The sequence below is a fragment of the Carcharhinus amblyrhynchos genome, chromosome 13, assembly GCF_965287045.1.
Source record: "Carcharhinus amblyrhynchos chromosome 13, sCarAmb.v2.hapA, whole genome shotgun sequence".
Classification (NCBI taxonomy): Eukaryota; Metazoa; Chordata; class Chondrichthyes; order Carcharhiniformes; family Carcharhinidae; genus Carcharhinus; species Carcharhinus amblyrhynchos.
The window spans coordinates 48,389,304-48,461,392 of NC_137336.1; the positions used below are offsets into that span (position 1 = coordinate 48,389,304).

Sequence of the window (72,089 nt, forward strand, 5' to 3'; positions counted from 1 at the left end):
ATTCTTATTGAATACCACGTGAGATTTCTATTATATCCTACATCATTTCAGAAGCTGGCTGATATTAACCATATTAGACACATTTGCTGTAAAAAGAACTATTAAACAAGTTTATTTATGGAAAAAAAAATTTGAAGAAGCAAGCAGTAAAAGTGTGGTGCTGAAAACAATCCTCAAGTAAGCAATAGTCTGGAACGAGTTCAGGGGTAGTTAAATGGACAAATCAGACAGCTGACGCCTTGTGAAAGCTTTTTTAGAAATCTGAACACAATACATGGGACATAATGTTGACAATATTGTTAGGATCATGTCCACTGGTATTGTCCAGCACTGACAATGTCAAAGTATGCAGGTCAATGTGAGGTCACCCCGTATGAATGGCAGGATAATGTGCTACGGTGGGCACATCGTGAGCACCTATCTGCCTCACATGACTGGAAGCTTCTAGTGCCTGCCTGATATCCAGTGTGGGATTGTACCTGACATACAGTCTGACATCATGGTTATGATTGCTGCCTTATGTATCTTGAACACCGCAACCTTATTGAACAAATCATGGCTCAGTGTTTATCAAGCTCTCCAGCATCTTGCAGTAAAGTCTTCTGGCCCCAGATATGCAAACTGCCTACGTAACTTCCATATGATCTTTTTGTCCACCAAATTCTTATTCCCAGAAGTTGACATAACTTCATGAATTCTTTGAGAAATTTCTGGCTTCCTTAATGGTAGGCAATAATAGCCTGACCTAGTAAAATGTAAATCCACAGTTTTCCTGAATACGATTGGTCTGTCATTCTTTGTCTAGTGTCATCTGCACTTTCTTTTCAAAGACCTGCTTAATGGGGGAAGTATCTCACTAGAAATCACATCTGCAATGATGAAAAGACTGATCCATCTATCCTGCAAGGGAAGACTATCCTTTTGGAAGACATTAGGATGTTGTCATCTCCAAACTTGAAGCATGTAGTGTTTTCATACTCATTGACCTTCTGCTGACCTGCATCATCAAGAGACTTCAAATAATAGTTAAGCCAGTCCACTCCACATATAGTAGAATTGCAACCGCTATCTACAATTGCACAGTTGAATAAATCAGCTATCAAAATACTCATCTCAAAATTCAAACTCTCAGTAACTAACACAATTCCTTCAGGGCAGTCCCCATCATCATTTTCAGCCTTGTTATTTCAAAGACTTGTTTATTTTGTTGTGGGCAACACATTGCATAATGTACTTGGGAATCACACCAATAACATCAGCTAACCATTTCCCGTGCATTTCTTGTGTTTAAGCATCTGTGGTTGCCATCCTGGACCAGCTTTTTGTTTCAGTTTTCAAATTGGTTAAAAGCATGACAATCTTCAGACCGCCTATCAATTGCGCCATCTTTGTACTGGAATCTGCATCTAACATTTTGTCCATTTGAAACTCAGTCACTATTGAATCTTTCATCTTTGTTTTAAAACAGAGTTGTCTGTATTTGATAGGAAAGTAGTTGGAATTGACTGTCTTCCTAGAATTGACTAAGTTCAATTTCTTTTTGACCAAATGGCTGCCATTTGGTCTAAAAGAAATTGAACCCGTGTCAATACTAAAAGTCTATCAACATGGAAAATGTGTGCACAATCCAATAACCTTAAAAAGCAATACAGATTCTGGGTTGTACAGTTCAATTTTTTTCAGTCCCTTATACCATCTATCAAAGTCCAAAACACATTGCTCCATGGACGAAACATTTTGTTTCCTTAAACCTATCAAACGCTGACAAAATTTCATATGCTTCTAAAGAGTTATCCTTTTTGTGGAATTTATCCAAAAACTGTAGTGAAATGTCCAGTTATCCTAATCATTCATGTTCCATTCTGAAAGAACTTCACTCCTCATTTTACACTTTGCTGGTAATGATAAAACCAAAGCTATATCTTGCTTCCTCTGGGCAATGAAGTAACCTGTATCCACATCTCTACTTCAATTTTCCAATGATCAAATGGCTCTGCTTCTGAAAACATGGATGGATAATCAAAGCATGATATTTTGCATCTTCCTTTTGCCAATCTGTAATGGATGGTAGGAGTTGAGGGCCTGAATGCGATTACTGTCACTAGAAAGGTAATGCTTGATAGACTAATGGGACTGAAGGTGGACAAGTCCCCAGGACCGGATGGAATGCATCCCAGGGTTCTGAAAGAAATGGCAGAGGTGATAGTGGATGCCTTAGTAATTATTTACCAAAATTCGCTGGATTCCGGGGAAGTTCCGGAAGATTGGAAAACGGCTAATGTTATGCCGCTATTTAATAAAGGTAGCAGACAAAAGGCAGGGAATTACAGACCGGTTAGCCTCAAGCACCCCCATATGCACTCTGTCTAAAAAAAAACAGTGATTTTTGAATCATGCTGCAGAAACCCATGGATGGAGCTAAACACACCCAAAATCCTGCAGCTCTGATCGGCACCACCAACTGTGCATGCACAGAAAAAAAATAAAGAAAAATGGTCCCCTGCTATGTGGCTCACGGGCTGCATAATGGCCCCCAAGACATTGCCCCATCTCACAACATTAATGACCCCCTTATTCCCCACACCCCCGCTACCTAGACCGATCACTGCACCCTGCTTTCCTCCCCCACCCACACCCCACCGATCACAAGCAATGGCAGCGGACCTCCCTTCCCCCTCACTGAGCAGAAGCACAGTGGCAGCAGATTCCCACCCCCCCGCCCACCTCCCTTTCCCCCTCCCTCACTGATCTGAATCAGAGAGCCATCTTACCCACCTCCCTCCACCTTCCCCCAGCCCTACTGACTTGACTCAGAAAGCCACTGGAAACTTACCTCCTCAGAAGCTGGAGTGCTCGAATCAGACCTTTGCGGACCATATCTGTTTCGTGCTGAATCTGGACAGGTGAATGCAGTGATAAAGCGGATGTGCTGGTATGTTTGGGTGTGCAGCCCATTAAGTCAATTTAAATACATACAAATGCATTTAAATTGACGTTGTCCATATTTAGGGCATAGTCCCAATAGCAACCATTTTTTGCTCTTGGTAAAGGGGGAACTGGCCCAGAGATGGACATGGATTGCCTCCTGCCCAACTTTACCAAGTTTCCACGCCCAAAAATGGGTGCAACTTGATGGTAAAATCGAGCCCTGCGTTTCACCAATTTCTACTTCAAATGTGTTATTATTTATTTCTATTATGATTTTCAACACAAATTTAATGTGATGACTTGTTAAGTTTATAGTTTAAAATTATTTCACTCCATTGCTTTGGGTTTCTTAGATAACAAATAAGAATGTCTCAGGTCGCTTGGAATGTATCCTTTGGTTTATTTGTTCACAAATTTCTGTTGCCACTTCTAGTTCTTTTCCTCCAAGGGCTTTAAGATGTTTTGTTGTTACTTTATCCATACCTGGAGCTTTTCCTGTACTCATCAGTTTCAAAACATTCAGTACCTGATATCATAATTCTTTGTCAACCATTTTCCTCTAAATCTTGAGGAATCCTTTGTTTGGATCTTTTTGTCACTGAATCCCTTGTGATATTCTTTCAGTTATGGATTGGCTTTGAAATTACAGTCAGTGCAGAGAACAGCTTGAAAACTATTGATTTTACAGACTTCAAATGCCTGCAGTAGTTAAATTGCCTCCTCTAAAGAACTAACATTGCTGTACTTTCTCTACATCATCTTTATTTTAATTGAAGAGGCTGCAATATTCAAAATGTTGAATCAGATGACTCTGTCACCTAGCAATGTTGAATATTGTTCAACAGTGACATTCATAACATTAATGATGAAAATGTGCTTTATAATGTCACAAGGCTATTATGAACAAACATCATCACTTGCGCTCAAAAATATATCAGCTGAAAAGACTGGCAAGGATCCAAAGTTACAATTTCCTGGTACCATGCAAAACTGGAGGAGAGTCAAAAAACAATCCTGCATTCTTTCTCTAAAAGCTGTATTACATTGGAGAGTGATGGTGGAAAATTACATTCAATGTTCCTCTCTTCCATTATGATACATGTTGTATCAGGTGTGTGATATCCTTGCTATAGCTGACAAGCTGAGCAAGTGTGAGACATATTGCAATATATCACATTAGGTACACAGCATCTTGGACACAGTAGAAAGCTGAGAGACTGTTTCCTGTCGGGAACAGAACGGTTCTGATTATTTAATTTATATCAATTAAAGATCATAATTTTAAAAAAATGTTGAAATTCTAGTATTAATGGCCAAAATTACACTATGTTGCTTTGCTTCACTTTTGGAAGTAAACAAAATAAAATATTAATTTCCTGGTTGCTGGTTGTTTCTCAGTACACTGATGTGGACTGAGTTCAGGTAATTTAACAATTTTAGATTCTGTATGCAGAATCACAAAAAGGCCAAATTGAGTTATTTGAAAGGAAAAATTGTTATTTTTTGAATGGAAGCCTTCACCCATAGCTTTGTCTTCCTCATGGACACTTTCAGAATAACCCAAATTCTACCCTTGATCTCCTCCTTTTCCACATTTGCATGCTGGATCTCTGAGATATCTCCGTGCATGGAGGACAATTTTCCTGTATTCACCATGGTTCTTAACTCCACAGCCACCCGCTTGTGACAGAAGCACAAATGAGCCAGAAATTCATCAAGTTGTAATGAGGGAAACTAAACATATTTGGTTTCATCCATAATTCTGTAGTCCGTGTCCAACTCCATATGCACTCTGGCTAAACCAGAAAATGCACAGTTTTGACATCCTGTTCAACTGAACGTAGCTTCAAATGTTTATTCCATCTATAACCAAACCATTGACTTCCGCCTTCATAACGTAATCTGCCTCGGTTGTTCCCTCATCCCACTGGCAATGAAATACTTATACGTACATAAGAAATATAAGTATTTGCTCGGCTACAACTCCTTAACGCATCATTAAGACAGACATAAATAATATTCATTTTGGGACAGCAATATCATCTTCACTCTCTTTTCACATTCTTGCAATTAATCTTGAGAGACCTTTAAGAAGTACTGAAGGCTGACATACTTAATTTTTTGTTGATTTATTTTCTTTTCATTTTTGTTATTTTAAAAATAGAAAAACAAATCTTTGCAATTACCGTACCTTTGGGTAACTCAGTAGTTAGAATAGGACGGGTCCAAGGGATTAAGTCAGTATTTGCTGAGGTTCCTGGGAAAATGTCAATACTTTCAGTCAGGCTCTTATGCAGGGACGTTTGAAAACCACAACTTCTTTTTCTTTATGTGGTCTTCAGATTATGATGCCACAAAAAGATGTAGATGCACTTGAAAAAGATTCAGAAAGCAGCATCAGACTTAAGTTAAGCTGTAAGGAAGGATCGGAGAGGATTATGCTTCGTATCTAGAAAGAATGGGGAAGGAATCCTCTTCAAAGTGCATAATAAATAACATAAGTTGTAACAAAATACTGTAGTGGCATGAGAACCGAACTAAAAACTGAAAGTGTTGAAAAATCTCAGCAGAACTGGCAGCATCTGTGGTGAGAGAAATAGAGAGAAACAGATATTAAACATTTTAATATCATTTTGAATCTGATATGCCACTTCTCCAAAACATTAATTCTGTTTCTCTCTTTCCCCAGATGCTGCCAGAGATGCTGAGTTTTTCCACTATTTTTATTAAAGCATGTCTGAAAAGTAGACCCAGATGTCATGAACTAAAATTAATGAAAAGTACATTTATCATAAAATTACAAAAGAAATCCTGAGTGGGTCATATTTGTAATAACCATCAAGCAAGATACTGTAAATACAAATAGTGAGGTTATTTAAATACATTTGGATGACACAATGGGGGAAGTTAGTATACCAGAGGGATGATTGTGGGAAGAAAGGAACTTTCCTATGTTTTTTAATGTCTAGTAGAAGTTGTGTGTTTCACAGTTTGCCTATTTTGACTTTAATTACTGACTCTCTGCACCTTTCTTGATGTTTATCGACTTTTGTCTGTCTTTATATTGACCAGTTTATTCCACATATTCTGACTTTGCCCATGGAATAAATGTGATGGACACACAACTTTTCCCTTGGCTAAATAAAATGAATAGAGGAATATCTAGCCAATTTCTAGTCCTCTCTCTATTTAAATTCTGTGCAGGCTTATCTCAGTCTGTATCTCTCTGATCTAATTAAAGCATACTTGTATCTGTCAATTTATATTTGTCTCAAACTGTCTTTGTGTAATCAGTCTCTATCTTCAGAATTTTCCTCACTGAAAATCAATGCCAGAAGATTCTTCATTCAATCACTCTGTTTATTCAGAGACAAAGGATTGTCAGGTCACTGGTAATTTATTGTACTAATAAAATTGGTTTAACCCACACACTTCACATAATTTAGCCTGACTAAAAATTGGAATAAATGTACAATTTAAATATCTATGCAGGTTCTACTGCTATTTTGTCTTTGACCTCTCCCCTCCTATCCCCAACATCCAAATGGTTCCACCATTCTGCCCTACTGCCTTCTTCTGGGCTAATTCAGCTAATGAGACACGCCTCTGGCTTTCTTGACATTTTTTTCATTCAACTCCTGACTAATCAATTTCCTCTCTTGTTCCTCATTCTATTAATGTTGGTAATTGTATCATTTACTTAGACGCACTTTCAAAGCATGTATCATCATGCCCCACTTTGTCCCATTTCTAGTTTTCCTTCTGTTTTTTCTGTAAGTCTTTGCATGTCTCACTGCCTTCCAGCCATTTCCCCTTACCAAATCACCTACCCAGCTAAACAATACCATGCAAAATCTTGGCAGTTTACATAAACCAGGGCTGAACTGAATACCTTACACCCTAACCATCAGCAAGGACACTCACTTTCATCTTGACAACATTGCCTTCCTTTTCTCCACTTCTCTGCTTTTGTGTGGAGAGCCCCTACTCCATCCCCCCAAAGCCTTCATTCTTTTGCCACATATAGTTTCAGTTATTCAATACACTCTTCCCATCCTCCATCTTTTATGAACTTTAACTTGTCCAAAATGCTGAAATACATTTTTGTCTTGTTCGTTACCCCATCCTTGTTAATATACACCAGCACCCTAGTCCCCTAACACAAATTTGAAGTCACTATGCTCATCTTCAGGTTTTTTTCACAGCTGAGTCCCAGTTGATTTCCAGCCAATATTCCATATCACATTCTTCACTTCTCGGACTCAGTGTCCCTTCCTCACTTTGCCCTATGATTGGTGTCAAGCCTTTTATGTCTCAGTGCCAATTTCTGAAATCACTCTCTAAATCACTTCATCTCTTCTTTCCCCAACTTTAGCAAACCAGCTTAATATCATATTTTGACCAAATTTTCAACCATGCCTTCGTAACCTCACCAAATCATTTAGCATTATTGTAAAACATTTTGGTATTTATGATGTAAAGAGTCTATATCAATGGTTCATGTAATGTGGTTACTGGATTGGTAATTCAGAAACCTGGCCTCATAAGCAGTACAATATATGCTCAAATCCTACTATGACATTTAGAGAATTTGAATTCACTTTTAAAAATTGGCATCAGTAGAAGTGACCATTAAGCTGTCAGATTGCTCTAACAACTCAGTTTTAGAGAAGAAAAATGCCATTCTTTCCTTATCTGGCATACATTGGCACAATAGTTAGCACTGCTGTTTCACAATGCCAAGGACCCAGGTTCAATTCCCCACTTGGGTCACTGTCTGTGTGGAGTCTGCACAATCTTCCGATGTCTGCCTGGCTTTCCTCCAGGTGTTCTGGTTTCTTCCCACAGTCTGAAAGACCTGTTGGTTAGGGACATTGACCATATTACATTCTCCCTCAGTGCACCAGAACAGGTGCTGGGGTATGGCAACTATGATTTTTTTAACAGTAATTTCATTGCAGCGTTAATGTAAGCCGACTTGTGACACTAATAAATTGATACATATGGCTCTATCTCAACATGGTTGATTCTTTTTTGGGGAGAAAATAATGTTCAGGATTGTTTCTGGGAGATCTTCCACCTTTATGGACCGGTTTGCAATGCATTGGGCTGTGAGGCTGCAAGTGCCTTTTAAGAATCACTCCATGTTTGTGCCCATTCTCTACGAAGACCTTTACACATTGGTCGTTATCTGCATCGCTATGGGCAGCAAAGGTCTGCATCCAGATTCGCGTTTTGCTCTTGGGGACTACAGGGGAACTGAAGCCAATGACGTATATTTCTCGTTGCAATATATCCTCTGTGCCATGGATGAGACACCTTCACTGGAGAAATGGGATGGTCCATTTGGCCAATGGTGAATCCTGCAGCTGTCATCTAACTGAGGATCTGACTGCTTTCTGAAGTGGCCCAATTAAACCATTCAATTTATAGAATTGTTAAAAGGAGTAACTGCAGTGGTCCAAGAAGGCGGTCTACCATTATCTTGAACGATTTGGGGTTAGTTTCAACATGGTATTTTAATACTTGGTTTAAAAAAAAGACCGAAAGAATGAGCAGTAATTAGTTGGGTAAAACCTGTCACAATAATCCAACTAAGCTATGATATTCAGCAAATTTTGAAGTTCTAAAGGGATTCATTATATAAGGGGTTACAGGACATGTGGCAACAAGACGGAACGTTCCTTCTTATTCTCCCAAACACAAACGGCTTCTTGATCAGTACTTTGTATTTCGTTGTTACTAGAAAAGTTTGTAGAAGGAGCTATTACTCTCTTTCTGGGTAAAATAAAACCTGTTGTATGTCAACGTTGTCCGTATGTCAAATTCAATGACTTGAACCCAGAAAATAAATGTGGTGTTATCTTCATCTTTAATTTTCTGTATTCTGAACAAGTGAGCATAAAAATCCTACCGCCTTCTCGGGGCAACTAGCAATAGACCTGTTCCAGTCTTGCCAGTAACCCGCGAATTATTTTTTTAAAATGCTGTTGTGAAAGATAAGAGATAAATAATCCAAAATGACGAAGTTTAGTGAAATTACCGATCGCGACTCATATAATTAATCAAAAGTTGGGGAAAAGAAACAAGTTCAAGAAAACAAGAATAGCTTTAGTAGATTAAAAGAGGTGTAACCAAGGTCCGTGCACAGAGTTCTGGAGCGTGGGTCTAACCACTTCGATCTAGAATGAAATAATGTTTAATGTTCAAAGCAGGAATAGTGGAGTTCATCGTGTGACATCCATTAGTGCCGCTATCTGTTGGCACAATTTATTTTAAAAAGTTAACTATTCATTCCAAATGTATCTGGCTTGCCTGGTGTCTATTAACGTTTTCATTTATCACAAATTATTTTACTATAGATATACATTCTTCTTCAGATTTAAGTTAATTTTATGAGGGGCACAGAATTGTCCGGTTATAGGTAGGGGAATGTGTTAATAACAGTTAAGATTTTTCTTCATCTCACTTCAGTATGTCATGTAAAAGATGCCTCTCTCTAGCTCTAGGGAAAATTGTGCAGTGCAGAACGTTGCCCGTTGTGCCATAGTTACAAAGATCAATTTACTTGAATTACACTTGCGTTTCTGCTCAAAGAAGTATTGCCACGACTTTGTTGACTCGACAAATCAATATTACGGGAAAACGTTAGAATTATTTAGAATAAAGTGAAAGTTTTTAAAAATAATAACCGAGTCGAGTTTAAAGCTCTGATTACAAATAGACTGCGGTGTATGGTGCAGGCTCTCTCCCACTTTTTACAGTAAAGGAGAGCTGGTGTTGTTAGCTGCCAGCTGTTGGTCTGCTTGACCCGCGAATTGGGATACATCATTTGGTCAGGGTGACCTGAAAGGGGCCACTGCCTTCCTGGGAGGAAAAAAAATGACAAAACATATTCGTCAATCTGAAACACTTAACAATCGCGTGATTTATCTTGAAGAACACCGACATACCTAATTGATGAATAAATAAATGACAGGTTCGGAACCAAAACACTGGTCACACATTTTCAGATAAACCCTGTGCTTTTAATTCCATCCTCCACCTCTCTGTAAAGGAAGCAGAAAGCTAAACACAGGTGAACCGGGCTTGCTTTTCACAAGGTCGAAGTCGATGGTTATGGATGGCCACAGCAGGGAGATTTCATCCGCCAGCTGTTTCTGTCAACATTTAAAGGGTGCCTAGGCTACAGACAAAAATATCCAAAGATTTCTCTGATTAATCTGACGAAGAGAAAATCTCATTCCCAGAGCTTGGTGAACGCAGTAGTTAAATTCCCCGCACTTAACTCGCAAAGTGAAGGCGGGGAGTATTATTACCTCAAATGGTTAACGGATTAAAGCCGACGAGCCAGTCGCTGGCCAGTTGGTCGGAGGAGCTTTTTAGCATCAATGCCAGTCCACAACCCACAAATTGCACGTTAGAGCCAGGAAGCCGCCCGCCTCTCTGTTCACAGCGTTGGCAATCCGCGTGGTGGCGCAAAAAGATCACGGGCAGTAATCCGGGACAACTCATTATCAAGAGCGGAACTGGAGAAACAGATAATAGAGCTCGGGAAGGCTTACTGCGAATCACTACCCTTTTTTTTGTGAATGGCCACACATGCATCTACAGCCGGCCACTGGACTGTGATGAACATTAATGCTGTCAAAATCGCCCATCGTATTGTGAATGTCAACACCTCTGCAGCATGTTTTGGGAAGTTTTATTCTCCATTCGGACTTGAAAATTGAGACGACAGTCTTTCCCTCCATCCCTTTTAGAATGAGCGTGGGGCGGTTGTTCAACAGTCTCGTCGACAAACAACTTTTGGTAAAAAGGTAAGAGAGTGTTGGATCATTCTTAGAGCGACTGGACTGAACCGTGTCGCGATTTTGTCCCCTTTGCAAAATACAGCGTTTTGCGGGATGGGCGGGGGGGGGGGGGACCACATCGGTGAGTAAGTGTGGATTTGTGCACAGATTAACGGGCGGGTATGCGGGTGATGTGACGAGATGCACAAGACCGCGGTATTCACCGAAATAGAACTGGACAGCCTGCAAACAAAAAATGAAACAGTCCCTGTTTCGTGCTAGCTATAAAAGTTGCTCGAAACGTAGAGGGAATAGTAGTCGGAGAGAGAGAGTTTAAATACAGCGTAAACGGTCCAAAAAAGATTGGGAACTTGCTCTGACCAGAGGACCTGAAAGGTGAACCCTCCCCTCCTTCCTCCACAGGCGCTGTCTGATCTGCTGAGTGTTTCCAGCAAGATCTGTTACCTCATTACCGCAGTTGCTGGTTGTAAACTGGAGTCACCAGTGATCACAGCTGTACTGCGACTGGTAGTGGAGTAAAGCATAGTCATGTGTGAATGAAATTCATGCTGTTTGTGTGGTTGTTTAAGAAAGTGACAACGTGTTTTATTTCTGATCTCTCTTCACATTCCTAAGGAACGTCCAGTGAGTGGCGAGGCGCAGGATGTTCTGAGTTCTTCACCACGGAGACACGGCTATCTGGAGTGAAGAGCTCTGAGAGAGAAGCTACTGAAAACCAACACACACAACAATCCCGTACCAACAGTATATGCATTAGATTTACATTCTTCACAGGATGCAAGGGAGTGCCTGGACCCTTACAGAGGATCAATAATCTGATACAGTAATATGCAATATATGTGCACTGTTTGCCCAGCAGAATCTGGCCCCATTGCACTAGGGGAAGGTGCAATGTTGGTAGTTACTTATTGCCAGGCTGTTGACTGGGGCAGAGATGCTCATCTGCGCTACGAATATGGATTTTAAGATAAAGCTAATCCGGGATAAAGGGCGTTGATTAAAAAAATAGATCCAGCCAGCGTGGGGATGGATTGAAGGTAGGTCCATTTCTGTTGGAAGTGTGAAAGGAGTTTTCGCCCTTACCCGCCGTCTGGTCTATGGGTTAATTGTGAGTGGTGGTGAGCAGGCGGAGTGTGGCGCAGGGGTGGGGGATACTGTATTCGAGGAGGGGGGGCATCCTCACCCCCACCCCCCCAACCCCCCTCTCTCCCTTTGGAGCAATGAGGTTGAACACGACTACCATGGATGGGAGCTCTTTGAGCGGTGAGCAGGACTCCTCGTTCCGTGTGCTCACAGGCTGCTTCCTCTCGCTGCTGATACTTTCCACGCTCCTGGGGAACACTCTGGTCTGCGTGGCGGTGGTCCGATTCCGCCACCTCCGATCGAAGGTCACCAACTTCTTTGTGATCTCGCTGGCCGTCTCCGACCTCCTGGTGGCCGTCCTGGTGATGCCCTGGAAGGCTGTGAGCGAGATGGCAGGCTACTGGCCCTTTGGCTCCTTCTGCAACATCTGGGTAGCCTTCGATATAATGTGCTCTACCGCCTCTATCCTCAACCTGTGTGTCATTAGCGTGGACAGATACTGGGCCATCTCCAGCCCATTCCGCTACGAGCGGAAAATGACACCCAAAGTGGCTTTTGTGATGATCAGCGTGGCCTGGACCCTGTCGGTGCTGATCTCCTTCATCCCAGTGCAGCTGGACTGGCACAAGGCGAAGCCCAGCACTTTACTGGATTACAACAGCACCACTGGCCAGCGCCCAGGGGACAACTGTGACTCCAGCCTGAACAGGACCTACGCCATCTCCTCCTCCCTGATCAGCTTCTACATCCCAGTGGCCATCATGATCGTCACCTACACCAGGATCTACCGGATCGCCCAGAAGCAGATCCGGCGGATCTCGGCGCTGGAGAGGGCGGCCGTTCACGCCAAGAACTGCCAGAGCAACCGGAGCAGCGCCAGCAACGCGCCGGAGCTGCAGCAGCAGCAGCCCGAGAGCTCCCTCAAGATGTCCTTCAAGAGGGAGACCAAGGTGCTGAAGACCCTGTCCGTGATCATGGGCGTCTTCGTGTGCTGCTGGCTGCCTTTCTTCATCCTCAACTGCATCGTGCCCTTCTGCGAGGGCAGCGCCCACGCCGCCAGCCCAGCCTGTGTGAGCGGCGGCACCTTCGACGTGTTCGTCTGGTTCGGCTGGGCCAACTCCTCGCTCAACCCCATCATCTATGCCTTCAACGCGGACTTCCGCAAGGCCTTCTCCACCCTGCTGGGCTGCGACGCTTTCTGCAGCAGCAACGCGGTGGAGACGGTCACCATCCACAACGGGGTGTCCGCCTACCAGCCCGGGGGCTCCCTGGACAAAATGGACAACTGCATCTACCTGATCCCCCACTCGGTGCGCTGCTGCCCTCAGGAAGAGCCGGCGGACCCCAACCGCTGCGCCAAGCTCTCTCCCGTGTCCCAGCACGGGGCCATCAGCCTCCTCTCCAGCAACGGGGACTACGAGACGGACGTGTCCTTGGAAAAAATCATCCCTATCACCCAAAACGGCCAACACAACACCTGACAGTTTACACCAGAGAGAGAAAAATGCTGCTTTCAACACCTCCCCCCCCAATCCTCTCCCCCCAATTTAACAGAGGCAACATACATGAGAACTGGTGTCAAAGCTACTAAACTTGGTTTGCCCACCAACCATCAGTTAGCAACATTGCTTATTGTAGTTGCTTGAAACAAAGTCACATGTAACTCACACACAAACAACAGAACAATGCTGGATAAACTCAGCAGGTCTGGCAGCAGCCGTGGAGAGAGAAACAAGAGTCGGATCTAAAATGATCCTGCTACAGAACTTCCACATGTAACTCAATTGTTCTTTTAACCGGTGGAGATGAAACGAAATTAAGTGACAAATTGAGGTTGTGCAATTTCTCCTGAATAGATGGTTAACCTGTGGAGGCACTTCCGAATCACAAGGTTTATTCGGTGCAAAGACTCCAAAATACCAGTCATATTTTGTAATGCTGCTTGGTACATTTAAATCCTGCGATCTATGTGTGTGCGTGTAGGTGTGTGTGTGTGAAGGGGGGAGGCGTGGGGAGGGGGCAGAAATCGGGGCGGGATAAAGGCCCAAACATTCCTTACCCCGCCTCCCAGGAGACGGAATTCTAATATTTTGTCCCCCCTCTGTTGCCTTCCAAACTGTTGCACCCATAGCGTGTTTGTGAGATCGATAATAAACATCAAAAGGGTCCGATGTACCATTCAGTACAGGGGAAACCCATCAGAATTGCGACCCATTTATTCTGTAGTTTTTACAGGCAGCTCTTTGAAATTGCAGTCATAACACCCCTGTTGTAGACAAGACATGCAAACCATGCTGGTCAAGAAGGGATCCCGATATGAAAAGGTTCATGTCGTTGTTTATTTCCAAAAGTTTGATAACACTGTATCCAAAAGATAAAGAGTGAACAGATAAGAGCCTTATTGTACAACAGGGAGGGTACATTTCTATACGCTAAATGCGAGGATGTCTCTAGTGTTTCGATTTTATTTTCTCCAAATCTCTTAATCAATCCCAATTTATCGAGACGCAGGTGAGTTGTGTGGTCGGACTATGAAAACCTTTAAGAAGTAAGCTTACTTCACATAATGGTGTGAACCTGGATCTTGTGTTCTTTCCCGCTATCGAAATGCTGTCACACCACTTCCAACTTTATGTTATAACTAGTTATCATTTATGCAAATAATATTTGGTATGTATTTTTTTAAACGCCAATAACTGCCCCTATGATCGATTTTCTCTAACCCCCCCCCCACCCTTTATTATTTTTGTATTTCTCACCGTCCACACCACCCCCCCACGCCCACTTTCTTCCATCCGTTACCTGTATAAACAAAACCAGTAATACTGCGTGGAAATTGTCCATTATGTGCTGTTTGGTCCGGTACTGTGCACAAGTGTGGAAGCTCGGGAACTGTGTCATGTATGATTTTTTTTCTTTCGCGTACCTCAGAACTAGTTCCTTTTTTTGAAAAAAAAGGTCACTGTGTGCCTGTATCGTTTTAACCTGAACTCGCAATTAAACCGCGCGCCCTACTAGAACCAAGGAACAGCCATGGATGGGAAGCTCAGAAGCCAAACGCATGGCGTTTTTCACGTTTCCTGATTACTGGAGTGTACCACGAAAGGACTGTGCAATTCAGATACCGATGGCGAATGTACAACTGAATATCGTGTAATTAAATGTTCAGTTCGACAATTTACAGTGACACTGACCGTGTTGCTACTGCTAAGGTGAATGTCAATGGAATTTTATTTTCCTTTACTAGTGTTGGGGATGTGTACGCTTCTTTAGTGGCTTTAGGTGAACAATTTACAGTCCTGTTGTATAGGCCTGTCACGTTTGCATTTGAATATGCATTGCCAGTAAACCAAAAAAAACTTTAAAAATCTATTGCGTGGATTGGGTATCTGTCATTTGGGTGAAAGGGAAGATGGGACGTAGAATACAGAGCTTGCCTTTTCTGCGGACTTGCAAAGGACCATCATCACGATTTCAGATACAAACATCATCAACCTGAGCAGGGCCGCTTCCATCTATCCATCGAACTATCTCCAAGCTAGAATAAAAGCAATTAACTGCTAATGTTAAAACGTCCTGCAAAAGTTACCGTTGTAAGAATGGGAACCACCAGGCAGATTTGGCAGAATCGGTGGAGAGAGAAACAGAGTTGATGTTTGAATGACCATTCATCAGACTTGGAACTTTTCTCTTTTTACAGACGCTGCCTGACCTGCTGACTACTCTCAGCATTTTCAGTTTTCAATTCAGTGTTCCAGAATCTACTGCATTGTGCAAATACAAATTGGGTTTTATTGTAATTCTTTTCATGGGCATCAGTGGCAAGGCCAACATTTGTTACCCCTTCTTAACTGTCGTTGAGTTGTTCTGATGAAAAGCCAGAGGACTCCAAGCATTTACCCTGTTTTCTCTCCTTATAGATGCTGCCAAACCTGCTCAGTTTTTCCAGCATTCTCCGTTCTTGTTTCAGCTTCCAGCATCGGCAGTATTTTGCTTATGTTATTGTCCTTCAACTGAGAGGCTGACTGGGCTATTTCAAGAGTTAGCCACATTGCAGTGGGTCTGGAATCATATGTAGACCAGGCCAGGTAAGGGCAGCAGGTTTCCTTCCCTAAATGACATTAGTGAGCCAGGTGGATTTTTACAATTGTTGGTTATTGTCATGATCACAAGTATTGAGATGAACTTCATATTCCAGATTCATTAACTTAATTAAATTCCACCATCAGCCCTGGTGGGATTTGAACCCATGATTATTAACCTGGGCCTTGGGATTATTAATCCAGTGACATTTTCACTAAGCCACAGCCTCCCAAAATGAAATGGTGAGAGAAGAACAGAAGGAAAATATGTGATAGGGTGGAGGGTTATTATTTACATTATAAAGTACCCAAGGCCCTTCACAAGAGTGTTCTCAAGCCATATAAGGACTATAGCAGATGCCAAAAGTCTTGGTCAAAGAGTTTGGCTTACAGTAACGTTTTAAAGTAGGGGAGAGAGCTCACGAGGCAACAAGGTGTAGGCAGAGAATTTAAGGGCTTGTGACTTCTGCAGTTAAAGATACAACCACCAATGGTGAAGCAATTAAAATCAGAGGTCAGAATTAGAGGAGTGCAAATATCTCCCAAGTGTTGTGGGATAGTGGATGATGGCATGAAAAGGAAGAAACAATGGATCCAGGGAAGTATAAATAGTTATAGCTGAATCATTAGCAGCAGTTGAGTAAATAGGAGGGGTGGTTATGATCAAAACTCAGTGTGGAATCTTAAGGCTGTAAAGTGTCTAATCAATAGATGAGATTCGTTGAGCTTGTGTTGATCTAATCTACTTATCCACAACCTTCATTCTCTAATGTTGAACTCTGACATTGTAACTAAGGCTGCTGACAAGAGCAGCACGGTCGGCGGCACAGTGGCACTGTGGTTAACACTGGGTTCAATTCTGGCTTGGATTATTGTCTGTGAGGAGTCTGCACATTCTCCCCGCGTCTGTGTGGGTTTCCTCCGGGTGTTCCAGTTTCTTCCCACAGTTCAAAGGACATGCTGATTAGGTGCATTGACCATGCTAAATTCTCCCTCAGTGTACCTGAACAGGTGCTGGAGTGTGGCAACTAGGGGATTTTCACAGTAACTTCATTGCAGTCTTAATGTAAGCCTACTTGTGACACTAATAAATAAACTTAAAAAATTTAAGAGCAGGGCGGATTTTGGCCACGATTGTGTGACTCAGTGTGCTCAGCACAAACACATTAGAGTAGAGTGGTGCTGGAGAATTGTGGATGAGTGATTTAGTGCATTCTGCACTGATGCCAAACCTCATTGGTATCTTCCTGCCCACTGCTGCCAGACTTAAATACGTAAAGGCTGTTCAAGGCCGGATCTTTGCTGCTCCTGTGATTTTCTGACCCTCAGGCACAGCAAGAACCTAATGAGAATCATTACTGGTCTCCACAACTGGAGATCAGGTGTGATGGCTATGCTGGGGGTGAGGCAGGGGTGCAGGGGGGAGGATTATTGCTCAGAAGCTATTGAAGCCCCCGGTGGTCAGAAACATGGCAGGGCATTGCCTGGCAATGTCAAGATGCATTGGGCAGTGCCAAGGGGACTGGGTCATGAGGAGATAGAGTCTGAGGGGGCAAGGGCAAGATGGGGTCATAAAGGGGGAAATTCATTAAGTGGGAGCATAAAGCGGGTGTCATGAAAGGGGGCCATGAAAGGGGGTCATGAAGGGGCATGAAGGGGGATTATGAAGAGGGTCATGAAGGGGAACCCATTGGAAGGGCCCCAACGGCAGCAATATTTGGGAAGGGGACTGGGGAACATCTTTTCAATGAGGAGAGTTTGGGGGGCTCCCCAGTGTCCATGGGGGAGGGAGGGGGCTCCTCAGGCTCTGCCCCTTTCAGAATCGATGCAAAACTCACCACTCTCCCAAAAAAATGACTAAGTGTGAGGAAACATGCAGGCATAAATCACACCAGTTTTCTTCCCAAAATGGCACTTAAGTCAGAATTTTTGACAGGATTCTGTGATCCTGCTGCAGTGAATAAAGATTTGGTTAACTGCCAGATTCTCTGTCTTTGCTTGCATCAGTGGTGGGGCCTGAACAGCTGGAAAATTCTCGCCTTAGTCATTTTTTGAGAAAATTCCACCCTTTGTTTGCTAAACAGATCCTTAACTTGCAGAGGCTGCAGGGCGACACTCCAACACCTGTTACCTTCCTCTGGATCATAACCCCACTGCTGAACTCAAGCCACCATTGCCAGACCATCACCTCATGTCCAATTGAGGTATTAGCTTCATGGCTTCCAACCTCATAGTTCCTCAGGTTATACAGCCCACCTTAACCTCCTATTCAAGATCCATAATCTAGACTCCTGTTCAGCTGCTTCTTGTCCCATGGAAATTACTTCTCCCTCTCTATAATCTTTCTTTTCTCTTGTCTGCGTTTTACTAACCCAGATCTCTGACATGTTTCATCACTTTAACATTTCCAACCTCCAGGTTTGAATCTTTCCCCTTTCATTATGGATCATCCTCTAGCTCTATACATGCAGCTCCCACCATGGCAGCCTGCAGACCCTCTGCTTCTTCCTTGAAAGAAGGCCTAAGCAGTCCCTATCCATCAGTACCCACCTCCTTCTGCCAGTACAACTCTTTTGACCCTACTCATTTCTTCCAAATAAAAGTTGGTGTTATGTGCACCCATAGAACCATGGAATCCCTACAGAACAGAAGGAGGCCACCTGGCCCATTGAGTCTGCACTGTCTCTCCGAAAGAGCATCTCACTCACGCTCCCCCCCTCCCTCCACCGTCATCCTATTCCCATAACCTCATGCATTTACCATGGTCAATTCTCCTAAGCTGCATATCTTTGGACACTATATAGACCCTGCTATGTCGGACATTCAGTGGGATATATGGTCTTGTAAAAGTTGTACACAGATCTGCTTCTGACCTCTTTTTGCAATACATTAATGACTGTATTGATTCCTGCTCTCTCCCTGAACTGGAGAATGTAGTCCACTTCATTTTCAGTTTTTCAATTTTCACTCGCATTCACAGGGTTCATCACTGATTTCACTTTCCTTCGTCAACCTCTTTATCTCCAACTCTGAGGATGGGCTCTCCACCAATATCTGCTTGAAGTCCATTGACATACCACTTTGTCCCACCACTCCTTCCTTTAAGGGCTCCATTCTATCTTCCCAGTTTCTCAGCCTCCATCACATCTGTCACCTTCCATTGTGTCTTCCTTCTTACTTAGCCGAAGGTTCCCACCATGGTTGGCAGGCCCTTAACATGTTTGTCTTATTCCCTGCGCTTCTGTCCTCACCTCCCCTCCCTTTCAGAGCAATGACAGGGTCTCTCTTGTTCTCAGCTTCTACCCCACCAACCTCATTCAACATATATCATTGCATAATTTCTTTGACATTCAGCACACTGCCACCATCAAACTCGCCATTCTCTCTCCTACACTGTTATCATTCTAAATAGACTGCCCCCTCCACGATACTCTCGTTTCCTATTCAATAACATCCTTCCTACTGCAACTTTACAGGGAAGGGACAATCTTTCACTGTTTCCCTTCCATCATCCCAAACCTTCTTTCAGGCAAAATAGCATTTTGATTGAGTTTCTTCATACCTGATATGTAGTAGTTACTGCTCACAATGTGGTCTCCTCTACTCTAGAGAGGCCAAATGCAGATTGGATGAGTCCTTTGCTGAATGCCCCAGTTCAGCCTCAACTTTGAGCTCCTAGTCACTTGCCGTTTTAATTCTCCAATCTAATCTCATTCAGAATTCTCTGACCAGAGAATACTGTCCTAGTGATGCTCAAAGCAAATTTGTGAGACAGCATCTCATCTTCTGCTGGGCACTTTACATCCTACAGCTTCAATAGTGAGTTCAATAACCACCACTCCCATTTCTGCAGATGCTGCTAAGGCATAAGTAAAGCTCTATGGTTGCAGGAAATCTGAAATAAGAACAGAAAGTTATGGAAAACTCAACCAGTCTGGTAGCATCTGTGGCAAGAGAAACAGGGTTAACATTTTAGGTTGATGAACCCCATCAAAATGAATCTGATGAAAAATCATCAATTTATTGGGGCAGCACAGTGGCACAATGGTTAGCACTGCTGCTTCACAGCACCAGAGACCCAGGTTCAATTCGCAGCTCGGGTCATTGTCTGTATGGAGTCTGCACATTCTCCCCATATCTGCATGGGTTTTCTTCAGGTGCTCCAGTTCCCTCCCACAGCACAAAGTTGTGCGTGTTTGGTGGATTGGCCATGCTAAATTATCCATTAGTGTTAGGGGGATTGTAAGGGTAAATATGTCAGGTTATGTGGATAGGGCCTGGGTGGGATTGTTGTCGGTGCAGGCTTGATGGACTGAATGGCTTCTTTCTGCACTGTAAGGATTCAATGATTCTTATTAATCCTGTGTTGTTTATCCAAAGATACTGACCGTATTTTTACTGTTGTCAGTTACATTTTTCTGGGTCATGGAGTCATAGAGACGGAAACAGGCCCTTGGTTTCTTGTGACTTTCCCATCCTCTTCTGATTGCATCATCATTCCTTTAATTTTGTCTGCCTCCTGCTTTATCACACTTCTTTCTCTTTGCTCTTTCCTAACCTCTCTTTCTGAAATACTATCAAATCTTTAACTTCTGCCAGTTTTAACAAAAGGTCATTGAGCAAAAGCATTATCTCTCTTCACAGATTCCTCGGACCTGTCAAATATTACCAGCATTTTATTCTTTAAATTTCATTCCATTAGAAGTCACCGCAGGGTGATACAGTGGATAAACCCTAGCTGATTACCCCTTCCTACTCCAGGGCAGCTGAGATCTATTTTGGTGCCCCAGCTGTTACCCTGACTGAGATCAGCTAATTCTTGGAAATCAAAGCTGCAACCTCCTGGTTTCCCCGACTCAGTGTTGTACCAGGTGGTGCTTTTACTTACTGGGTCAAAACCAGAGCTTAAAACAAAAAATCTTTCTATTTTTAGCCCATTGCTTCAGAATGTTTGATGATTCTCATTTAAGCAGTGAGTGCGAAAGACATTAAATGGGAAGGCTGAGAACTCAGTTGTGCAATAGGAATTGATTATCTAAAAAACATACACTAACCACAAAAATATCCCGCCTTAATGATTGCACCTCAATTGACAGCAATTCAGCTAACTTACGCTGCCTAGTTTAATAATTCCTCCTGTCCAAAATAACTGCATTTTTGCACATCAGTCAGTAATCATACAAACAAGGGTAATGTCTTTGTGATTGTGGAAATCAGAGCTGTAAAGAATCTAATAAATAATCTAAATTATTTTAAAACACATCTGAAATAAGATTTGCTATCATTGTCAAGTGCATTGGATCTTCAAAACAACAGGGCTAATTTTAATTTTCTGTACCTAAATGGACGAATGTGATGTTGGGGTTCTTGCTGTCCTGTTCATGCAATCATATTGGGCAGGTTTTGTGATAAGTGGTTAGAGCTTTTGTCTATTTCAGATACAAGGTAATTTGTAATATGCAAATGTAGATTCTGTGCAGTATATAGGAAATACTCAAGGTACAAATGTACAGAGGATGTACTGTATATGTGCAGAAAATGTAAAAGAACATTTCTTTTTAGTATGGCCAGGAGGAACAGGAGCACCCTGACACAAAAAAAACCTGCAAGCTGCTGTCAACCCATCCAAGGCCCCCTCTAGGGGCTATTTCCAAGATTTCAGATTTCAACTACCCACCCTCCTATAAATAGCAAGCTGCAGTGGTGTGCCTGCTTGATGCCTGCAGCTTACTGGCAGAATATAAATTGCTTGGGCCTTATGCAGCATGAATGGTCTGGTGGATAGGTTTGGTTCCTGCCCATATTCTACTGGTGGTTTTAATTGGGGGCAGCGCAGTGGTTAGCACTGCTGCCTCACAGTGCCAGGGACCTGGGTTTGATTCCTGACTTGGGTCACTGTCTGTGCGAAGTCTGCATGGTCTTCCTGTGTCTGCGTGAGTTTCCTCCCACAGTCTGTAAGATATGCTGGTTAGGTGCATTGGCCATGCTAAATTCTCCCTTATTCTTACTTGAATAAGCACCAGAGTGTGGTGAGTAGGGGATTTTCACAGTAACTCTACTGCAGTTAGTGTAAGCATACCTGTGACACTAATAAATAAACTTAAAAAAAACTTAAAACTTAACTTAAACTCAGTAAGGTAAGCATAATTTGCATATGTACTTGGGATCCTCTCATGATAATTTAGAAAATCTAATTATGTCATTGTGCTTCTCCACAAGTACAGGGAATTGCTTAGAATGACACCAATGAATAGACAGATACATGAGAAATTCTCTTCCCTCCTTTTTTAATCTGTAGATTTTGAGAGTGAGCGCTGATCATGCTACTGAGCATTCGAAAAGTAAATGGTTGAATTGACATAGTGATGGAATTGGTTGATCGCTGAAGCCGCAGCATTATGGGTTAATGACTATATTTCCACTGGTGTTAATTCAGCTTCAAAACATTACTGAGCTCGATAACTCCTTCAAGCTAATTTCCATTAGCATTCACCGTGTTGTTAATAACATTTTCCAGTCAACGTAGCCAACAAATTACTGTAACTGATTTTCTGAAAATGTTGACAGTAGTTTTGTGACATCGACATCTATTTTTCTGTACACTTCCTTTTTCAAAAAAGATAGATGTTAATTATGTTACGGGGAGCTTGGGGGCATTCCTGAGCATAGCAGTGTGAATGGATTGAAATAACAAAAGCGGTCACCAACTCAGTGTGCTCCAGTGCTTGTGCAAAGCCAGTGATGTGTTTAGTCATCCTCTTTATGCCTCAGGAACCTTTCCAGCCATTTCAGCTAGTTAAAAAAAGATGATGAAACAAAAATAAACTAATATGTTAATGTTAACCACAATTCCTTATAACCATACGATTTTTAAATGGTAATGATGATTGGGGTAATGATAATAATATACTGTTTGCAATTATATTGATGTGTTTTACAATCCCGTTAAAGCATAAGCCCTTTATTACTAATGAGAGATCACTGGGAATAAACTATGAACAGAGTCATGGAAATCCACTAGGTTAAGCCAAGTTGAGAAATGTCTTTTCCCAGATGGTCAATGAACATGGTGGCACAGTGGTTGCACTGCTGACTCACAGAGACCCAGGTTCGATTCCCAACTTGGGTCACTGTCTGTGCGGACAGGTTCTCCTTGTGTTGGCGAGGATTTCCTCCAGATGCTCCAGTTTCCTCCCACGGTCCGAAAGACATACTGGTTAGGTGCATTTGCAATGCTAAATTCTCTCTCAGTGTACCTGAACAGGCGCCAGAGTGTGGTGATTAGGGGATTTTCACAGTAACTCCATTGCAATGTTAATTTAAGCCTGCTCATGAGACTAATAGATAAACTTAATTGAATGTGTAATCATAAATAATTAATGAATTCTCATCCCACTGCTCTTACCAATATCAGATAGAGTAGTACTTAGAATAGAAATAAAAACTTGCATTTTCACAGGGCTTTATCATCTCTTTCAGAAACATATTAAAGGACTTCACATGCAGTAAATTGTTATTAATGCAGTAACTACAGTCAGGAAAGCAAAACCAACACATGTAAGATCCAAAAATTGCAACAAAATGAATGTCTTGGGCAGTGTTAATTGAGGGAGAACTTGTTCAGAACACTGGGATAAGCTATATTCTGGAGCCGATACATGATGTGTAGCTTCACATTAATTTCTCAACCAACTTGCTTTTTCCTTCAAAATAAAAGTACTGTGGGATCAAATATACTGCAAATGCTGACAACCTAAAGAAAAATAATCTTCTACTAATAAGCAGCAAGACCATCAGCATCTGAAAAAAGAAAAGATAATTATTTAATATTTTGGTTCAAATCATTCATCACCCATCATGAGCTTGTAAAATGTATTTCTTACTGTCATTACCTCAATCATCATTATCATTTAATTTTAAAACTCATAATGAACTGTAGTTAACATTAATTTATTGATTTATTTTTGTTCCATCATCCTTTTTAACTAGCTGAAATGGCTGGAAAGTTTCCTGAGACATAAACCAGATGAATAAACACATCACGAGATATGCACAAGCACTAGAACACACTGAGTTAATAACCTCTTTTGATACTACACTCAAAATATGAACCCATTTTCTCTCTTTCAAATGCTGACAGACCTGCTTCTAATGCTAATATGTTCAGCTAATACCATGTGATAATTCCATATTTCATACCCATTTCTTAAAGCTGATCGGGGAGAGAGATAATGCAATAAGGAATGTGCTTTCCTGCCAGAAGCTGAGAACCGATGCCATCTAATGGCATTGGCGTTGATTTTGCAATCGGTGATGAAGGGCAGATGCATGTGGCTGACCTCCAGAAAGTTGTCAACAAAAGACTTAGCAGGCTCCATGTGACTTTGAATCAGGCACCATCGATAAAGGATCTGTGGCATCCAGCAACAGTGGAAAGGCTGATCAGCCAATAAGATTGAAGAATTCTCAGAGACAGCAAACCAAAAAATAAGAAGTATGGATGATAATTCACATTTTAATTGTTCTTCAGAAATCAAAATAAAGATTGGAACTTACCCATGGGATGAAAGTAGAATTTTAAATATCATAAACATTAAAAAACAACATGCTTGTTATTTTACTAATTATTGAGTTTTAAAATGTTATTCAAAGGCAAGATCATACCAGGCTTCTAAAGTTAGTTTTTCAAGACCATAGAAATTGTTCAACTGTTATGATTATGTAGGATTACATTGGATAAATGGCCTGGAAACAGACCATTCAGCCCAGCCAGTCCATGCTGATGTTAATGCACCACTTGAGCCTTCTTTCACCCTTTCTCAACTAAATATACCATTGTAACAACCTATTCCCTTCTCCCTCATACGCTTGCATAGTTTTGCCTTAAATGCATTGATATTATTGTCTTCAACTTTCCTCTGTGGCAGCAAGTTCCACATTCCTAATATTCTTCGGGAGGTAAAGCTTCCTCTGAATTTCCTATTGTATTTCTTGGTGACTATCATATACTATTGGCCTCTAGTTATACTGTTCCCCACAAGATGAAGCATTCTTTCTGTGTATCCATTCCATCAAAATCATTCATAATTTTAAATACCTGTCATCTTCCAACCTTTCTTCAAGAAAAAAAGACACAGCCCATGGAGCTTTTCCTGCTTTGTATACCCACACATTTCTGGTATCTTTCTTGTAACCTTCTGTACAGCCTCTTCAGTGCCTTTAGATCTTTTTTATAATACGACATCCAGAACTGCATGCAGTACACTTAAGTGCAATCTAACCATGGGTGAATATAGATTTGGCATAACTTCCCTACTTTTCAATTCTATCCCTGTAGAAATCATGGTTAGTGCTTGATTTTTTCATGACCTTGCTCACCTGTGGAACAACTTTAAACGACTGATGCATTTGTACTCCAAGATTTCTTGGAACATCCACCCCAAATGATATGCCCCTCCCAAGAAATAATCTTCCCACTAAAATAATCTTCCCCTCCCACTCACATATATCTGTGTTGAGCTTCTTTTGCAAATTATTTGCCCATTCTGCAAGTTATAAATCCTGTAATTTGTTGCAGCCCACCTCATTCACTATTCGCTATCTTGGACTCCCAGCCCAAATTTGGTTGTTTTCAGTTTTATAAAGTAAATTCAGCATTTGTTGATGGTTTCACTGTCAGAACAACTATACTTTCTGAGCTCAGACAGTTCGGCTGCTCCCACTGCATGAAGAGGTTTAGAACATCATCCAACCCGTGAGTACACCAGTGAGTTCACACTGGGGAGAAACAAAATTCTGAAACATACAGTGGGGAAAACTTTCCAATCCTGCCTGCCACAGGAATCGTCGTGAGTGGGATGGAAAATTTAATGGACAATTAAACAGTCAGTTGACTTCAAACGTAATTTTCTGCTCCACTTGGTGGGAACTGGAAAATCCCGTTCATTGAGACAGAGTTTACTGCCATCAGTGAGTGGATGTGCTCACTTTTCACTGACCTTCACCTTGCCCTTTTAACTTCTGTGACATTTTACACTGAAAGTTTCTGAAAGTTAGAGATCCGAACAGTTTAGATCTGTCCATGGGACACCTGGAACGTGTGTGAATAGGGCAAGCAGCTCTTTAACCAATCATATTAAAGTATTGCTAACAAATAATAAATAGTTTGAATCAGCAAATGTACTTTACATTAATGAATTCAAGTCAAGCTCTGAAAGTGAAATAAAGAGAAGGAAAACAGATTATATTGAGAGAGGAAAAAAGAAAGAAAATGTAAGGAGGTACGCAATCTTTTTATCAAAATCTCCACCAATAATTAAAATTTGAAGTCAAGGTTCTACATCTACAAAAAATAATGTCCCATTCTTGTGAAGTTATTTGAAATCAATTAACTTATTGCAATGTTTAACAGGGTGCTTCGACTGAAATGGACAAAACATAACTTTCTGTGGCAAGTTTAGTCCATATCCGCCATGCAAGTAGAGGAGTTTCACATCATTCAATGTTTTTAGATAGGTACCAGATGATAGAATCCTTAGAATCCCTATGGTGTAGGAGTAAACCATTCAACCCATCGAGTCTGCACCGAACCTCTGAAAGGGCATTTTACCCAGGCCCAACCCCTCCTCCCTGTTCCCGTGATCTGGCACATTTACCAATGGCTAATCAATCTAACCTTCACATCTTTGGATAAAAAGGGATAATTTAGCATAGCCAATTTACCTAAATTGCACATCTTTGGAATGCTGGAGGAAACCAGAGCACCTGGAGGAAATCCACGCAGTCACCCAAGGCCGAAATCCAACTCAGGCCTCTGGCGCTGTGAAGGAGCAGTGCTAACCATTGTACCACCATACCATGATGAATTGCCATGTTCATACAATTTATGGGGGATCACCACATCCCAAATAGCAGCTTCCAGATTTTCAAATTTAACTGCCCATCTGCACTTGCCTGCAGTTGCATTCTGGTTTACACATAAATCACAGTGAATGCATTGGTCTGACAGGTACCTTTACATTAAATTTTGGGCTACTTGACTGAAAGTCGTAACCGTTGCTTGAGTGAAAAATTTTATCTCACAACTTTTCAGTCCATTAAACTATAACTCATTTTCTTTATTTGAAACAAAGCTCTGTAATTTAAAAAGTATATGTTGAAGAAAATTAAGGAGAATGCAATGCTGTGAAATTTATTTTTTTAGACTTTCTTAAACTTTCCTTCTAAGAACATTGAATTTTCATATTTGATCAAATATATACACACACACATAAATACATATATATATAATTACCTGGCATTAGCGTAAAATCAAAGATTATGGATAAATGCAATCTGCTGACTAGCTCAGGAGTGTATGGAATTAAATATAACAAAATAACTATTCTTTTAACTTAATAGTTTGAACTTCATTAGTTCCTTGATTGTTAGCATATCTCAGAGAGACCTCACACAAAACACAGTATTCAACATATCGTGACTTCAGAGAGTAAAATGATTATTATTTCAGGTAAGCACTGTTTTGTCAGATACTTGGGAATAATAAATGCGATTAAAATTTTATTGAGCTAATTCGGTGAAGCATTTTGTATTTTTATTTGCTGCTGTTAACATGTAACAAAATGGTGCAATTTACAGCACTATTTATAAAACCCCAGATTTTGATGGATACTCTTCATAAGATAACTGGAAATTAATTGCCAGTGGACCAATACCCATTTTCAGATGTGATGAGGTATCTTTGTACATGTGGGTGTATTTGTGAAGGAACAACATTAATGTTGTAATTCTCTCCTTGCTTCACCATATCAAAAAGAAACTATTAAAAATTGCTGCTTAGAATGTAGTGATGTTCAATAATAACTTAACTAAACAACTGCGTAGGTTGCAGACTCATATTTATTCTGTCAAAATGAGTAAGAATGATCTGAAGTTTTCCTCTCCATCACCTTCTCTGACATCCCACTCCCACAACTTCTATTCCCATGTCAAGGTTTCCAAACCAAGCCATCCATGTAGCTGTCTCTGTCTCCTCTATGCTTCCCTCTCTCTTCAAAGCTCTCCTCTCAACTCACTCCTGACACTTCCTGCACCCTGTGATGTTTTCCCCATTCAGCACTGTGCGATCAGCTTTCCTTACCACATACTTCCCTATTACAGCTTTCCAATCCTCTTTCCAATTCTGGGAGGACTCTGATGAATATTACCAAGTACACCCTTTTCATCTGTTCACTGTTGCTCTTTATCTGTGTCGGCTCAGCAAATGTAAAATTTTCCTTGTTAACCACTTGGGCTTGTCTTCTATGAACTTCTTGTCTGCCTCCTCCAGCTAAATTCTGTGCATGGTGCTTGCATTTTGATCCACAGCTTGCCTTTTTTTTGGCCTAGATTTCTCTGGCACCACAACTGTGTTTTCCCACTTCTGGAATATTGTGATGTATGTTCCAACTGTTGCTGAAACCACAATCCATATCTCCAGTACTTTTTCATACGTTAAGTCCATCTTTCTTTGTTCGAGTTTCTATTTCCACTCCCTAAGAGCCATAGCTAATCTGAGAGTTTCCTGTCCTTGTCCTCTCCTACATAAAGTCTTACACACTCATTACCCCTGTATTTACTAATTTCTGCTAGCCTCCGTGCTCCAGTAAATCAATTTCAAGATCTTTTCATAGAATCATAGAATCCCCACAGTGCAAAAGAGGCCATTCGGCCCATCAAGCCAGCACTGACAACAATTCCTCTCAGGCTGTTTCCCCATAACACAGCATATTTACCCTGTCATTCCTCCTGTCACTAAGAGCAATTTAGCTTGGCCAATCCACCCAACCCACGCATCTTTGGATTGTGGAAGGAAGCTGGAGCACCTAGAGGAAATTCACGCAGACACAGAGAATATGTGCGAACTCCACATAAACAGTCACCTGAGCCTGGAATTGAACCCGGTCCCTGATGCTGTAAGGTGGCAATGCTAACCACTGTGTCACTGTGCCACCCTCACATTCAAATGATTTAATTTGTCCTCCTGGATGATCTTCTCCACAAATTCACCCATGCCTGCAACCTGCTCTTTTTCAAATTCTGCATTAACTTCTTATTTCTTTACATTTGCTCCATCATCCACAGTTAATCAATCAGCTTTTGTGCATCTTCCCTTTAGAATTTTATTTCAACAGCAACATCTAATATTTATTTAGTACTTTTAATATAATGACATGTCCCAAGGCACTTCACAGGAGTACTTCAAATCCTTTTACCTTAGTACATATCTTCCTGACTTCAAATCTCTCCTCATACTTATTGCATAGACCTTGATCTTTTGGTTTCCTTCCCACACTTTCCTGTTCAACCAACATTTCACCACTATCCCAAGAAATAATTTTATGATTTGTACGATACACATGTAATCTGTTGTGACATTTTGAGTCATATCCTGAGGTCAAGGTTTGATTGTAATACTTACTAAGCCTTTTGCTAAAACCAATGTTCAACATCATGACATATATTAAAATGAAATAGATTTGAAGATTTCCTCTGTGCACTATGTAGTGTAACTGTAAACCTATTTATAAAGAACAGGTTTATGATTATGTTATGCCCAACACAGAATAAACCTTCTCTTTTGGTTCCTTGTAGAGACATCGACCACGATTCTCTGACCTTGTCTGTGGCTGGGATTCTCCAGTCCCGCTGCTGGGAATGGAGATTGAGTTGAATGCTGAATTCTCTGTTGTCAGTGGCAGCGATGGCGAATTCCATCGGAGAATTCCAGCCATAGGCTTTTGTGCATGTTTTTGCGTCAAAAATGTTAGAGCTTTTGTAAATTTGTTTTTCTGATGTGAAGAGATTGATTGCAATGTTGCATTTCTGGTATCATACAGTCAAAAATCATCATTATCAATGCTTCTTGCTGAAGTTTTTGCAGAAAGATGGACATGAAAAAATAATAAACAAAATGGTCTATATTACTAAAGGAGAAAATAATGGATGATTTTTGGATGAATTCAACACGTATCTGGAGTATACTGTATTATTTTGGAATTATATGCAAGTAATTCAGTCACTCATACCTACATTGGACGCAGATGAGCTAAAAACAACATAAGCACCTTAAATTCATGCAATGTGGTTTTACTGTACCATCAAACTAATGCTTTCACATCTGTACAGAGTGATTTCATATAAACCACAAGTGTAAAAAACATCTGGGTGTCACATAACCTGGTCAAATCAAAGCCTAAAACATTTCCAATGGATTTGTCACTGTCTTAAGTGTAAATTTTAACTAAGCAGGAACTAAGGAATCAGCAGTGAACAGCAACCAGGAGATGTGGCCACAAACATTAACTGCATAAATCAAGGTTAAGTGTATGCAGGTGGGGGGCATTAATTGGATAATTATTTAAGCACATATATGGAGGTGCTTTAGAGGACATTGTTGTGTAGCGGTAATGCCCTGGGTGCATGAGTTCCAAACCCACTAAAACAGTTGAAGAGGCACTTAGCGATGCTGGTTATGGGTTATAGAATTATAAGTAATACACTTGTAATGGTGTGTAAAAAAACTGTATAAAAATTGACTTCTGGTTTCCTCCTTCACCAACTGGTTGCCAGAAGTGGGTTGGCATGGTGGCACAGTGGTTAGCACTGCTGCCTCACAGCTTGCAGGACTTTGGTTCGATTCCTGGCTGGGGTCACTGTATTTGCGGAGTTTGCATGTTTCCCTGTGTTTCCTCCTGGTGCTCCGGTTTCCTCCCACAATCCAAAGATGTGCAGGTTAGATGCATTGGCCATGCTAAATTACCCCTTAGTGTCCCAATCTGTGTAGGTTAGTGGGATTAGTGGGGTAAATAAGTGCAGTTACGGGGATAGGGCCTAAGTGGGATTGTTGTCAGTGCAGACTTGATGGGTTGAATGGCCTCCTTCTGCACTGTAGGGTTTCTATGATTCGAAGTTTAACATGGTAGCAAAGAATGGCTGCCGAAAGGCGAAGATTAGAAACTAAGAAATATGTTTTCAGGCAAAAGGTTATACTTCAAGTAGCTTTCATGAAGATTGACTGAAAGTGAATATAAATTGTCAGATTATGCTTACCCGCCAATATTCTCAGAGTCTGAATTTTACAACGAGTAGAGTAATGACTTGGACATGGGTTACGTCCTTATGAAAGGGGAAACAAGTTATGGCCTTGTCTCTTCCTGACAGAAATAACATTAGAAGCAAAATATTTTGTGAACTGGGTGCCCATCAATTCGACACTGATGAAGGCTTGGATATGAACATACAAGATGGATGCAGAAGTAGGCTGGTTGGCCTCTTGACGCTGCTCTGCCGTTCAATAATATCATGGTTGATCTGATTATAGCTTGAACTCCACATTCCCAACTAAACCCGACAATCTTTCAATCACCTTGCTTATCAAGAATCTATTTATCTTGGCCTTAAAAATACTCAGACTCTGATTCCAACATCTTTTGAGGTAGAGTTGCAGAGATTCACTAGTTTCTAAGAGAAAAAGTACTTTTACCAGCCGGCTCGTCATGGGAACTGGAGCGGGTTAGGGCCGGACCATGGAAAGGTTTGTTAACCTTTAGCAGGATTTTGGGGCGAGGGAGGCCAGAAAATCCCACCCACGATCTCTGTCTTTAATGGGAAACCGTTTATTTTTAAACAGTTCTAGATTCTCCTTTAAGAGGAAATATCCTTTCCACACCCACCCTGTCAAGACCCCTCAGATCAATCAAGTCACCTCATGTTCTTTTAAACTCCAATGCCTGCCCAATCTTTTCTCATGATGTAACCCTCCCATTCCACATATTAGTCGAGTAAATATTCTCTGTGTTGCTTCCAACAGATTTATATCCTTCCTTAAATAAGGAGACCAATTCTGTATACCGTACTCATGATGTAATCTCACCAGTAACCTGTATAGCTGAAGCATAACTCCTCTATTTTTATATTCAAATCTCCTCATAATAAATGACACAATTCTCTTAGCTTTTCTGATTATTTGCTGTACTTCATACTAATCTTTTGTGATTCATGCACAAGGGCACACAGATTGATCTACATCTCAAAGCTCTGCAACCTCTCACCATTTCGACAATATGCTCCTTCTCTATTCTTCTTGCCAAAATGTTAGCAATGCCCATGTTCCCACATAATACTCCATTTGCCGGATCTTTGCCCACTCACATAACTTATCAATATCCCTTTGTAGCCTTCTTATGTCTTTTCCATAATTTACTTTCCAACCTATTCTGAGTCATCAGCAAACTTAGCAATAATTCTTCATTCCCCTCATCTAACTCATTTATATAAATTATAAAATGTTTGTAGCCTTCAGCACTGATGTGTAGTGCACTACTCATTACATCTTGCTAATTAGAAATTGACCCATTTATGTCTACTCTCAGTTGTCTAACCAATATTCTATCCATACCAATATATTAGCCACTAGACCACGAACCTTTATGGATCCCTTATGAAATGCATTCTGGAAGTATAAGAACAGTGCATCCATCAGTTTCTCTTTATCTGCAGCACATGCCACTTTTTCAAAAAACTCCAGTAAAATGGTTAAACATGACAAAACCACACATAAAACCATGTTCATTCTGTCTGAATACATGGAAGATATCTAATTATCCTGCAAAACATCTTTAATAATAGCTTCCAACATTTTCCTATGAGACATGTTAAGCTAACTGGCTGGTAGTTTTCTGATTTCTATCTCCCTCCCCTTTCAAATAAAGAAGTAACGTTAGTTATTTTCCAATCTAATGGCAACTTCTCTGAATCTTGGGCATTTTGGAAAATTAAAGGCAAAGCATCGACTATCTCACTAGCCAACTCTTTTAGTTCCCTCGGATGAATTCCATCAGATCCTGGTTAGCCCACAGCTCCAACAATTTGCTCAATAACATTCCCTGCTGATTGTAATTTTCCTCTCCCACCTCCCCCCAGCTTTTTCCTGGTTTAAGCTATTTCTGGAATGTTACTTGTATCCTCTATAGTGATGACTGGTTTAATTCACCTGCCATCTCTTTATTTTCCATTATTAATTCCCCAGACACACTTCCTAAAGGTAAATTGCTCAATTTGTCAACTCTATTCTTTTAATGTATCTATATAAAATAGACTTTTTAACCACTTACCAGATACTCAGAAGATATGTACAAAACATCCAGGGCGAGATTCTTCAGCCTCCCAGCTGCATGTTTTTTGGTGAAAGGAGGTGGTGTGCCATTTGCTGGTGGCAAGATCCTTTGGCCCTACCACTGTCAATGGGATTTCCCATTGAAGCCACCCCAAGCCATCGGGAAACCTATGGGCAGAGTTGCACTATCAGCGGGACCAGAGAATCGTGCTGCCAACAAATAGCCAGAGAATCCTGCCCCTAGTTTTGCCATGATGTGGGGATGCCAGCGTTGGACTGGGGTAAACACAGTAAGAAGTCTCACAACACCAGATTAAAGTCCAACAGGTTTATTTGGTAGTAAACACCACAAGCTTTTGGGGCTCTGCCCCTTCGTCAGGTGAGTGGAGAGTTCTGATCACAAACAGAGTTCTGATCATATAAAAGCACACACAGTTTACAATGGGCAGAGCCCTGAAAGCTTGTGGTGTTTACTACCAAATAAACCTGTTGGACTTTAACCTGGTGTTGTGAGACTTCTTACTAGTTTTGCCAGCTATGACAACATAAGAACTAATTCCCCCAGGGTGTAAAAGTTAGAAAAGTTAGATAATGCAAAGGAATGCCTCCTTCCCCTCATCTGACTCCTTCACTCATCCAACTCCCAGTACTCTTCTTCAAAGTTGCGTATATCTATACGCTCTGAAATTAAAAAGTTAGCTGAGTCTCAAGGACAGAAAACCAGTTTTGTCTGGTTTCCTTAATTCACTAACTTCAACAGCTCTCCATTAGAAAGCTTGTCAATCTCTGATTAAGCCTGGATGAAATTTGAAATTTAAACTGTATGTATGGAAATAAAATTAGATATTTAGAAAGATACTAAGATACTCTCACTCACCCAATTTCCAGCACTTTTGTTCAAAGTCACACTCCTATTGAAGGTGATCTTCTATTAGGTTGAAATTTACCAGAAAGATCATCTGATTGAATGCCTACAAGGCATAGTCAGACTTTGATAGATTTCAAAAGACAGACAGTCATTCCATGCATGGAAGAATATATTATGGAATTTTAACAGCCCGTGTAAAATATTGAAGACATGCAATTCAGAAATTCTTTGCTCAGTGCTTGCATTTAGATTCCTGGATTGTACTAAGGCGTCACATATTGGCAGGTTTCTGGTCGTACATGGTGGCACGTTGATTAATGCTGCTGCCTCACAACGCCTGGGACCTAGGTTCGATTCCCAGCTTGGGTCACTGTCTGTGTGGACTTTGTACGTTCTCCCCGTGTCTGCGAGGGTTTCCACCGGGTGCTGCAGTTGCCTCCCACAGTCCAAAGATATGCAGGTTAGGTGGATTGACTATGCTAAATTGCTCTTTAGTGCCAGGAAGACTAGCTAGGGTAAATGTAAGAAATTACAGGAATAGGGCCTGGGTGGGATTGTGGTCAGCGCAGATTCAATGGGCCAAATGGTCTCCTTCTGTGCTGTAGGACCCTATGACTCTGTGTAACTGGGATTCAGTGCTCAGAAAGAGACTTAAGAACATAAGAACATAAGAAATAGGAGCAGGAGTAGGCCATCTAGCCTGCCCCGCCATTCAATAAGATCATGGCTGATCTGTCGTGGCTCAGTTCCACTTTCCCGCTTTCTCCCCATAACCCTTAATCCCCTCTCTTATCAAAAACCCATCAACCCGCGTCTTAAAAATATTTAGCGAGGCAGCCTCCACCACTTCAACGGGCAGAGAATTCCAGAGATTCACCACCCTTTGAGTGAAGAAGTTCCTCCTCAACTCCGTTCTAAACCGCCCCCCTTTTATCTTGAGGCTGTGCCCCCTAGTCCTACTGTCTTTTTTGAGCAGGAAGAGTCTCTCCACCTCTATCCTGTCCATCCCATTCATCATATATTTTGCAGCAGTTGTCTGCTGGCTTGAAAAAAGTCCCTGGAGAAGCAGATTTTTCCAGCACTTAATGGTACAAATGGGACATTCTGAGGTGTCAAAAAGGATGAAGGACTCAATGATTGAGGCATTTCAAGATTGTGCAGATGCTGCACACAGGTGCTATTACAAAAAAAGAGTTCCAGACAGGAGAATTAGGATGAAAGTACTTTTAGTAAGTCTGGATAACACAGCAAACAAGAATTGGAGCAGCAATAGTAGGCAAATGAACTCGACAAATGCCTCAGAAAGAGTTAATAGGTGCTTCAGGCGTGATTCAAAATATCATTTTGCGAAGAACTGTCCAAATTGCAACAGCAGGGTTTTTGAAGTGATGTGTGACAAAAAGAATTAGGAAGCTGAAGATGATGGTAATGATCAGTCTGAAGCCATTGTACTAGTCATAAGTTGCTTTACAGTTGGTGATGTGTATTAGTCGGTGTATTAGTCGCACACTTGGTAGATAGTTGTTGTACCACAATGTCAGAACATGTTAGAATGTTGTCCAGATTTATTCAGCAGTGAGGATTGAGGCAAGGTCAGGAGGTATGGAAATTCTATTTATTTTAGGTGCAGGTATGGCAACACATTGAGATCACTAAAAAGAGAGGTGATTCCATGCAAAATAGCTGGAGTAATTTATTAGCACTGAAGTGGCTTCTATTGATGTTAGGTAATCCTTCCATGACAAAGCACAAATGAATCTAGAATTAGATCAAAGATTGAACCTGGGGCCCTGGCGTTGTGAGGCAACCGTGCTGACCACTGTGCCACCATGCCACCCATGCTAGACCCTGATAAAATAATTGCTTTTGGAAAGTCAGTGGATCTGCAGTTTAGTCAATCAGGGCATTATTGCATCTCCTTAACAAAGCCTGACATTTCTAATCAGAACGTTAGAGAAATAGAAACATCTGACTGAGGAGCAGGAGTAGGCCATTCAGTCCTACAAGACTGCTGTACTAGTCACTAAAATGATGGCTGACTTATGGGTCTCAACTCCACTTTGTTTTCTGCCCCCTCATTACCCTGGGCTCCCTTATCTATCAACAAACCTGTCCAACTCTACATTGACCTAGCTTCCACTGCTTTCCAGGGAAGAGAATTCCGCATACTAATGACTCTTTGAGGGAAAACCATTCTCCTCATCTCCATCTTAAACAGTAGACCTCTTATTCTTAAACCATCAACACTAGTTCCAGTCTCTCACACAAGTGAAAACATCCTTTAGGCTACTTACCGTATACAATTCCCTCACAATTTTTTATGTTTCAAGAAAATCACCTCTCATCCTCCTAAGCTCCAGTGGGTATATGCCTAACCTGTTCAACCTTTCTTCACAAAATAAGCTCTTCATCCCAGGAGTGAGTTGAGTTCACCTTCTCTGAACTGCTTCTATAGTAATTATATTTTTTTTCAAAAGAGGAGACCAAACTGTACACATTTCTCCTATTGTGGTCCCACCGATGCCCTGCATGGCTACAGTAAAACCTCCCCACTCATATATTCAATTTCCCTTGCAATAGATGATAATAATTCCTAATCACTTGCTGCACCTGCATGCTAACCATTTGAGATTAATGTTCCAAGACTCCAGATCCTTCTGTGCAACTAAGTTCTGCAACATCTCTCCACTTAACTAGCGTATTAATTTTCTATTCTTCCTGACAAAGGGGACAAGTTCACATTTTCTCATATAATTTCCCACAATAAATATTATTGACATCAGTTGATTGGCCAGCTGAATTGGTTGTGTACTGTGTCCCAAACCACATTAGAGCTAAAATCCTCTACACTGCTTGACAGCAACAAGAGGCTGTCTGGCAGGCTAGCCAATACACCAAGCATTTTGGCATGCGTGACCTTCAGCATCCTCCAGTATGAACCCTCCAATATTGTGGCACACAAACTGTTATTTCCTCCTGGCTTGTCTATAGTCTCTTTGTGCCCAGTGATTCACCACATGTAGGTCCCTATTCTACGATACCCTGTGAAATATGCGCAAGACCAGTATCTGAACTAATAGCTGTGATTGTCAGCCCATGTGTTTCTTCATCTTTATGAATGGTGTGGTGCTCCTTCTGGAGGCTGTAGTTTCTGGGCAGGTGTAAGTTCTTGCATACCTGAAAACAGAACATCAGGAGGGGAAGTTTGGGATGAAGAATACGGAATGGAATGGGAAGCAAAGGGTTGGTGTTCACACTATTTTCAGCATGAATTTGATGTCACCTAGCCAGATGAAGCTGAGATAGGATGGGAATGGATAAGGGACATAAGGCAGGAACCTACCATCATGCTGAATGTCCTCAGGGATGCTAGACATTTTTACATTCTTCTGCAATGCTTGCTGTGTGCATTATAAGCCCATTGTAAGTATTGGCCATCTTCAGCTAATGGCACTCAATCTTTGATTCAAAAAGGTTCTGTATACAAGTTCCCTGGCAGGACTTGAAAACATAGACTTCAAATCTGCATAAGCAAGTCCTACACTGCCAAAGTGCCATCTTTGCTTGAGATTTTCAAACAAAGCTCACCTGTTAGTTTTGATGGTCCTGTGGCTAGTAAAGTTCTGTTGGCACTATTCAAAGAAGAGGTGAAGCATTCTCTCAATATTGTGGCTAGCATTCCTTCTTATATAGATCATTCTTTCTACAATTTTCAGGTTTCCAATATTCTGGTTTTCATTCTTTTCAAGACCTTTTCAAATCTGCCTTAAGCGCCATGGAAGTGTTACAAACCTCGCTATCAAAATAAATGTAACTCATTTCTGATTGAATAGTCATTAATTTGAACAATTTTTTTTACATGTGACTGACTGGTGATCTCCCCCACACTCAAAAGCAGTAAATCACAAGTCATCCCTTGAGGAAGTAGTGGGCGATATTATTTGATTCTATTTCCAATTTGTGCAAAATCCTGGGCAAAGACTTTTGTATCTTAGACAACTTGCAGGATGTACAAAGACTCCCCAGATTGCTGGGAATTATTTTAAAATTATTTATATTCGGAAGAATTATATTTTCCTTTAAAATCTGGAGTACATTTGCAATATATATCTAATAAATGCATTGATTCATGTCACTAAGATATAATGTAGGCATCTTTTTCATATCTCGGCTAAAAATTTGGTTTGACAGTTCCTCCATGTTGTGTGTGTAGAAGGAAAGTGTCTCAGTCATTAATCCTCATATAAGAATGTCATCTCACATCATAGACATAGATTACACTGACAGTTGGCATCTCCACTGATAGCTGCTGGCAGTACAAAATTGGCCAAAAACAGAATAAAACCCTCCTACCAGTGAATCAACATATTATTTATAGCAACAAATGTTGGCAATTACTCACAAGACCACAATTTAATCTAGAGATTCAGATAGTGGCTTTATGATGTAGATCTGATTCTGTAAATGAAGACTATTGTTTTTATAATGTCCATCATCCTGTCTATGTTATACCAAGTTCCCTATGCATTATATATATTTTTAATTTAACTTATTTGTTTTTTCCCTTTCAGCAATTTACAGAAATTCTGCATAGAATAAATCATAACTGAATAATTTTTCTTTCAAACAAACTCCATCTTTCTAGTCCCTAAATAAATGTTATTTTACTTGAGGTGTTCATACTGTTCCTGCTAAAAATGAGAGATAAAGTTTCTGATGAAAATTAGTATTAGAATTTGCATAGCCATTTCCAAGTTGACACCTAGTCTTGCTTTTGTTTGGCACCCCACTGGGTGAATTTACTTAGGATGAATCACTAGACTTGACCTCTCTTTACCTGTTTGGGTGACATTATTAAAACAAGAGCAGGGTGTGCTCTCTCTACGTCCTAGATAATATTCACCTGCCAGCTGCCACCACAAATATACATTAACCGGTCATTTATCATTCCTATGCTGCTTGTACGTAAGTGTCAGCTTGGTTCAGTGATAACATCCTTTCAAACCAAATCTTACAAAGTAACAGTGACTGCATTTCAGAAATAATTTATTTCCCGGGATGTGCTTCAGAATTTTCTGAACATAAAACGCCACCCATTTTGTATATCAACATTACTCCCTGTGAACTGATGCACAGAGGGAGTAACTACAATGAAATAATTTTCCCCAGAATCAGTTGCAAATGAGGAATAATAGCACTTACACAGGATGGTTGTATTTTAGTCATCACAAAGAAAGGAATGAACTTGTCAAATGGGATTGTACGTTAGTGTGGATGTTGGCAATGTGCAGGGTGTACTTAAAATATGTATGAAATATGACATTCTCTCAATTCCAGGCTAAATCTCATGAAATTCTTACTGATTATCAAACCTTCACTCTTTCACAGATTTGTGTACGCACACTCCCCAGGCCTTTCTGTTCCTGCACCCTCTTTAAAATTGGATTTTTATTATTCATTCATGGGACATGGGTGTCACCGGCTAGCCAGCATTTATTGACCATCCCTTGTTGCCCTTGTTCAGAGGGCAGTTGAGAGTCAATCACATTACTGTGGATCTGGTGTCACATGTAGACCATACCAGGTAAGGATGGCAAGTTTCCTTCCCTAAAGGATGTCAGTGAACCAGATGGGGTTTTCTGATAATCGACAATGGTTCCATGGTCATTAGTAGATTCTTAATTCCAGATATTTTTTATTGAATTTAAATTCCACCATCTTTGAGTCCCGTGAACATTCGCTGAGTTTCTGGATGAATGGTCGAGCAATAACACCACTGGGCCATTTCCTCCCCACTTCATTTAGATCGGATTTTATCCTTTCAACCAAAATGTCTTGCTTCCCACTTCACCGCATTACCTTTCACCTGCCACCTATCTGCCCATTTCATGAGTCAGTCGATATCCTCACCTGAAGCCTGTTATAGAAGATGTATACCACAGAAACAGCCATTTGGCCTAACCAGTTTATGCTGGCAATTTGTTCCATGTAAATTTCCCCCCATTCTTCCTCAACTAACTCTATCATAATTCTCCAATCCCTTCTCTTTCACATATTTACATAACTTCCCCTTAAATATATTAAATTACTTGAACTACTCTCAGTTGGAGTGACTTCTATATTCTTGCCAGTTTGTGGGTATGAATATGTTTCCTGAATTCCCTATTCCTATTTGATTTCTTGGTGCTTTGCTTTTTCCCACAAGAAAAAACATTCTCCTGAATCCACTTTGTGGAAACATTTCATGATTTTAATGATGTTTAGATGATTGGCCAGCCTGTGGCTGTATTATCTTTTCCTGAATGCAGAGAGTTTTGGTTTCACCCTTGTAGTTCTTTCTTGCACTCTTTTCAGCACCTATACTTTTCATACAATATGCAACCAGAACTGTACACATTACTCCAAGTGTTATCTAACTAAGTTTTAGTACAAATTTCCACTTTTCAGTTCTTTCCACTCTCGAAATAAACTCTAGTACTGGTTTGCTTTTCCATTGGTCTTATCGCTACTTTCAATACTTTCAAATCTCTTTGCTTCTCCATCCCATTTTGGTTTTTATTTCCCAAGTGATACGTAGTCTCCTTATTTTTCTTGTCTGTTTTGATATTTATTTGTGAATTGTATGCTCATTCTGCAAATTATTGTCATCTTCTTGTAATATGTTGCAGTTCTCATCAATCATTTTGTGTTGTCCACAAAATCCAGAAACTACTTTTTTAATTCCACTGTCTCTATCATTAATGTAATTTGTAAACAGCAATGATTTTGAAGGGTGCAGCGACCGTATAAAGCAACAAAGAATTGACTGTGGGAAAAGTATAGCGTGGGAAAAATGCCAAAAACCTTGAAGAAATGTGAGACTGATGAAAAGTCATAGGGAAAATCTTAACTTTACTCGAGGGTTTCGACCACATGGAAGGGTCAGGTCAAGATGACTCCATGGCTGGAGTTGGTTTTTTTAAACAGATGCTTGGGAACACAATCTGAAAATTCTTCTCCAAATCATGCACGATCCTGACTTGGAACTATATTGCTGTTCATTCATTGTCGTGGAGTCAAAATCCTGGAACTCCCTCCCTAATAGAACTATGGGTGTTCCTGCAACACATGGACCGCAGCTGCTCAAGAAGGCCAAACATGACCACCTTTTCAAGGGTAATTGGGGATTGGCAATTCATGGATTCCCAAATTCCATGAACGAATAAAAGAAAATCATGTTCTTCCACACACAATTGTGCCATGTTTTGAAGCAACAGGTGGAGATACAATATGGGAGTAAGAGGATGAGTATTGTGCAGATCAAAACAAAAACTGCAGTTAATGACTTAGAGCATATAATTTACCAGAACTCCAGCCAGGTAAATCAGCTTGGATTAATGACCAGAAAAATGAAGTTTTGGCATCTGTGATGTTATCTTATCAACACTGAAAATGGACCAGTGAGGAGAACAGTAGTGCATTTGCATCTGCAAGAAAAGTCCATCAATGGAATGAACCAACCACCCAGGCAATCAGGAGGAGAACTTGAATAGAGAGCCATTAGTAATTTACATACTGATAAAGTACATACTGATGCTTGATAGCAAATGTGGAGAATTGAATCCTATACTTCCTCAGAGAGCTGAGAACTGGGGAGATTGGTGAAACCACCTCAATGCTTATCTCTGTGAACCAATGATGAAAGCAGAGACTTTGGGTGAAAACATATTATTAACATAATATAAATCATGTATTTAAAAGGGTCAGAGACTTGTGGGAAAATGTGTATAAGATTAATGTTAAATCTGTAAATAGACAGCATCAGTGATGTAAGATCACATGATAACAGAGTATGCTGAGAAGCATTGTGAAGCATTCTGTTATGCATTGCACTGTACATAGTTAATAGAATATTTAACAAAAGGTTAAGTCTACCTACAGATTTGTTTCAAGCAGTCTCTAGCAATCCTGACCAAGGACAATCTTACCTAAGACCCACAACGATGATAATAGATCAGTAACAGAAGTGAAAGCAGCTTGATGTTGCTGTATTTTAACTTGTGTACCCAGCTCCCAGACCCTGCTGAAAATGGTAGTTGCTGTGTTCAGGGGTGGTAATTCTGGATCTAGCATCTACAATTTTTGTAACAACGGAGACAGTGTCTACCTTTTGGAAAATTCAGACCTCTGTCTCTGTGTAACAAATTATTAGATATGTGTAATAGTGCCTCTCCTATCTCTTCCCTAGATAACTTTAAAATGCATGGATGTAATCTGCCTGGACGAGGGTTCATATGCTCTTTGATTTTGATTAACTTATTTAATATTATTAAATGTGGTTATATCAGTTTTAATCTCATCTACCAGTTTCATACCCATCTGATCCGTTGTCATGTTAAAGACTGATGCAAACAGTTATTTAATATTTTACTGCCATACTCAAGCAAATACTTATTCAATATTTCACCACCACTGCCTTAAAATGTTACCCCGATTGCCCATTAGTGGCCTTATTCCCATTCCAATTTTGCTTTTATTTTAATCTATGTGTAAGTGGAATATTTTGTTATTTTATTTTATGCCCCTTGGTAATTTACTTTTATACTCCCTCCTTTCTCTTTCTTTTTTAAAAAGCCTTTTTCCTAGTTTCTTTGTATTTTTCCTTGTCACACTGATACTCCTGTTTGCTTACCCCAGATTTGCTCTTGGTTTTTTTCAAACAGAGCATATTTATTTTAAATGTATTTATATATTTATATATATTTATAATATTATACATATTTATCTGCATTTATTTTAAACGTTTCACATTGCCATTCTAATTCATTGCCAATACTACTGTTTGTTTTATTTTCCCAGATTGTGAACTCTGAATATTTGTCTTTCTTCCATCTATTACCCAGGTCTTTGTAATACTTGTGTCATTCTTAATTAATGTTCTATGCTATAGCCATTATTGTTTAGAGATTCTCCTACTTTCACTTGTCGTATCTTCTTTGCTTATTCTATCCCATTATTAGATCCAGCAGCATATCCTTCCCTCAGGTCTTCTTTATATATTATGTTAGAAAGGATTCATGTATATGTTGCAGAAATTCTATTCCCCTATCCTTTATCATGTCCCCTTCTGCCCAATTAGGTTATGTATTAATCCATGTCTCTTTATAACTTCTTTCTTCTACCTACACAACTTACCCTCTCTCCAAACTTGCTATAACCTACAATTTTAGATGGAGAACACTCTATCCAATCATCTAAGTCATTAAAATGTTTGGTGAAATGCTGAGGCCCAGCTCACTGTTTGAGCAGCATCATTTGTTACTTCTAGCTAATCAGATAACATGGCCTTTTTCCCCCATTCTGCCTCCTGCCTCTCAACCAATTACTGTACTAATCCATGTCAATGTGGCTTATTTTTGGACAATAATATCCTATCCAGAACCTCATTAAATGCTTTCTGATCAATCATATACAGCACATCCATAGTCACGTTCCTCTGCCAAGGAAACTACTTAACAAAACCAACCAAGTTAGTCAAATATTATTTATCTTTCAAACAACTCTTTTGACTCTTTGGTCATATCATACTGATCTAATTGCCCAGTCACTATATCATTGATGCTATATTTAAGTAACTTTCTGACAACTGATGTAAAACTGGTCCATAGTCACTTGATATCTTCCTTCCTCCCTTCCTAAATTATGGATGGACATTTGGAATTTCACGATCATAGTAGCAATTCCTGAATATAAAGGACTTCTGTTAAATGAAGACCAATGCATCTACAACATTTTTTTCTCAATTTAAATCACTGGGGTAGAAACCATTTTGTCCTGGAGATCTATCTATCTTCAATCTCATTACTTTCTCCATCCCAATTTATTTTGCTCATACTAAATCCACTAAGTTCCTCACTGTTGTATATTGGAGAATTGACATTAGGCAGCATGGAGTGTTAAAAATAATGGCTCTTTATTTACAGGATAGTGCACATTACATAGCTACCTCTTCACAATGGTAGATTTCCATGCCGATGATCTGTCACATTATGTCTGGTGAATACATGAATATATTAATACACAGTGCTCAGTGTAGCTACCAAGAATCCATATTAATAACATAACATTCAATTTGTCTTATTTTTAAGTCTCTGTGTACTGTTGGCATTTTGTCATCTTCCTGTTCTCATTTGATAATTCTGTCATTTTCCTCATTGTCCATTATAATCTCACTTGTATTTGTCTTGTTCATATTCTCCTTTACCACTTCATTGGTCTTCACATGTGTGTAAACATCTTTGGTTTAGCATGAATATTGTTTGAAAAATCTGGAGCTCGATTCTCCTAGCCCGCTGCACTGCTAGACCAGCGAAGAAGGCCGGGAGACGTAAGTGGAGGCTGTTTAGCGGGCTCCCTGCTGGAAGCAGGTGGGGGGTTATTGGGAAATTGGGACCGCGGGGGATGGGATGGGGGAGGAGATTGAGGCAGGTTAAGGTTTGGGGGGTGGGTTGGTGCGATGTGCTGGATGGTATGCTATGACAGATCAGCATACGCCCAATGGTCCACTCGACGCTACGCCACTGACTTCTCCTGCGGGACCTCTTCCCACACACTGATTTTTAGTGAGATTCATGCTGGGGCACTCTGTAACCTATAGAAAGTGGGAGATACATTTTGAAAATCCCCCTAAAAAAAAATGGAATTTACTCCACTTTCTACGTAAATTCAGCACTTAGAATTTTTTTGGGAGAATCCCAGCCCTGTTTTATCTTCGCTTTTTGCAGCCTTTCATTGCCACTTGAGTCCACTAGGTTTCCATTTTACATAGAATTCATTTCTTTCTTCAATTAAAAGGCTGGTTGTACACTGCCTGCAGTCAATGCATAACACAAGCACTGCAAGTTCACCTTTTTCGAGTAGTCTGCTGCTGAGGCCAATCTGTCACATCAGCATCAAACATGTAGATAACTGGGACGTAGAAGTCAAGATTGAATAAATTGGTACAGATGAATTATAAAATGCTCTTTGGTTCAATGCATTTTTTAGTCACGCTACATAACGTTCAGAAAATTGTTCATGCAGATATTACATGAAAGGAAATCATTCAGAAAGTTACAGAGGTCTTTCAGTAACACAAAAAATACATTACAAGCTTTCTGGATCGCACAGATGCTTTTTGTAGGTGAAAGGTGAAATAGAAGTAAATATTAAGTATTAATTCAAATGAAAACACTGTGTGGGCAACAGTCATTGATTAATCAGCTGACAGATTTACCAGAACCACAAATATACTTTTTTTTATACCCGCTTTTCTTCAAATTTCTCATAATGTTTGAGACTGAGTTAATTAAGCATGGTGCTATGCCAAGATTACACTGATTTTATTGTTTATTTCTCATTTTTTGGGTGACTAGATGGACTATGATTTTTCATCTTTTCAATTTTAGGCAATAATTTTTAGAAATCTGTCTATAATGTATTCAAAACCTTACGGGTGGAATTCGCTGTGCCTGGCACAAATGGTGGTGAGCTGGGACAATAGCACGCGAAGTTGAAAATCTGTTCTGAGGATGGCACCAAATGGTTTGCGATCTTCCTAGCCTCTTTTGAGTGGTGTGAACTAGGAGACTTCAGGTTTGGGCCTGCCAATGGGATTCAATTAGCGATTTAAATATTTTAGTCAGCTTCATGCCAATTTCCGGCGTGGAGCTGATGACTCCAGAAATCCAGGCCCTAGAGACGCGCAAAGGCCGTGGCGCCCAGCAGGCAGCCTGATAAATGGCCTCTGCTGATAATCTCCCAGCCCGCTACCCTGTTCTAACAGCACAGTGGGCTGGGACAATTACCCACAACAACTATCCTTTTCAAATCCAGTATATGGCCAATGTTGCGTCATCTGAAAATTTCCCAGTCATGCCTCCCACATTTATGTCTAAATCATTAATGTGTACACAAACAGCCAGGGCCCCAGCACTGAGCAGTGTGGAACACTGCTGGAATCCACTTTTCATGCTGAAAAGCATTCATTGACCATTACCTTTCTTTCCTATCACTGAGCCAATTTTGGATATAACCTGCCACATTCTGTTGTATCCCATGAGATCTCACTTTTCTGACCAGTCTGCCATGTGAGACCTTATCAAATGCCTCATTAAACTCCATATTGACAATATCCACTGCATTACCCTTATCAATCCTCCTTGTTACTTCCACAAAATATAGCATTAAGCAAGACACAATCTTCCTCTCACAAAACCATACTGGCTATCCATGATCAATCCATGTTTTTCTAAGTGACATTTTATCCTCTCCCTCGAGTTGTTCCCAATAATTTGGGCACCAGAGATGTCAGACTGATTGGCCTATAGTTTTCTGGCCTATCCTTTTTAAATAAAGATACAATGTTCACAGATTTCCAATCCCTTGATACTTCACCTGTAACGAGTGAGGATTGGAAAATGCTCCTCCTTGGTTTCCTTTAATAAGCCGTGCTACCATCCATCTGATCTTGGTGACTTATTCACCTTCAATGATGCCAGTCCCTCCACAAATTCTTCTCCTGTTATTCTTATTGTATCTAATATTTCACACACATCCTCTTTAAACTAGAATGTCTGAATCATCCATCTCCTTAGTGAAGACAAAGTGCTCATTGTGAACTATGCCCACTTCCATAGTCATAGAGGTTTATAGCATGGAAACAGACTCTTTGGCCCAACTTGTCCATGCCACCCAGTTATTGCCATTAAGCTAGTGCCAATTGCTCACATTTGGCCCATATCCCTCTGTACAAATCTTACCAATGTAACTGTCTAAATGCTTTTTGAAAGACAAAATTGTGCCTGCCTCTACTACTAACTCTGGCAGTTCACTCTAGACACTTGCCACCTCTGTGTACAAAAATTGCCCCTCTGGACCCTTTTGTATCTCTCTCCCTCATCTTAAACCTATGCCCTTTAGTTTTAAACTCCCCTAATTTTGGCAAAAGATGCTGCCTATCTACCTTATTATTTTACAGACCTCTATAAGATTACTCCTAGGCCTCCTATGATCCAGAGAAAAATATTCCAGTTTATCAGCCTCTCCTTATAACTCAAACCATCAAGTCCTGGTAGTGTCCTAGTAAATATTTTCTACACTCTTTCTCATTTAACTATGTCCTTTCTATAATAGGGTGACCAGAACTGTACACAGTCTTTCAAGTGTAGCCTTACCAATGTCTTGTACAACTGCAGCAAGAGTCCCAACTCTTGTATTCAATGTTCTGACCAATAAAATCACGCATGCCGAATGCCTTCTTCACCACCCTGTCCACCTATGACTCCACTTTTAAGGAGCTATGAACCTGTAGCTCTAGATCTCTTTGTTCTATAACTCTCCCAATGCCCTACCATTAACTGAATAACTCCTGCCCTGATTCGATGTACCAAAGTGCATCATGTCGCATTTATCTAAATTAAACTCCATGTGCCATTCATCAGCCCACTGGCCCAATTGATCAAGATCCCATTGCAATCCTAGATAATCTTCTTCACTGTGCACTATGCCACCAATCTTGGAGTCATTTGCAAACTTACTAACCATGCCCTCTTAAATTCTCATCCAAATCATTCAGAAGAATGAGGTGCGATCTTATCGAAACCTTTTGAATCAACCTACAAGTTACTTTCTACATCTGTAATAGACCCTACCTTTTCCCGTTCACTCTTTCCAGCTCATTTTTCAGGTTTGTCAAATTTGTCTTCCTCCAATTTAGGACCTTTATCCAGTTCTCTATCTTTGCCCTTTTCTGTAATGATGCTAAATTTAGTTAAATAATGGTTACTATAGTCAAGATGCTCCCCCATTGCTACTTCATCCAGTTGCTCAGTTTAATTTCCTATGGATAAGTATAGAATTGCATCTCCTCTCATTGGGATTGTTACATGTTGGCTAAAAAATATTTTTTTGAATGTGTAGCTGGGTTCCTAGCATTCAATCCAGAATGCAAGTGGGTGGTACTCAGGAAGCTGTCATGGTTTCTCTACCCTGAAGTGTTCTGTCTATCTTTTCTACTGAAAACCAAGTTATTGGATGGCTTATGGGAGACTGGGCAACCATGGCCATAGTCAATGATGATCACATTGCATTGCCCTTATATTTCAGGTACATTTCACCTTCAGGTAAATATGAGCCTCCTGATAACTTTTCCCAATCAGATCGTGAAGTTGGAAGGTTGGACTGAGCATCGTGGCGTGTGTGGAAATTAGTTTTATACTGGTGGATTCCCCACTGGATATTTACATGAGGGAACAGAATCCAGTCGATATGTAAAGGGAAGTTACCTTACTGTATTAAATAAAGAAATGTTGGTGGCATTGCACCTTGAATTGTCTACATTGATGTTCTATTTTCACATCATAGAATCATAGAATCATACAGAGCAGAAGAGAGCCTTGCACCCAGTGAGTTCAGGCATGTGAGAAACACCTGACCTCCCATCTAACCCCATTTACCAGCTCATAGTCCTGAATGTTATGACATGCCTAGTGCTCATCCAGGTACTTTTTAAAGGACGGGAGGCAACTCACCTCTGTGACGCTCCCAAGCAGCGCATTCCAGACTTCACAACCCTCTGGGTAAAATTGTTTTTCCTCTCTTCCCCTGTAAACCTCCTGTCCCTCACCTTGAACCTATGCATCATCAGGACTGATCCTTCAACTAAGTGAACTGCTGCTCCTTATTCACTTTCAACATGTCCCTCATGATCTTATACACCTCAGTCTACTCTGCTCCTGCAAAATAACCCAAGCTTCTCCAACCTCTCTTCTTAACTTAAATGTTCCTTCCCAGGCAGCATCAGCTCTGTACCCCCTCCAGTACAATGACATCCTTCCTATAATGTGGCAACCAGAACTTCACACAGTAGTCTAGCTGTGGCCTCACCAACATGACATCCCTGCTTTTGTAATCTATGCCTTGATTGGTAAAGGCAAGTGTCCCGTATACCTTTTTCACTACCCTACTAACATGCCCCTCCACCTTCAGAGATCAATGGACAAGGACGCCACAGTCCCTTTGTTCCACAGAACTTTCTAGTGTCATGCAGTTCATTGACTACTTCCTTGTAAATTACTTCTTCCAAAATGTATCACTTCACACTTTTCAGGGCTAAATTCCACCTGCCATTTATCTGCCCATTTGACCATCCCATCTACATCTTCTTGTAACCCAAGATGCTCAATCTTACTGTTAATCACCTGGCCAGTCTTTGTGTCATCCGCAAACTTACTAAACCTACCCCCAAATAATCACCTACGTCTTTTATATAAATGATATTAGGGGATTTACAGATCCCTGGACACTGGCTTCCAGTCACTAGAACAACCTTCTATCATCATCCTCCGTCTTCTACAACTGAACCAATTTTGAATCCACTTTATCAAGTTATCCCGTATTCCATGTGCATTTGCCTTCTTTATTACATCTCCATTTGGGACCTTGTCAAAGGCTTTGCTGAAATCCATATAAACCACATCAACTGTACTATTATCTACACAGCTGGTCACATCCTCAAAAAATTCGGTCAAATTTATAAGGCATGACTTCCCTCTGATGAAGCCATGTTGACTATCTCTGATCAAGCCTTGTCCCTCCTTATGGAGATAGATGTTATCCTTCAGGACTTTTCCTGCAAGTTTCCCTCTCACTAGTCTGTAGTCCCCCAGTTTATCTCTCCATCTCTTTTTAAGTAGCAGAACCATATTAGCTGTCTCCAGTCTTCTGGCACCTCCCCCCTTGCCAGAGAGGAATTAAAAATCTGGGTGAGAGCCCCTGCAATCTCCTCCCTTGCCCCCCACAGCAGCCTGGGATACAATTCATCCAGAGCTCAAGATCTATCCACTTCTAAGCCTGCCAACACTTTGCTGGAAAATCTCAGCAGGTCTGACAGGGTCACTCAGACTCAAAACATTGGCTCTATTCTCTCTCCACAGATGCTGTTAGACCTGCTGAGATTTTCCAACATTTTCTGCTTTTGGTTCAGATTCCAACATCCACAGCATTTTGCTTCACCTCTAATACATTGTCCTCCTCTATGTAAATTCATTCAAGAACCTCACAGTTTCTCTCCTTCATTCTCATTCTCTTGGGTGAAGATGGATGCAAAGTATTCGTTCAACACTCTACTTTGGCTTCACCCACACATTATCCCCTTGGTCGCTAATGGGCCCTACTCTTTCCCTGGTTTTCTTCTTCCCATTAATTCACTGACAGAATATCTTGGGATTTTCCCTACTTTTACCAGCCAGGGCTTTCTGATATCCTCTCCTTGCTTTTCTAATTGCTTTCATAAACTCCATCCTGCACTTTCTGTACTTCACTAATGCCTCCGCTAATTTGCTCCCATTGTACCTGCTAAAAGCTTCTCTTTTCCTTCTTATTATATCCTGAATATCCCTGATCATCCATGGTTCTATGAGTTTGTTGAAACCACCTACTATAACTACCCTATTGTTATTTTTACACACCTCCACAAAATGTGTACATATTTGCTCCTCAATTTCCCGCTATCTGGGGGCCTATAATAAACACCTAGCAATGTGGCTGCCCCTTTTTTATTCCTAAATGTTACCCACAAATCTTCATTTGATGCCCCCTCCAAGATTTCATCTCTCCTTGCAATAACTAACTCCTTAACTGATAAAGCAATGCCTCCTCCTTTTTTACCCCCTCCCGTGTCTCGCCTGAAGATTACTGAATTTGCCCTCCAACTTTTTGTAGGAATTAATTAAACTTACATTTTCTTAATCCAATGGAGCCATTTTGTCACTGGAAAAAAGAAATAACTTGACGGGAAGCACCAGACGTTTTGAAATGGGGCAAGAAGGGTAAAAGGCCATATTCACAATCAAGGATTAAAAATTCAGAGGATGCACTTTGTCATTGATTTTACTGGTTGCACTCAAATCTTTTTGACAGATGACACCATTGGGATAACTTTCCTTTTTTTTACAGAAATGTCAACTGAAGGAAGAAAACACTAGTCTGGAATTAATTTTATTTTATATTGATCAACTTATTCCAAAAATATAAATGATACAACACATGTCTTGACGGGCTTGACCAGAATGGAAAATCAAGTATTATCCCCAGATATTCCAGTCAATGACATTTTGAGTTTTCTTTGCCACTTCATCATTTGGTTAGTGATACAGGCCGCAATTCTCCCTAAAAAATTCTAAGTGTTGAATTTGCATGAAAACTGGAGTAATTCATGCTGGTTTTTTCAGTGGGAGCTCCAGTGGGAGTTCAGAGAAGAATCTGTCACACTCTGTGCACTGCAGAGGCTACCAATGTGAATCTCATTAAAAACTAAAGGGCGGTGCCTATTCCCACTGGAGAGGCTGAAATCTGCGCTCTGAGCAGGCCACTGCACATGCACTGATGTGTCAGTGTCAAGATCAGCGCCTGTGCAGTGGCCCTACACTGACAAGCCCCCGATTGCTGGCCAGTTTGATCACTGGCCAGCCCTGTGAGTCCCGCACTGCTGGCCCACCATCCATTCCGGGGCCCAGCCCAAACCCCCCTCCTGGCCTGCCCCGATCGCCAACACCCAGTCTCCCTGACAGTTACTGTCACGCAGTTCCAACACCACCTCCCTTCAGTGCCAACCCCACCACCCCCAGTTGACTGCTCCCTGGCGCCTCCCCTCAAGCCTGCCCTGATCGCTGGCCTCCCTCCTTCCCCCACCGATCCCTATGTACAGTGGCAGTGCGACCCCCACCCACACTGATCGCCCCATAGACTCTGTCCCTCCAGGCCCCACTCCCTAGGCCCTGCCACCACATGCCCTGCCCCCTTGGCACTGCCCCATGCCTGATGATGTCTGATTGCTAGGGTGCCAGTGCTCAGGGATACCCTGTCCCCCACTCCCAACGCTCTGGGGAGGGCTCTGATTGTGCCCCCTTCACTCCAGTGGGGTGAGGCTGCTAGCTCCCCAAAAGTGAGGAGCTACTATAAATCCTGCCCAGTTAGCGGGGTGGGAGAGGCTAGTGAGGCTGAAGACTTCAATCCTGGGCCCACTAATAGGATTTAAAATATATGGTAATAAACATTTTAATTGATGCATCTCCCCGCGGATCGCCAGCATGGAGTTTATGTCAACGGAAATCCGGCGCCAGGAGATGCTAGCAGACCAGGATGCCGAGTGCAGATCCCATGCGCTGCCGAATCTCCCAGACCACTTGCTAAAAAATTAGTGCAGTGGGATGGGAGAATCACCTCCATAATTTCCATCAGAAATGAATGGACCACTGCATTACAGCAGTTTCTGGCTTAACAGCTCAAAACCTACATTTGATTTGACTCAATTTCTGCTAAAAAGGTCAAATATAATAAAAGAACTTTATGAAGTAACTCAAGTAAATAACATATTTGGTGCCATTGACTCTATAATATGAAAATTCCTGTCTGTGCCCCAGTTGCCTGTAGTCACGTGTACATTAATTATAAAAGCTACCCTTTAATTGATTCTGCCAGATGTGCAAAGCCAAAGAAAAGCTGCTTAAAGTAATAGTCTGATGGCCTGAAAGCACGAAAAACTCATTCGTCCGACAAATCTGTATAGAACACAATTGTGTAGTTAATGGACAACATGAGTAACCTTGTCAATTTATATTCATTACTTGATGTCACAAATACAATTACTTTTAAATTATTGTCCCTTTAAAGCTTGAAACAAAACACAAACATGTATACATTACATATTTTGATGCAAAGTCAATAATGCAAACAGTAATAAAGGATACATATAAACAATAGAAAAATATCATTATTATATTACGTCTTCCTTATTGATCGAACAAACTGGGCTTTTTGCTCTGCAGTTGTTCAGATGGTAAAAAGTCTGACAACACCAGGTTTTAGTCCAACCGATTTATTTGATAGTAAACGCACAAGCTTTCGGGTTAGTCCCTTCGTCAGGTGAATGGAGAGTTCTGGCCTCAGACAGAGCATATAAAGCACAGACAGTTTACAGATTACTAATTAGAATGCGAATCTTTACACCTAATCTGCTGTTCAAGCCTTGAAGTGGCCAACAATGTGAGTGGAAGGAGCACTGATCACAGGTTAAAGAGATGTGTATTGTCTCCAGACAGCACAGTGAGTGAGGTTTTGCAAACCCAGGCAAGTGTTGGGGGTTACAGATAGTGCGACATGAACCCAAGATCTTTGTTGAGACCGTCCTCATGTGTGTGGAACATCGTTCATATGGAGATGCTTAATGCAATGTCTGTGCATCATTCTGAAGAGGCGTGGAAACATTTATTTTAATTAAATTAGCACCTTGGTAAAATTAACACATTCAGCATTCATATGTGAACTTCACTCATTGAAACTTAACATCTTAGGAAAGAAGGAGGTGTTTCTATTCCATGGGTTTTTGGGCTCTTTAGAAGAGCTTGTGTTATTTTACCTGTAGTTAAAATGCTATTGAAGTGCAGCATTTGAGATAATTCGACATTAATAGCTTTAAAGTAGGCAAATATAATTATGCACACTAACTGCTTTTGAATTAGTATCAAAACGCCTTCTCAGCATGATCAGCCATTATCGTAATGAATGGTGGATCAGGCTTGAAGGGCCGAATGGCCTACTCCTGCGTCTAGTTTCTATGGCTGTGATTCTCCCATTGCGACCCACAACTTCTCTGGCAGTCGAGGTGGGAGATGCACGTTACTGGCCTTGTACTGGGATTTGCGCATGCGCCAGGAATGCAGTCGCACACAGACCATGCTGGAAACCGGCGGGAAGGTAGGTAAGTAATTTGAATTTTTTAAAATATGTTTTACATATGCTTAGTAGTCCATTATTGGGAACTTTCAGGTCCTGATTGAATCTCTCACCCCGCCTGGAGTACTTCATTTTGGCGGGGTTCAGACTAGCTCGTTTGGGAAACTAGCAGGAGACCCTGCTGGAATGAAAGGGGGGCAATTGGGACCCCAAGAGATTGGACAGTGGGGGGTGGTGCTTCCAGTGCATGGGCACTCTGGCAGTGCCAGCCTGTGTCCCCGGCAGTATCCACTGGGCATCGGGCAGCACCAAGAGGGCAGGGCCTATTGTGAGTGGGGCCTAGGGATGGTTGGTGGGGGTGGGAGATATGGCGATTGATCTGGAATGGAGGGAGGGCAGCAATTGGGGAAGGCTGGGGGCGTGCTCTGCCGGGGGTGGGGGGGGGGGGCTTGCCTCTGGGGGGGGGTAATCTGACCCCAGGGGCTGTCAGCAATGGAGGGTGGGTTGCCAGATGATGGGGTGGAGGGATTGCCACTGCTAGGGGTGGTGGGTTGGACATTGGGTCGCTCCGGGGCAGGGGGTGGGGTCAGTTCTAGAATTGTTGTGGGGCAGCCATCGGGTCATGGGGGGTAGGGGTGGGGGGGCTGGAGGGGGAGCACTGTGGGGGTCCCAGGCTGGCCAGCGATTGGGGTGGCCAGGAAATGGGAAGTCTGACAGATTGGGGCCATTGCACATGTGCAGAGTTCCAGAATTGTCAAACTCCAGCGTGAATGGCCCCCCCCCACCCCCGAGTTTTTAATGAGATTCACGATTGTGACCTCTGCAGTGTACGGAGTGGGGAGATTCGGGTGTGAAGTTAAACTGAGAAAACAGTCATGATCTAGAATAGCTTTTCCACCAATTCTGAACACTTGGGAGAATTGCCCGCTATGTTTCTGTGATGTTGTGGGAAACCACCTTCACAGGATGGGTGAGCAAAAGTGTGACAAGAAGCACAGTTTTCAGCCTTTGATTTGTTAATTACAGTTGCAGCCAGTATAATGCTGCTTGTTAGGATTTATAGTGTAAAGATGGTAATCATAAATATGCTATACAGCCTTGGTATCAGGCAGACATTGTGTAGGAGCAGGGTTATATCACCTAAGTATGTTTCTGAATAAAGTCTCCATTAGTGCAACTTATAGACTTGAGTGGTTTTAATCTTTTACGACAACACTATGTCATTTTTAACATTCTTTTGGAATTCAGTTGCGCAGATCCTTGGTTATATCCAATCTACTATTTTTGGGATTAAACACCACACTTCTGATTGGAATTTTTAAAAGTAATTGTTCATGTGGGATTCACTGCCAACATTTAGGCAATCCCTAATTGCCCTTGAGAAAGAAGGTGGCGATGACTTAACCACATGGCTGTTGGACTGGAGTCACATATAGGCCAGATCAAACAAGTGACATTAGTGAACCCAGGTTATAACAATGACTCTTAATTCCAGATTTGATTTCAGAGTGGATTCAAATTCCATCACTTGCCATGGCAGGATTCAAACTCAAGTCAGCAGAGCATTATCCTGAGGCTCTACATCACTAGTTCAGCAAGGATACCTTTACACGACTGTGTCGCCGTATATAATTGCCTCTGGAGGGATACAGGACTGTATATTATGACCTTGCTCGCGTGAGATCGGAAATTCCCGCCCCAAGTCAATGAAGATTTCAGTTGTCGGAGCTTCGCCCCCGCCAATTCTGTGGCAGGCGTGATGGTAGGGTTCCGGCCGAAGTGTAGACTCACCAGACAGATACGAGGGCTAAAAGGGTTAAATTATGAGAATAGGGTACGTAAACTTGTCTTACATTCACTTTAGTTCAGAAGGTTATGGCGTGACCCAATTGAGGTGTTTGAAATGATCTTAAAAATCCATCACTTCAGACAGAGAGAGCTATCAGAACAAGAATGCACAATCATAAACTTAGAGCTGGACTGTTCAGAAGCATTTTTTAAAAACACACAGGGTGGAATTTTCCTGTCCTGGCCACCACAGGAAATGCAGCGGGTGGGACACGGACCATGCAAAGGTCCGCTGACCTTGGGAGAGATTTTCTAACTTTGGGGCAAATGCAACCTGAAAATCCCACCCTCAGTGTCATGGAAATCTCTCTGCTAAATGATGTTCAATCAATAGATCAATAGAACTATTCTAGACTGAAATCAACTCCTCCTCTATGCACATCTAAAAGTTTTACAAAAAAAGTTTCATAAAAACGATTCAGCAGAATGGGTACATTAAACCACTTAGTCCGCACAGTGGACTCTCTAAGTGTCAGATTCAGACAGAAAACAGGCATGAAGCTCTCCAGCTCCACAGACAAGTTTTTTCTCCAGATTTTAAGTCTCTTACCATCACTCTGGTGAGGCAGACTTCATAGAGCCAACAAGACCCACTCCATAGAGGTCAAGGCACCATGATTAGAGCAAAATATTTACCTCCCACTGTCCTCCATCATGGATGTATCGGTGGCTCTCCCATTCCCCATCTGACAATCATCGCTGGCATTCCAACCCCATCCCCCACCCCCCCAGTTCCTGCTCTCCATTCCCCACCATGTGTAAATAAACATCCTGCATGAGGCATCCACTAGGGCCTGCCCCTGACACTGCCCGCTAGCACGGGTTATAATGCCTGGAGAGTGATCAGCCAGGTCCTTCTTGCCCCAGAGGCTATACTTACCACTGCACCCTTTCCTGAAAGGATGTCCCGAGGCATGGGACATTGGGGAGACCACGCAGACACTATGACAACGGATGAATGGACACCGCTTGACAATCACCAGGCAGGAGTGTTCCCTTCCTGTCGGGGAACACCTCAGCAGTTAAGGGCATTCAGCCTCTGATGTTCGGGTAAGCGTCCTCCAGGGTGGCCTTCAAGACACATGATAATGCAGAATCGCCAAGCAGAAACTGATAACCAAGTTCCGCACACAAGATGGCCTCAACCGGGATCTTGTCTTCATGTCACCCTCCCTGTAACTGTTTGGCCTGGACTTGCAAAATGTTACTAACTGTCCTGGCTTGAACCAATTCACACCTCTTTAACCTGTGCTTAACCCTCTCTCCACTCACATTGTCTGCACCTGTATAGACTTGATTACGTGTTAAGACTTGCATTCCAAGCATTATTTTGTAATTGAGTCTGTGTCTATATACACCCTGTTTGTGAATCCAAGTCTTCACTCACTTGATGAAGGCGCAGTGCTCCAAAAGCTTGTGCACCAAATAAACTTGTCGGACTTTAACCTAGTGTTGTGAGACTTCTTATTGTACCCCAGTCCAACGCCGGCATCTCCACATCAAGATTTTCAAATATTGAATTGAGGGGAAGATAGGCAAGGGTCTGCGATGTTATTCACAGTTGAACATCTGGGTTATGCTCACTGTTTCAGCTGTGAAAACAGTCACTTCGGTTGCAGGCACTTATTGAACCTTGCTGGAGGATAATCCATCATCTTCAGAGAGTTGGGCAGTGAATTGGGAAATAAAGAAATGACATTGATCATTGTGACAAATTAAATATGTATGAAAAAAAACTAGTGAAGAAATTGTAAGATGAAGCATAATCAGAATATCAAGAATTGAATGAAGAATTCAAGGGAAAATAAAAGTGAAACCACAAAAGAAGGTTGTAAATATGTTAATATGGAATCTCCACGAAATTCACCAGAATAAATCAAATCAGTGAAAGATTAAAGAACTTCAAGCAGAAATTGCATTGAGTACAAATCAATTTCTACAATCTTTGGCACTAGTTTTTAAAACATTTTACTGCCTATCAGCCCCTCTCACCAAACTGGCTATACCCCCAGATCAGATTAATCATCATGGTAAATTTCCATGGTGCTAGTTAATGAGGGACTGTTAAAATCAAACATTTTTAGGTGCATTTTGAAAGCTTTTACTGAGAAACTGATTACTATATGCCCATGTGGCTCTGTATGGTTCTTAAAGTATTTCTCAGTTGCTTAAAATGACTGGGTGGCATGGTGGCACAGTGGTTAGCACTGCTGTCTCACAGCATGAGGGACCTGAGTTCAATTCTGGCTTAGGTCACTGCCTGTATGGATTCTGCACATTCTCTTAGTGTCTGTGTGGGTTTCCCCCACAGTCTGAAAGACGGGCTGGTTAGGTGCATTGGCCACGCTACATTCTCTGTCAGTGTGCCAGAGTGTAGCGACTAGGATTTTTACACTTACTTCATTACAGTGTTAATGCAAGCCTGCTTGTCGCACTAATGAATAAACTTTAGATGCATATGGTTTGCAATAAACCCATTTCTAGCTGGATAAGTAAAGCAGTATTAAGTTACCACCCTTAACTATATCAAGGAATATTGTTTCATTCAAAGTTTAAAATAAAAAAAGGTTTGAAAATGGGCAACAGGGATGAAAGGATATTGGGATTTGTCGGAGGGGGGCTAGAACAGGTTACTGAGTTGGATGATTAAAGAACAAAGAAAATTACAACACAGGAACAGGCCCTGAGGCCCTCCAAAGCTTTCACTGGCCATGCTGCCCAACTTAACTAAAACTCTCTACCCTTCTGGGTACTATATCCCTCTATTTCCATCCTATTCATGTATTTGTCAAGAAGCCCCTTATCCTATTCATGTATTTGTCAAGACACCCCTTAAAAGTCACAGCCATGATCATAATGAATGATGGAGCAGTATTGAAGAGCTGAATGGCCTACTCCTGTTCCAATTTTTATGTTTTTGTGTTTGCCTGATTGCACTACTTCATGAAAGATTTTACATTGAGCGATACGTAAATGAGTTTGAGCAAAAACCTCACTACTGAAAAATGAATGCAATTTTGAGATCAATTTGTGCTGAGATTGCCGACCATGGCCAAAATGGAAACTCCTGGCCATCGTTTTGCTGAAAGATTACACAGTTGAAACTTGAATTCCATTCCCCGCTTCGCGGATGCTAATAAATCTGTTGTGAGTTTCCAACTTTTCTCTTTTTATTACAGATTCTTAGTGTCCGAAGTTTTTTTGCTTTTATTGTAAATATTAATATGGAATTTTTCTAACTGAGCCACTTTGGCTTAATTTTTTTTGTTCATTCGTGGGACATGGGTGATTCTGGCTGGCCAGCATTTATTGCTAGTTGTCATTGTTCAGAATGCATTTGAACCACTCCAGAGCCACATTGCTGTGGCTCTGGTGTCACACGTAGGCCAGACCAGGTAAGGATTTCCTTTCCTAAAGGATATGAGTGAACTAGAAGGGTTTTTCTGACAATCGACAATGGTTTCATTGTCATCAGTAGATTCTTAACTCCAAATTTTTTTTTGGAATTTATGGAACTTATCCTCTTACCTAATGTAGATAAAACCAATCATATGATCACACTATTCTGATTGCTGTGGGGACTATAAACCTCATGGTTAATTGTTTTCCAATGATGGTATGGAGGTTAGGTTAGGAGGTGTGCCTTTTATGCTATGAATCAGCAGGTTTATTGTCTTGTGTATGTTTGAGATAGAAACAAAAATAACTGATAAATTTGAAGATTCTATGTTGCAAATGGCTTTTAAAGTTGAACATTTTTTTTCTGATGGGATGCTGCTGGTAATTTGTGGAACAGAGTAATAACACTAAAAAAAAGTCCTCCATGATTAAGGTGTTGAGTGTGATGGAAGTTAGAGATTTTTCTGTATTCCTGAACCTGGGCAAAATTACAAAGCGTTGGTCCATTGGAGGATTTGTGGGAGGTTGCCATGACTGTCAACCTCTCCTCTGTACACTTTGGTGCTCAGGTGACTCTGGGGAAGGTCCATTGAGTGTCCATCAGCTTGCATGATGGATGACACCATATTCTCCGATCCCGCTGCACTTCTTTATCTATTGGGGCCATTTCATGGGCTCCCCGCTGGGTGCCTGGGAATCCGCCTGTCTCCAAATGGCAGATTCCTGGCGCCGTCGGTTCTGAGCCAGATGTTGGCTGGAGCTGCATAAATTATGCAGCTGAGAATTAGTGGCTCCAAGACTGGAATCTCCAGGCCTGCTAGCCTCTCCCCCCAACCAGGAGCATTTCACTCCAGTGGGGTTTACTATAGCTCCCCTCTTGCAGGGTGCTGGCGGCCTGACCCCGCTGGAGTAAAGGGGGAAATTGAGGCCCCTCAGAGGGTTGGGCTCTGAAGGGTTTTGCCCTTTGGGATTTGCCATCTTGGCAGTGTCAGCCTGGGTCCCCTGGTACTGCCCAAGGGGCATCTTGGAACTGCCCACTCGGCATGGGGCAGTGCCAAGTGGGTGGGGCCTGATGGGAACAGGGCCTGATGGGAGAGCCACTGAGGTTGATCGGTGTGGGTAGGGGGGTCCCGCTGCCACTCTTTGGTTGGGATCTTCAGGGAAGAGTGGGAGGCCAGAGATCAGAGCTGGCCTTTGATGTGGGGGGGAGGGGGGCAGCCTGCAGGGGGGGGGTTTGCACTGCAGGGGCGGGGTGTTGGCACTACAGGGGGATGGTGGGCATTGCAGGGTGGGAGTCCGGACTGCTGTTGGAGGAAGGGGGAGAGAGAGGGCGGGGGAGATCGAGACAGGCCTGGCGTGGGGGAGGGGCCAAGTTGGGGCTGAGACCGAATATGTTTGGGGGGGTGGGGGGGGGGTGGACGGTGACCAGCCGTGGGAAGGGATAGCCAGTGATCAGGGGTGGCTGGCAGACAGGGGGGCAGTGCATATGCGTTGGATTTTGGCGCTGACAGATTGGCACATACACCGTGGCCTGCTCAGTGCTATGCTGCTGGCCTCCCGTTGAGAATAAGCTCTGCCCACTGAGTTCCGGAGTGAATCATGCTAGTGCACAGAGTGTGAGAGATTCATTTTTAAACCCCCACTGAAAAACCAGAATGATTTACTCCAACTTTTACACAAATTCAAAAATTGTTTGGGGGGAATCCCGCCAGTTAACAGCATCAGAAACAATGACATCACAATTTTAATTTAATTTGTGCATCTTTCAGTCCACATTGACTATTAATAAGTTTATTTTATTGATGGTTTCCTCTTTAGATTAAGGAAAGACTTCTAATGATGTTTCAGTCCAAGTAACACTGTGTTGCCCATTTGGGTCAAATGAAGGTAGAAATAATCCAAGTCCTCAACATTCTAACCTTGTCCTGGAGCCCAATGGTAAAGAATGAATTTGGAATAAGCCATTTGAAGTAGCCAGATGGATTCAGCTGATACTTCTTCAACATACAGGACTAATGTTTGGTGTGAAGAAACTGTGATATATGAAACAAGGGTTTCAATTTCACTGCAATCAGCATGGATTTATCATTACTGGTCATTATTTCACATTCAACATTCTCAACATTTGATAATCAAGAACTATGGTGTGTTTTCTTTTAGTTCATTTTCAAAAATTCTCTTTGTCACTTGCCTTTTACCATTCCCCCTTTATACCTGAGGACATGATGATGTGTTCACTCTGTGCTTTTTGTAATTTAACAAAATACGCATTCTTCAAACTTGGGAGGAAGAGGTTGTGGCACTACAATAACTCAAGTACTCTAATTTGATAGGTGCACATTTGAGTTACTGCATTGTTTCGTAAAATCTCACCGTTAGATGTGGCCGTAATAGGGGAAAAAGCAAATTGGATTTTAAATGCATGGGTGTAAAATACCCTTGGAAATCAAAACATCTATAGTAAACTGATCCAACTGTTTTATCATTCTTAAGTTCTGGGTTGGTTTAAAGGAGAAACCCAGCATATGACCCATTTTGGCCAAAAACCCTGGAGAATGGGCTCACCTACTTTGAAGGGATCTGAGAAAGATAAACAAGAAAGGAGGAATTATTTGCAGTAAATGACTTACGTGATAACTTTAAGATTTTTGTGCAGCTCTGCTGTCACCCTCATTGACAACAATGGTAAGGTAGTGATTACAGCTCCACTTCACCCCTACTCATTGTTACAATCAATCGTGATTGCAAATTTCCAGGATTAATAGAAGTTCCAATCGACTGCCATCTGTCAAAACTAATGACCTGAATTGGCAGCTGTGATGGTAGTAAAACTGTCAACGTTTACTGTCCTTAGTGCAGTGCAATCAGCAGTAACCTCTGGCCAAAGTTGGAAATACAGAAGTTGCTATCACTGATCCCTTTCCCCTCCACAGGGATTGCTGTTGAAGTCTCCGTGGATGCAAATTTTAGAAATCATTCGAATTGACATTAGCTTTCACTTTTACGTTGTTAGTTCCACTGTCAAAAACCTTGAAAAAGTTGCACCTTGTTGAATGAGATGTAACTAGGTTTTTAACTTTGTGCTAAGTTTATAATTACCACTGAACAATCTCTGAGGTCCTTTAAAACTAGTTTGATATATTTGTGGAATGCCACGTTTCCCTATTATGACAAATTATCAAAATAACTTCTTCTAATGATTTTTTACAATATTTTAACTTCTGCCTTAAACCCGTCTTTATGCCCCGATCTTCATTTTGTTGTCTGCGAAATGATTGTATGAAAGAAAAGATAGACTTGTATATATAGAATGTCCTTCATTGGCCACAGGTCATCACAAACCACTTCATTGCTGTAATGTTGAAAATATGAAAGTTAATTGGTGCTTTTTACTTCCTGTTTCAATGTTAGGGCGTTCTTCAATGTAATTGGCTGATTGATGACATTGCTGTCGGCAGATACAGGCCTTGACTCTACACCAGGATGAAATTAACACTGGTATGGATGAAATCCACACCATAGGGATTGACAGGTTTTTGAGGGCAGCTTTCTTCTGGCCAACACTTTAACTTCGTCACTGACCACAGAATCTGGCAATATTGATCCGGCAATGTTTGATGACTGAGAGTGAGGGTTCATGGAGCAATCGTGATAATTGTTAGCATAGAATTAATTCAGTATGAAGTTCTTACCATTCTTCATAATTCTGAAAGGAAAGCTACTTGGAGTCTCCCTGTTACGGGGGATGGGTAATCACTCGTGAATACCCGCTGTTAAATTTAGTTTGCTGTTGTGTCATTGCTTCCTGGATCAAGCTAATGGCTTCTGATATTAAACTACAGTAAATCATCTGGATTATAAAGCAGGGATTTAGAAGTTGACATTTTACAGTTTAAATGTTTATCCTTTCAACATGCTTTCACAGAATCACAGAATCCCTGCAGTGCAGAAGGAGGTCATTCAGCCCATCCAATCTGCACTGACTCTCTGAGTCGTGTCTTTAATTTATTTGTGCCCACTAGCAATTCACCTGCATGTCTGTAAGAGCAATGAAATCAATGGAACAAAACTCCTTTCAATTTATCATAATTAAATTGTAATAGGAAACAACAGACTGGTCTAATTTAATGCGATCTCAAGATTTAGGTAATCTTGTCATTATGAATACTGATCCAACAATTAATTATTTGTTTTCTTCACTTTTAAACAGGGTTGTGTAAAGGTATTAGTTTGGGAAAACTAATAATATGTAGCCCCCACTTACCATAGATGTAATTCAAAATTGCTGTACACAGACTGGATACTGTGAAAGGTAACCAAAGCCAGCTATATTCAGATGTTACAAAAACAAAATATTGACTCAGATTTTCCAGTCTCCAGATTGTTGGGCTTGACGTACAAGTCAAGATCAAGATACAAGATGTGTGTCAGAACCCTGCACAAGTTTCAATACACTGACTTTGCAATGATTGTCCTGGAAGTTTAAACTTCTCATGGGAAATTACCCTGCTTCCTGGCACTTTCTGAAAATGTCTTTGACTCTGAGTCAGAGGCTGTTGGGATTTTCTCATCCTGCTGCAGTGAATGGAAATTTGGTAGCTGCCAAATTCTCCAACTTTGCTGCAGCAGGAGCTTGGCGTGAATGGCAGGTAAGATTGTGTCCTGCGACTTCTGACACTTTTGATTTTCTTAGCTCGATAGTTACCCAAGAAATATTAGAGAGAAAAGTTCAAGTCTAACTCTTAGGTAATCATGCAACTGAGCCCAAATCAAACACAATCCATGGGATTTTACAGCCTTACTCGTCCTGAAACCATAAGATCCCTCCCAGGGTCAACAGATCTTTCAATCGTGTCCCCCCCCCCTCCCCGATCTGCTCTGATTCCTGTTGTGGACGGGATGGGAAAATTCTGGTCCCTGACCCCACCACTACACCCCCTGATGCACTCCCGCTGACCTGACAAGCTCCACCAGCCAACTACACCATTCCCACCTGCCAACCAACCTCACTGACATGCTTCTTTTCACCCACCCAACTGCCACATTGCTACCCCACCCACCCTACTCACTTCCCTATGTACCTCACCTACCTACTCATCCATTCACTCAGCCACTGAAAACTTTGTGACCTTTAAATACTTACAAGAATATGGCAGCTAGTGTTGTAAAAAGAGGCCTGGTTTCTGTGTTGAATCGATTGCTACTCCCTCCATGGTTTCCTGTACTATAAGTATTCTTTTGAATTGTGGATTGGAAGTTTGGCCAGTAAAATCATATCGGGGCAAATGGGTTGTTTATGATCAGTGTCAGGCAAGACCTTTCCAAAGCTGTTTGGGGAGATTTGTGCTATTGAAAATAAAACCAGAGATTAGCCTGAGCCAGTAGGCCAGGAAACATCTGTGGAGAAAGAAACTAATGTTACAAGTTGATGGCCTTATATCAGTAAGGTCATTAACCTGAAATGTTAACTCTGTTACTCCCTCCACCAATGCTGCACACATACAAACAATATTATGCAGGCACACAACCATGGGTATGCAGAGGCAATGATAAAGGATTCAAGTTGGTAAATAGCCATTGGTTTTACCTCTTTGGTTTTATTGCCATGCGAGCTATTGTTTCTGTCTGTTAGGAAACTGGAAATGCTGGCCCACCTTCCACAGGAAGCGGTGAAATAATGGTGCTTAATAAAGATGCCCCCAAAGACCCAGCAATCTCTGATGGTGGCTTTTGCTTTTGCAATGCTAACTTCGATCTGGTGCCAACTTCAGATCTTCAGCAGCCATTAACATTGACATCAACATGCAGCTAAGCAGACATTTGGGAAATTCTCAAAACTTGTAAACCAGGAGATAAAAACACTGATTAATCTTTTAGTCATTTTTACAGAGAGCAAAAGAACTTTTTGCTTACAGATGGGATGAAGGTGGAATCCGAAACATCCTAAACACATATTCCAATAATATTATTTTAATCTTTCAAAGTCAGAGACAGTGTTCAGCAATAATTATGACTTAGTACACCATTAAAAACTAAATTACACATTGTTTGACATTTTCAACAGTTTCTGTCCACTTGAAGTAATGTAAAAGCAGAAGTCCACATTCATTTAGTGATTTTTAGAATTTCTAGCTATGAAAATATCAACAGGGAAACCTATAGGGGAATAGGGAATCACAGCAACATCTGAATTTTTTCATTTAACAGTGCATGTGGAGAAGTTGCTGTCAGTTTCATGGTTGTAGTGATGTTGACAGCGTTGTTGTCATTAAAAATGCAAAACCTAGGTTGTTGCAGCAAATTGATATCAATGCAATTGGTGCATAGGATGTTAAAGTCTCTGACTTACATTGTTAGGCTTAGCATTGACAGAAAATCTGAACCCTTATTCAACTTGCCCAATAGATAACCCTGCTTGATAGCCGCTAAGAGTAAAGTGATAAACATAGGGTGCAAGACAGCAGGGTTGGGGGGGTGTGGGGGAGGGTGGGGTTAGGTGCTGCTTACTCTCTGCATTATATAATACATTCTTCCACACATTCTCTTATTACATTCCCAAGTTTATAATATATTATGCAGCATCACAAAACCTAAATGATCCCATATTGGATAATTCGACAGTCCAATGGAATTCCTGACTGATCCTCCTGCTAAGCTGCATGGCCACACAGCAGCCTTGTTCTATGATGAATAACATTTGTATCCAAAACATTTAAAGGGGCTGACACTGAAACAAATGGTACATAGACAACAACAATATTTTAAAGAGATAATTGTTCTTTCCTGAACTTTCATTTTTCAACATGCAGATAGCTTGCTTTGCTATTATTCGTGGAAAGGAACTTTAAACACAGAAGCATTGTTCATCCCTGGAGGACCCCATGGAATCCATCATGCCTGTATGGGCTCCCTGACAGAGCTGTCCAATTAGTTGCACTCCCTGCCTTAGCCTTAGCCTTGCAATTTTCTTCCCTTCAAGTATTTATGCAATTAGCCATTTGAAATTTACCACTAAATTTGCTCCATCCCCTTTCAGAGAATGCATTCCAGATCATGATGAATTGTTGCTGAAAGAGAAAATTCTCCAAATCTCAAATCTACTTTTTTTGCCAATTAACTTTTTGCCAATTAACGGTGGCACAATGGTTAGCACTGCTGCCTCACAGTGCCAGGGACCTGGGTTCAATTCCAGTTTGCCTGTGTGGAGTTTGCACATTCTCCCTGTGTCTGCATGGGTTTTCTCTGGATACTCCAGTTTCCTCCCACACTCAAAAGATGTGTGGATCAGGTTGATTTGCCATGCTAAATTGTCCCTTAATGTCAGGGGGGATTAGTAGGTTAATATGTGGAGATAAGGGGATAAGGCCTGGTTGAGAGTGCAGGCTCAATGGGCCAAATGACATCCTTCTTCACTGTAGGGAATTTATGATTCTATGATGTGTCCTTGGGTTACTAACCCTTTTGCCACATGGAACAGTTTCTCCTCATTCACTCTATCAGAACTCTTTAAGATCTTGAACACCCTATTAACCTTCTCTTAACTTCCAATGTTTGAAGGGGACCTATTTGAGATCTCTAGAGTCTCCACATAACTGAAATCTCTTGACCCTGCTATCATCCCAGTAAATCTTTGCTCCACCATCTTCAAGTCCTTGGCATCCTTCCTAAACCATCTTCAAGTCCTTGGCATCCTTCCTAAACCATCTTCAAGTCCTTGGCATCCTTCCTAAACGGTGACATCCAGGGTCTGACATAATACTCCAGCTGGGCTCTAACCAGTTTTATTAAGTTTTAGCATAACTTTTTTGCTTTGCCTTTATTTATAAACCCAAGAATCTTTTGCATTTTAAAAAAAACCTTCTCAACTTCTCCTGCCACATTCAAAGATTTCTGCGCATATGTGCCAGGTCTTTGTTCTTTCACCATCTTTAAAAGTGTACCATTTAGTTTAGCCTTTCCTCAATCTGCCTTCAACATATACTAGCTGCAATTCTCTGGTCCTGCTGGCAGCACACTCCCCGCCATGTGTTTCCTGTGGGATAGCTTCAATGGGAAGGACAGCAGTGGGACCAGAGGATCCTGCCACCAGCAAACGGTGTGCTGCATCCCGCAGTTGAGAATAACATTGAAGGGAAGCCAGAGAATCTCGCCCACTATTTGACATTTCTCTGCATTGAATTTAATTTTTACCTTTAACATTCATCACCAAGAGTGACTGAGTTGGCTGAGTCTTGAAGGACATGATGACCAGACTGGGTATTTGGCAGTTGGTGAAGGAATTAACAAGAGAGGGAAACTTACTTGACCTTGTCTCACCAATCTACCTGTTAATGGGAAGAGTGTGCGATGGACACTCTTAGCATTAACAGGTAGATCGCACAGTCCTTGTGGAGATGCAGTTCTGCCTTTGCATTGTGGAAACCCTCCATCATACTGTGAAGCACTACCATCATGCTAAGTGGGATAGATTTTGAACAGACCTAACATCCTAAAGCTGGGTATTCATGAGGCACTGTGGGACATTAGCAGTTGCAGAATTGTACACAACCACAATTTGTAACCTCATGGCCTGGTATATCCTGCATCCTAGCATTACTGCCAAACCAGGATCAACCCCTGGTTCAATGAAGAGTGCAGGAGGGCATAGCAGGAGCAACACCAGATATACGTAAAAATGAGATGTCAACCTGATGAAACTACGACATAAAGCTACTTGAAAGCCACACAGCACATGATATGATAGAACTAAGCAATCCCACATCCAACAGATCAGTTCTAAACTCTGCAGTTTTGTCACATCTAGTCATGAATGGGGAGCACTATAAACAACTCACTGGAGGTGGAGGCTCCACACATATCACACAATGCTGAAATGGCAGCACAGGCTCGTTGGGCCAAAGGGCCTGTTTCTCATGCTGTGTTGTTCTTTGTTCTTTGTTATCTCCATTCTCAATGATTGTGGAGCCTTGCACATCAGTGCAAAAGACGAGGCTGAAGCATTTTCAAACATCTTCAACCAGAAGTGTCAGGAGGATGATCCATCTTGGCCTCCTCCTGAGGTCCTCAGCATCACAGATAACAGTTTTCAGTCATTTTGATTCGCTCAATGTGCTATTAAGAAACGGCTGAAGGCATTGGATACTGCAAAGTCTATGGGCCCTAACCACATTCTGGCAATAGTACTGGAGACTTGTACTCTAGAACTACCTGTGCCATTAGCCAAGCTGTTCCAGTGTAGCTACAACACTGGCATCTAACCGGCAATGTGGAAAATTGCCAAGGTGTGTCCTGTACACAAAAAGGAAATCAAATCTAACTCAACAATTACAGCCTCATCAATCTACTCTCAATCATCAGCACATTGATGGAAGGTATTGTTGACAGTGTTAACAAGCAGCACCATTGTAGCAATAACCTGCTCATTGACATCCATTTTGGGTTCTGCTAGGGTCATTCAGCTGTTGATCTCATTATAGCCTTGGTTCAAACATGGACAAAAGGAGTAGAACTCTAGCAGTGAGGTGGGAGTACTGCCCTTGGTATCAAGGCAGTATTTGTCTGAATGTAGCATCAAAGAGTCATAACAAAACTGGAGCGAATGGGAATTAGTTTGTGTCCAGATGCAGCAAGACTAGATAACATTCAGGCTTGGGTTGAGAAATGACATGTAATATCCACGCCAATCAGGTGCCACGCAGTGACCATCTCCAACAAGTGAGAATTTCCCCTTGATGTTCAATGATATTACCATCACTGAATCCCCCATTAATAACATTCTGGGTGTTATCATTGACCAGAAATTGAACTGGATCCATCAGATTAATACTGTGGCTAGTAGAGCAAGTCAGAGTCTGGGAATTCTGTGGAGAGTAACTCACTTCCTCACTTTCCAAAGCCTGCCCATCATCTACAAGCTCTCAATTCAGGAGTGTGAGGGAATAATCTCCATTTACCTAGATGAGTACCTCCCCAACAATATTCAAGAAGCTTGACAGCATCCAGAGCAAAGCATCTGCTTGATTGGCACCCCATCCACAAACAGCCTCTCCCTCCACCAGCAATGCACAGTGGCAGCAGTGTGCACCATCTACAGAAAGCATTGAAGGAACTCATCAAGGTTCTTTGAACATCACCTTCCAAGCACACAACCTCAATCACATAAACAGTAAAGTCACCCAGACGACCAGAGGTTGTTCTCTCCTTTGAGAGGGGGAGCTGACTGGTGGTGATTTAACCTGAGGCTCACCACACCTCAGACGAGGGCAAGATTGAAAAGGTGAGGCCTTCATAAATAACCTCAACTGATATGGGAATTGAGCTCACCCTGTAGGCGTCATTCTTCATCACTAACCAGTTGTCCAGCCAATTGAACTAAATGATCCTCAAGGACAAAGGCAGCAGATGCATGGGAATACAACCACCTGCAAGTTCCCCTCTAAGCCACTCACCATCCTTCATCGAAGCAGCTTCATTGCCATTCCTGCACTGTCACTTTGTCAAAACCCTAGAACCCCTACCCTAACAGCATTGTGGGTGCACCTACAATGCATGGACCGCAGCAATTAGAGATGGACAATAAAAGCAGTGGCACTCATTTCCTATGAATAAATAAAAAACTCCATCATAAGCAGTATCAAGGGGGATTTGGAAGCATGTTTAAAAATAGAACATCAAGCATGCATATTATTTCAAGTGTCACACTTTAAGCATTAACTTGACTTAATAGTTGAAACCAGAGTGTTTGTAATCTCTCGGTGACCCATCAAATAGCATTTAGAAAAGCAAACCAAGTTTATGACCTTAATCTCAAAGGCAATTAAATTCTGATCTCGCTCAATGTCAATAGCAAAATCCTTTTCAAGCTTTGAAGCACCACCACTTAATCGTTCCAGTAGAATAGTACTTGTGCTACTTGCAAAATGTAACACCATCCATATAAGACCAGGTACAGTTTATTAATCATGAACAATGTCACAGCTGATGCACTAATCATTTGTAGAAATGTAGGGGTGATCTTGGGACTGTATTAGCTGCCCCTGTGAATGCTGGCCAGGTCACAAGGCCTGGAGTTCGCAATTCTTGCCAGTGAGAATGCAATTGTGGATTTTTCTAAGCCCTTGCTGGTAACATCCATCAGGTTCATGCCCATAACAGGCATGAACCAATTTTACATGAATTTGAATGTTATTAACCTGCTCCTTGCTAGATATTGATTCCCCGCGGTATATTGACACTACGCTGACATGAAGTCACATTGGCATGGTTTATAACAGGTTCTCACAGACGTGGATCTGCCTTGGGGTCTCCCTGGGGTACAAAGGTAACTATCGCCTCCGGGGAGACAGAATGTCCAGTGGTCTGGCAATGCCTGCCTTGCACGGCTCATTGGCACAGGTTGGTACTGCCAAGTTGACAGCATATCGACCTGATCACACCAACCTGTGTGAAGGGGTGACCCCAAGGGGTAGCTTCATAGAGAGTTGGGGGAGGGGGCAGGGATCCATTTAATGTGATATTGATTGGGAGTGGACAGAGGAGCTAGGGATTCTGGTGATGGCCATTAGATTGGGGCTGGGGGATGGGGTAGAGATGAGTGCTGGCTCAGACTGGGGGACGGTGGGGGTGATGTTAGGGGGAGGAGCTGATGATTAGGGGGCTGATGATCAGGGCAGGGGCCAATGAATACAGTGGAGGGGCTGATGATCTGAGAAGGTGATAGGGACTGATGATCATGGGGGGAGGGCTGATGTTCGGTGGGAGAGGCTGATGATCAGAGATGGGGGTTGATGATTGGGAGAGGCTGATGATCAGGGATGGGGGCTGATGATTGGGAGAGGGGCCAATGAACACGGGTGGAGGGGCTGATGATCTGGGGGTGAGTGCCCAATGTTTGTGGGGGTAGAGGAGCACTGACTCTCATTAGGGATGGGGAGGGGAGAGCCTGAGACTTCTGTGGTGAGCTGGGGAGGTGGTTTGTTCAGGGCGCCCTTTAAAGATGGTGCCCCATCTCTGTGCAGTGGGGTTTTCCTGGCTTGTTGTGGTCCTGCCTTCCCACTGCATGATGGCGTGAAACACGGTCCACTGAATTTTTTTGGCAGTGTTTGGTAAGATCTGGGAATCTCACGGGAAACAACACTGCCATAAGTAAGATTTAACCCATTGTGTCTGGTGTGTGTTTCTCACAATAGATGGTACAGTATAACATTTCTTTAAGCAAGGAAGCCATTAATCTAAAGACTGAAATTTACAAGTAATCTAGTGAGTTTTTTTTCAACAAAATATACCTTATTTTGTAAAATACCTGAAAGAATATTACAAACATTTCAAAACGGCATTCACACAAATAGCAATAACATTCCACTTTTCTACAGAGATTATGTTGTGCTCTAAGGTGTCTGACGCAATAAAAAAAATAGACATTTCAGAATGATCATTACAAATGGTGCGGTGGTATTTAAGTTGTCTCCATACATCAATTTGTAATTGAATTTAATTGCAATTTACAAGCAGCTGAAGTTATGTGAATTCAAAGGAGGAGCAGGGATTACTTGAAAAGTAAACTTGAAAAGATTTGGGCGGCACCGTGGCACAGTGATCAGCACTGCTGCCTTACAGCTCCAGAGACCTGGGTTCGATTCCTGGTTTGGGTCACTGTCTGTGTGGAGTTTGCACGTTCTCCTGTGTCTGCATGCCTTTCCTCTGGGTGCTCTGGTTTCCTCCCACAATCCAAAGATGTGTGGGTTAGGTGCATTGGCCATCCTAAATTGCCCCTTTGTATCTTGATAGGTTAGAGGGATTAGCGGGGTAAATATCCGGGGATAGAGCCTGGGTAGGATTGTTGTCGGTGCAGACTCGATGGACCAAATGACCTCCTTCTGCATTGTAAGGATTCTATGATTCTACGAAAGATAGGATAAATGCTCAACATTACAACAGGGCTCTAGACCACTCTTGTGTAATGAAAGGCAATTTTCGTAAATGCCACAAAACACAACAAAATTAAACTTATATTTTGTTTTTTATGTATAATCCAAGGATCAGGGAGATATGCAAATATTTGCACTTGCAGTAGTATGGCCTTAAAGGGGGCTCGTGTCCTGAGGGCTACTGACTGGCAAGGATCCCAAGGATTACTCCAGCAGGAAGCTGAACCAATCAGC

At 41.5% G+C, this 72,089-nt stretch overlaps 1 protein-coding gene across 1 annotated transcript; it reads left to right on the forward strand.

Annotated features, from left to right (window-relative positions):
• The first annotated feature begins 10,368 nt into the window (after nt 1–10,368).
• On the forward strand, nt 10,369–13,818 carry LOC145351512 (D(1) dopamine receptor-like). The gene is made up of 2 exons (XM_080201108.1): nt 10,369–10,748; nt 11,358–13,818. The coding sequence occupies exon 2, from the start codon at nt 11,963–11,965 to the stop codon at nt 13,304–13,306; it is 1,344 nt and encodes a 447-aa protein (XP_080057234.1). The 5' UTR covers nt 10,369–10,748; nt 11,358–11,962; the 3' UTR covers nt 13,307–13,818.
• Nucleotides 13,819–72,089: the final 58,271 nt, after the last annotated feature.

Excerpts from the sequence above, each read along its gene's own strand:
- LOC145351512 (XM_080201108.1), top strand. The coding sequence starts at position 11,963 with ATGAGGTTGAACACGACTACCATGGATGGGAGCTCTTTGAGCGGTGAG.